A 72,089-nucleotide genomic window follows, 5' to 3' on the forward strand; every position below is an offset into this window, starting at 1 on the left:
ACAGCTATTTTGCAGCATTAAAGAACAGACTCCATATTGGAGAAAGAAAAGAGGGCTTCATGAAGTATTTATCTAAGGAAAAAAAATTAAACCAATAAAGTATGTAATGCGTGAATTAAATTATAGTTATATTTTCAGAGAGGAGTACTGGGATGAATTAATACTAAATAGAGCTTCCCAGGTGGCACAAGTGGTACTTTAAAAAAGTGGTAAAGAATCTGCCTGCTAATGCAGGAGATGCAAGAGATGCAGATTTGATATCTGGATGGAGAAGATCCCCTGGAGTAGGAAATGGTAACCTGCTCCAGGATTCTTGCCTGGAAAATTCCACGGGCAGAGGAGACTGACAGGCTACAGTCCATGACACCATAAAGTCAGACATGACTGAGTGACTTAGCAAAATAGCAAGTTATCTTTAACCACATATAAGCAAATAAAATAATGATTAAGAGGTGTTAAAACAACATGTTGATGTATGGCAAAACCAATACAATATTGTAAAGTAAAATAAAAAACAAAAAAAAATAAATAAATAAAAATAATAAGCCATAGAATCAGGTTTTCAAATATGTAGTGACATTGAAAATGCTTTTGATGTATTAAATTAAAAAACATAATCTAAAGCTGTAAAATAAAAAAAATAAAAAAATAAAAAGGAAATAAATTAGAAATGTAAAATAGCACTTTAATAATAAATACAATATGTGTAATCATAACCATGTGGATATTAGATATTGATCTAGTAAAAATATTTAAGTAATTTTATTGGAAACACTCTGTACATCTGACACTGTGAAATTAGTGTGGTTGACAATAAAGAAAAGGAAATTCCCATTTTTTTTTCATAGTAGGAATTCAGTAGATAACATCTGAAACTGAAAAATTAATATATGGGGTGTAATTATCTTATTGATAAATGTGGATATAAATTTCAAAAGAAATAGCTTCAATTCAAAAATTGAGGATGATGGAAATAGATATCAGAAATTAGGGATGGGAAGATTTGAGACAGGTATACTGTTATATTTGGTTATAAGCCTTGTTGAGTTATTTGGTATTTTAAACTATGCACTTGTAACTTTTCAATTAAAACTATGGAACCATTGCTACCCATGTGGATAATTTGTGTTAATTTTAAAAAAGGAATTCCTCTGACTAGGTGCAGGTGATTACAGAGCTGTGTCAAGGTTATATGGACTAAATTTCAGTCCCACCTCTACCCACAGTAACATACCCTTGATTAATGGAAAATCTACACAACTATATGTGGCAACCTTACAACAGTGGATTACTATGCAGCTGTTAAAACAGAATAAATTTGAACTTAATGATGTGGAAAGAAGTTCACTATATGTTAAATACTGGAGATGATGAATTATAAAAGTGTATTTGAAAAAACATCTTAATTTGATTAAAATGAACTTTTAAAAATTATTCATTTAAGTTGTATTGGTGATGGTGATTGTTTAGTTGGTAAGTCGTGTCCGACTCTTGCAACCCGGTGGACTGTAGCCTGTAAGGCTCCCCTGTCCATGGGATTTTCCAGGCACGAATACTGGAGTGGATTGCCATTTCCTTCCCCAGGGGATCTTCCCAACCCAGGAATCGAACCCAGGTCTCCTGCATTACAGGCAGATTCTTTACCAACTGAGCTATGAGGGAAGCAATACTTAACAATTGTTGTCTCTCAAAATATAAATCCCCTATTTTATTTTGCTTTAAGATTTTTATTTATTTATTTGGCTGTGGTGGGTCTTCTTTGCTGCGTGTGGGCTTTCTCTAGTTGCAGTGAGTGGGGGCTGCTATTTATTGCAGTGCACAGACTTCTCATTGTGGTGGCTTCTCTAGTTGTGGAGCACAGGCTCTACACATGCAGGCTTCTATAGTTGTTGCACTTGGGCTCAGTAGTGGCAGCTCTCAGACTCTAGCGGCTCAGTAGCTGTGGTGCTCGGGCTTAGTTGTTCCATGGCATGTAGGATCTTTCCAGACCAGGGATTGAACCTACATTAGCAGGTGGATTCTTAATCATTGGACCTCCAGGGAAATCCCTAAATCCCCTAAAGTGTCATATCATGCTGCTGCTGCTGCTGCTGCTAAGTCGCTTCAGTCGTATCCGACTCTGTGCGACCCCATAGACGGCAGACCATCAGGCTCCCTCGTCCCTGGGATCTCCAGGCAAGAACACTGGAGTGGGTTGCCATTTCCTTCTCCAATGCATGAAAGTGAAAAGTGAAAGTGAAGTCGCTCAATCGTGTCCCACCCTCAGCGACCCCATGGACTGCAGCCTTCCATATCTCTATGATATAAAATTGTGAATAATTTTTAAACCACTTAATAGTAACACTTTATATAATAAGAATATGATGTTTGTGTATTTTTATAGTAGCAATATATACCTTAATATATACCTTTATAGTAGCTTTATATATGTACCTTAAATAGAGAGAAGAACATTTTAAATACTTCAATAATGAAAATGGAATTTTTGGTGAAAATTAAAAATGGATTTTCTTCACGTATTTTTTTTTTAACTAGGAAGACATGAAATGATATGAAATATATTTTGGAAAGGGAAAATTGGAAAACTTTCTAAAGAAAAAAAAATCTGTTTTTGCTGGGAAAACAATGTTCCCAGAGGCTGATATCAAGCTATTTCTTTTCAACTCCAAATGACAGAATGCATAGACATTCCCTACCTTTACAACAATACAGATAGCAAGAGTTAGACAATACTGTCAATCACATTTCTTCCCAGAAGATCCACTGGAGAAGGGCTGGGCTACACACTCCAGTATTCTTGGGCTTCCTTGTGGCTCAGCTGGTAAAGAATCCACCTCCAATGTGGGAAACCTGGGTTTGATCCCTGGTTGGGAGGATTCGCTGGAGAAGGGAACGGCTACCTACTCTAGTATTCTGGCCTGGAGAATTCCATGGACTATATAATCCATGGGTTCTCAAAGAGTCAGACATGACTGAGTGACTTTCACTTTCTCTTAAGCACAAGAGAAAAGTATAATCTTTGTTCCCCTGACTACAGAGATGTTCAAACAGGTAATGTGCATTTGTTTTCTTTCTTAGAAAAAATTATCATTATCATGACCAGAGCTCTGCTAAAAGAAGAAATTATTTCCTCTGCAAGAACGTAGGATGCGGTTTAATGAATGGGACCTCTGAGGGTAAAGGGTTAGAAGATTTAAAAAAGTTAGAAAGATATTGCAAGAGTCTTTATGTATTAGAGTTTATGAGAATCTCATAACATTTTTATCCAAACATTATTCAGTTATGTTAAATTTGATTACAGCCAAAAGTGACCAAGATATCTGTGCAAAATGAAATTATGGTTAAAGCATAGTCAAACACTAGTTCAAGAAGAACTGGAACAATTAATGAGAACCAGACATGAAATAACCAGGAGAGAATTTGCTTTGTTACTTTATCCATACCCACATTAAAGGGAAGATTTAATCAATCCTGAACACTGAGAAGCAATAGGCCATTTTAAACTGCCAGATGAAAATACTGTTCTCAGTAACATCTTTTCATTTAATAATTCTCCCATACAGAGAAAAGTTTCATTACAGTTAACCTAATTTCGGTATGCTGCAGAGATACATCATTGGTCCCTTTCTTAACTCCCACTGGTTCTCGTTCTTTAAAATTTAACTATTTTTACATTTGATAACTATTATCTAATATTAGCTCAGCCATCTTTGATTCAGTCTCAGTGATCCAAATTACTCTAACCTATCCTCTAAGGCCAGATTTCCCAGCACTTTATATCTCTGTAGCTCTCAACTGAGCACACTTCAATTTGTCCACATCTCCATTTTGCTCCTGAGCTCAGAATTAAAGATATTATTTTAATAAGAATTTCACCAGTGTCGAGTATATAATGGCATGATCATTTTTCAGTTACAGTATTTTACAGTATAATACATGCTTGCACTGTACATTTTTTCACTCACTATGTAGTGTTTCTTATTGTAATTGACTTATGATATCCTGTGAGATCTAGATCCTTTTGTATTCTATCTAATTATAGATAACTTTAATAAATCCTTAACTGAGATTTGCCAGTCTGTTAGGAATATTACTTTTATATGCTTATGTTATCTTGAATATATTTTGTTATTTAAAATTATATTGCATATTTTATCCCTTAAAATTTATAACTAATATCTTGATATTGTTGTTGTTCAGTCACTCAGTTATGTCCAACTCTTTTGCGACCCCATGGACTCAGCACACCATCCTTCAGTCTCCTGGAGCTTGCTCAAACTCATGTTCATATGATCATCTCAATAAAAACAGGCCAATGATTAAACATTTATTAAAGATACTAACAGCAAACTATGATTACTTAGAATTTCTGTAATCTAATAAGGGAATCTACAAAAAGTTAACAAAAATACTCCATAATGAAAAAGCTAAAGCTTGCTCTCTGAAATGGAGAAAATGATAAAGATGCTCACAATCACTATATCTATGCAACATTGTACTGAAATATCCCACTAGAGAGAAAAAGCAACACAACTTACGTGTGTGTGTGTGTGTATGAGTATATATATATATGCATATATATATATATGCATTTAAAGTTATAAAATAACTCAGAGATATTAGAAAACTGGAAAAATCTCATCACTTGCCCTTTAGAGTTCAGTTCAGTTTCAGTAGCTCAGTCATGTCCAACTCTTTGTGACCCCCATGGACTGCAGCATGCCAGGCTTCCCTGTCCATCACCAACTTTCAGAGCTTGCTCAAACTCATGTCCATCGAGTCAGTGATGCCATCCAACCATCTCATCCTCTGTCATTCCCTTCTCCTCCTGCCTTCAATCTTTCCCAGCATCAGGGTCTTTTCTAATAAGTCAGTTCTTTGCATCAGGTAGCCAAAGTATTGGAGTTTCAGCTTCAACATCAGTGCATCAGTCCTTCCAATGAATATTCAGGGCTGATTTCCTTTAGGTTTGACTAGTTTGATTTGTTTGCAGTTCAAGGGACTCTCAAGGGTCTTCTCCAACACTACAGTTCAAAAGAATCAATTCTTTGGCACTCAGCTTTCTTTATGGTCCAACACTCATAGTCATACATGATTACGGAAAAAAGCATAGCTTTGACTATACATACCTTTGTAAGCAAGGTAATGTCTCTGCTTTTTAATACATTTTCAAGGTTTGTCATAACTTTTCTTCCAAGGAGCAAGCATCTTTTAATTTTATGTCTGCAGTCACCATTTGCAGTGATTTTGGAGCCCAAGAAAATAAAGTCTGTCACTGTTTCCATTGTTTCCCCATCTATTTGCCATGAAGTGATGGGACTGGATGCCATGATCTTAGTTTCTTGAATGTTGAATTTTAAGCCAGCTTTTTCAATCTTCTTTCACCTTCATCAAGAGGCCCTTTAGTTCCTCTTGACTTTCTGCCATCAGGCTGGTGTCATCCACATATGTGAGGTTATTGACATTTCTCCCAGAAATCTTGATTCCAGCTTGTGCTTCATCCAGCCCTGCATTAGTAATACATAAGAAATGTAATCACATGAAGAATAAAAACAACAGCAAAAAATTCTAACTTCCATTCCAGGTTCTGACTTTAATCAGTTGTGGAAATGATACTTAATTTTTTTTTTCAGTATCCTTTACCTAAAATAAGAATTCTGAAGAAGGGACATCTGAAATGTTTCTATCTCTAAAATTTTATGATTTATAGAAAATCATTTTCCATATCTAGGATAAGTTTTAAATTAACATCTTGAGCACCTTCTCTCTGTGTGACATATATTGTACTAGACACTGCAGTAAAGCAGTAAACAAAATATGTATTTATTATATTTTATTTGGAAAGATAAATATAAAATAATATATTAGTATTTACTATGTTAAGAAAGAAGAAAGTAAAAAAAGAGAATTAGGAAACAGTGAAAGCGTGGATTTTTAAATAAATTGGGCAAGGGAAGTTACACTTAGATAGTGATATGTGAGAAACAACCTAAAACCAGCTAGCAAAACTGTTACCAGAGGAAGAACACTACAGATAGAACAAATAATAAGTATGGAAGTCTTAAGTAGGAGTGTGACTGGCGTATTTAAAGAATAGCAAAGAGATGGGTGTGCCTGGAACACAGTGATGGAAAGAAAGAATAATGAGAAATGAGATCACATATGTTCTGGGACAAGGAGATGTTATATAGTGCATTGTAGAGTGTTATAAAGACCTAGCCTTCACTTTAAATCAGATAGGGACCACTGGAATGCTTTGAGTTCAAAACTGACAAGATCTAATGGTATCACTGTGAATGCTCTGTTAAAATAGATTAATATGGTGCAAGAACAGTGATCATTTAGGCAATCAGGAAAGTGAAAAAGTGAAAGTGAAGTCACGCAGTCATGTTTGACTCTTTGCCATCCCATGGACTGTAGCCTACCACGCTCCTCTGTCCATGGGATTTTCCAGCGATCAGTGCTGTAATTCAAATGAGAGATCAAGGTCCGAAGCTGAAGCATGGTAACTTGGCCAGAGCAGTACTAATAGACGGATGAAAAGCAATTTAGTTCTAAATATATTTTAAAGTTACAGAATGTGCTGGTGGATCAGGTACAGGGTGTAGGGGGGAAAAGTGTGTATGCTACTGCTAAGTCACTTCAGTCGTGTCTGACTCTGTGTGACCCCATAGACGGAAGCCCACCAAGCTCCTCTGTCCCTGGGGCTCTCCAGGCAAGAACACTGGAGTGGGTTGCCATTTCCTCCTCCAATGCATGAAAGTGAAAAGTGAAAGTGAAGTCGCTCAGTCGTGTCCTACCCTCAGCGACCCCATGGACTACAGCCTTCCAGGCTCCTCCGTCCATGGGATTTTCCAGGCAGGAGTACTGGAGTGGGGTGCCATTGCCTTTGTGTATAAGATTATATAATTACACAGAAAAGACTCTAATGCTGGGAGGGATTGGAGGCAGGAGGAGAAGAGGACGACAGAGGATGAGATGGCTGGATGGCATCACTGACTCGATGGACGTGAGTCTCAGTGAACTCCAGGAGTTGGTGATGGACAGGGAGGCCTGGCTTGCTGCGATTCATGGGGTCGCAAAGAGTCGGATACGACTGAGTGACTGATCTGATCTGATGCTATGTAAGTGGATACATCCTTCTGTAAAAGACTTCAGGTACATATGCAATGTGCACTTCTAATTTTTAAAGCTTTCATCTCTTAAACATTACTGATGGAGACAGATTGTAATGTTAACCTGTGAAAAGATTTTTTTCTGTAAATAAGTAAAATGTATTATTTACTTTTAATAATTTGGTTCTAATAAACCCATTTGTGACCTGCTTCCAAGTAGTATATCTCTATCTCTGTCTCTGTGTCTACATGTGCATCAATATCTATGTCTATTTGTATCTAATTGAAGATAGAGATAAATTTACTTTAAGCTCAAAATATGGTCTTGCAAAACTAAGTGACTGCTGAAATTAGAATTTGATTACCGTCATTCTGCTTTTCAACCATCCATGAAAAGCCTTTCTGCCACTTAAGAGTTTCTACCTCTTAAACAAGTTCTTGTCCTCCTTTTACTGATAAGAATGCAAAACTGATCAATGGGTACAACTTCTGTAGAGTAAAGTTGATGTTAAAAATCTCAGCCATCGCTATATCGAATTTTGCTAGTCTGTTATTAGGTTATTTGAAGAAATCTTCTCAGTATCTTCAGAGAATTTCATTTGTAGATTTAATAGTCCACATCTCTGGGAAAGTATTTTCAAATATTATGTGCTTTAAAAAATGTTATATAGATCCCATCACTAAGAAAGAAAATATGGGGCTAATATTCCTATCAATAGTTTTAGATGCAGGAAATTCAAGCAGTTTCAAAAGGGATTAAAAAAAAAAAAACTGGCCCACAGTAATAATCATAGCACTTAAGATTTGTTCAATTTTTGATTATTGCTTTTACTTTACACCTGCTGTGTTCATACTGTGCAGCTCTGAGAATGCATTAGCTGCTTGCACTAGTACTTCCAGCAGGCCAGTTAACAACATATTCCAGTTACCAGGAGTCATCAGAACTCAGAGACAGTGTTTGCAAAACACAGTCATTGAGCAAGGCTAGAGGATGCAAAAGAAATTTCATGTCAATTTTTGAGAATTCATAGATACTTTTTATATCTATTCTTGTTAAAATTGTGCTTGAAAGGTTTTGGCCAGAGTACAAAGTTGGATTTCTTTTTTTATTCTGCTGAGATTGCAAAAATGTTCTTTTATAATAAATGATTTCAATTTTAAACTTGAAATATTCAGGATGATATGTTTTATTTGGATAAACAGGCACAAAATACATACACCCCCACATGCACTCATTGCTACAACCTCCCTGACCACCATCCTAAACAGTACTGTAGTTTTCCCTGGAATTCATTTGAAGCTGATATATAGAGTTTTGCATTTCTTTTTATAGTTGTGTTAATAAGGCCCATTAACAATAATTCAGTACAATGGCAAACTGTTTTACATTTCATTTGTGTGGGTTTGAGTTTATCTTCAGTGTCCTTTTTAGACTGAAACATTTGACAACCACTAGTGGATATGATGTGCTATGCACAATATTTAAAATAAAAATCTTTCTCTACTCCTGAACTGTCATAATGAATGTGATTCTCAGTTAACTCATTCTTTTGGTTAAGTGCAGTGATGGAACACTTGGAAGATATGTTACCTGGAGCAACAGAAATTACATGAAAATGTGTAAAATAGTAGCAGTCTGGGATTATTTTAATCATTTTCATTAGCAGGTCCCTAGGGATAAAGCCTCGGATAAGGCAATGGCACCCCACTCCAGTACTCTTGCCTGGAAAGTCCCATGGATGGAGGAGCCTGGTAGGCTGCAGTCCATGGGGTCGCTATGAGTCAGACACGACTGAACGACTTCACTTTCACTTTTCACTTTCATGCATTAGAGAAGGAAATGGCAACCCACTCCAGTGTTCTTGCCTGGAGAATCCCAGGGATGGGGGATCCTGGTGGGCTGCTGTCTATGGGGTCGCACAGAGTCAGACACGACTGAATCGACTTAGCAGCAGCAGGAATAAAGCCTAGGGAAAGTTCATTTTCCTTTCTATATCCTCATTCATTCATTTGTTGTTTCTTCCCCTATTTTATTGAATTTTATTCAGTGTCTTCTAAACATTTTGACCATGGGACACTTTTTCTTTTGTTATACCTATCATTAATTTAAGGAATTATGGGTCTTTAGTTCATACTTTGAAGGAACATTGTGTTATAGTATATAGTTTAACCGGTGAGCTCTGAATTGGAGTTATTGGGTTACTGGTAAAGCTATTGTTTGACCACTGAATTTAGCTGTTGCACTGTCTGGTTTTTCTTGGTTATTTGTGTTTTCTTTTTAAATTTTGTCATGTATTTCATAGTTGTTTAATATCTACTGCTAGATGCTTGGAGTAAAAGTGGTGAATAAATACAAACTTTATCCATGTGTTCATAAAAATTAAAGTTGAGACTCAAAAAATTCTTGACACTAAAATGTTTTGAGAGACCATATCTGAGAAATAAGGTGTGAGTCATAATTGTGAAACTGGAAGCTCTGATTCTTTAAAATGAAAGTGTGACAAGGGATATAGAAACAAAGATAAAAGTAGGGCTGTATAAAGTTGTCAGCATTGATGGCTTATTTTTGGAATATCACTCATCAATAGTTTGTCACCCCTCAGTTCAGTTCAGTTCAGTCGCTCAGTCGTGTCCGACTCTTTGCGACCCCATGAATCGCAGCAGGCCAGGCCTCCCTGTCCATCACCAACTCCCGGAGTTCACTCAGACTAACGTCCATCAAGTTGGTGATGCCATCCAGCCATCTCATCCTCTGTCGTCCCCTTCTACTTCTGCCTCCAACCCCTCCCAGCATCAGAGTCTTTTCCAATGAGTCAACTCTTCGCATGAGGTGGCCAAAGTACTGGAGTTTCAGCTTCAGCATCATTCCCTCCAAAGAAATCCCAGGGCTGATCTCCTTCAGAATGGACTGGTTGGATCTCCTTGCAGTCCAAGGGACTCTCAAGAGTCTTCTCCAACACCACAGTTCAAAAGCATCAGTTCTTCAGTGCTCAGTTTCTTCACAGTCCAATTCTCACATCCATACATGACCACTGGAAAAACCATAGCCTTGACTAGATGGGCCTTTGTTGAAAAAGTAATGTCTCTGCTTTTGAATATGCTATTTACGTTGGTCATAACTTTTCTTCCAAGGAGTAAGTGTCTTTCAATTTCATGGCTGCAGTCACCATCTGCAGTGATTTTGGAGCCCCCAAAAATAAACTCTGACACTGTTTTCACTGTTTCCCCATCTGTTTCCCATAAAGTGATGGGACCAGATGCCATGATCTTCATTTTCTGAATGTTGAGCTTTAAGCCAACTTTTTCACTCTCCACTTTCACTTTCATCAAGAGGCTTTTTAGTTCCTCTTCACTTTCTGCCATAAGGGTGGTGTCATCTGCATATCTGAGGTTATTGATATTCTCCTGGCAATCAATGGGAAAACAGTGGAAACAGTGACAGACTTTATTTTGGGGGGCTCCAAAATTACTGTGGATGGTGACTGTATCCATGAAATTAAAAGACACTTGCTCCTTGGATGGAAAGTTATGACCAACCTAGACAGCATATTAAAAAGCAGAGACATTACTTTGCCAACAAAGCTCCGTCTAGTCAAGGCTAAGGTTTTTCCAGTGGTCATATATGGATGTGAGCGTTGGACTAAAAAGAAAGCTGAGCACCAAAGAATTGATGCTTTTGAACTGTGGTGTTGGAAAAGACTCTTGAGAGTCCCTTGGACTGCAAGGAGATCCAACCTGTCCATCCTAAAGGAAATCAGTCTGAATATTCATTGGAAGGCCTGATGCTAAAGCTGAAACTCCAGTACTTTGGCCACCTGATGTGAATAACTGACTCATTTGAAAAGACCCTGATGCTGGAAAAAACTGAAGGCTAGAGGACAAGGGGACAACAGAGGATGAGATGGTTGGATGGCATCACTGACTCAATGAACATGAGTTTGAATAAACTCATGGAGTTGGTGATGGACATGGAGGCCTGGCTTGCTCCAGGACATGGGGTCACAAAGAGTCGAACACAACTGAGCAACTGAACTGAACCGAAGTAACATATATACTTTCCAGTTATAGTGACTGTGGCTTTGGCAATAGACCTTTGGCCAATGAAACATAATCAGATGTGACTTTCGCCACATTTAAATACAAACTTTAAGTGCACTTGTGTATAGTTAGACAATCAATGCCACTTATTCTATCTTCAGGCTACTCTCATCTTCCATAAAGTCAGCATGCCACAGATAGTAGCTGTTCCTTCTTCCTTGATGCTAAAATAAAAGAATGTGAAGCCCATTCCCAGCTATATCACAAGGCAAAGTGAAAGTGAAAGTGACTCAGTTGTGTCCAACTCTTTGTGACCCCATGAACTATACAGTCAGTGGAATTTTCCAGGCAAGAATACTGGAGGGGTAGCTGTTCCTTTTGTCACAGCATCTTCCTAACCCAGGGATTGAACCCAAGTCTCCCACATTACAGGTGGATTCTTTACCAGCTGAGCTACCAGGGAAGTGAGGCCCCAAAAGTTTAGGAGACCCCGATAGAAATGCAGGCACCCCTAATCATCCATAGAATGTAAACCAGAATAAATATTTGTGGCTGAAAATCAATAATATTTGTAAGACTGTTTGCTCTTTTATCAAAACTGTATAATGCAAGTTAAAGTAGGAATAACACAGCCAAAAGATAATGGTGGCTTAGGCCAGTATGATAGTAATGAGTCTAGTAAAATTTTAGATATATTTTGAAGGTAAAGACAGAAGAATAGTGGGATAGTTCTTGAGAAAGAGAAGAATAAAGTTTATTATAAGTATTTGAACTTCTAGCTAGACTATGAATTTATGATCACAAAAATATTCAATTATATTTCAACTTACACAGAATCATTTTTTAATGTTGAAAGAAACTTTCAGTCACAAAGTGTGTATTTAATCAGGTTATAATTTTGTAGGTGACATATTTAGAAATATCTCTGTGTTGTGCTGTGCTTACTCAGTTGTGTCTGACTCTTTGTGGCCCCATGGGCTGTAGCCTGTCAGGCTCCTCTGTCCATGGGGATTCTCCAGGCAAGAATACTGGAGTGAGTTGCCATGCCCTCCTCCAGCAGATCTTCCTGACCCAGAAATTGAACCGGGGTGTCCTGTATTGCAGGCCGAGCTACCAGTTGAGCTACCAGGGAAGCCTAGAAATATCTCTGGTTTCATACTATAGCCTGTTCAGGGTTGAATATTGTGGGTATCAAATCTCTATGGTATCAGATCCTAAAGACTAGATTTTAAAGAATAATATAGCTGTCATATTTTATAAAGTATGTGTTTATAATATACTTATTATTATATTTTTCATGCTTAAATTGTCCAAGGCTTTGTGTGCATAACCAATTTTAAGCTTACTCTGTGCTTTATAAAAAAAACAAAAGTTTTATAAAATCCCTTTATGTTTAGCATCTATGGCTAGAAATGAAGACAATTTTAGTTCCTTTCTCTAGCTATGAAATAATATTTCCATGCCACATACACTTGATATTGCATCAGAGTAAGTTAGAAAATTGTGCTATTGTCTTTCTTCCAATTTTGTCCTTTGAAATATGTTATGAACAATATCTAAATGAATGTGATGTCTTGGATATATTGTCATAAGATTAATAAGAAGCATAGGGTAAATTAAGAATCTTAACTTCTCTCTACATTCTTATAACAAAACTCACTCAGAAATTTTTACTAACAGACCTATTATTTTATTTAGACATTATGTAAGACAAATGTATTGACATTTAAATATATATGTATCCGGAAATATACATTAATAAAATTAATATACCCTTTCCTAGTCATGTTTCTAAAAGAAATATCACTAAATCCGTATTCCTAAAAGAAAGTCTCCAATGACTCCCCCCCACAAAAAAAAAAAAAAAAAAATTAGGACCTCTGTCATAGCTCCATTGTGATTTTAATGGTTTCCATTTTCGTATTCTATACAAGTATCTTTAATTTAGGCAAACAAAAATGGCTGAATATATTTCATAATTTAGATTTCAGTCAGATCAGATCAGTTCCTCAGTCGTGTCCGACTCTTTATGACCCCATGAATCGCAGCATGCCAGGCCTCCCTGTCCATTACCAACTCCCAGAGTTCACTGAGACTCACGTCCATCGAGTCAGTGATGACATCCTGCCATCTCATCCTCTGTCGTCGCCTTTTCCTCCTGCCACCAATCCCTCCCAACATCAGAGTGTTTTCCAATGAGTCAACTCTTCGCATGAGGTGACCAATGTACTGGAATTTCAGCTTTAGCATCATTTCTTCCAAAGAGATCCCAGGGCTGATCTCCTTCAGAAAGGACTGGTTGGATCTCCTTGTAGTCCAAGGGACTCTCAAGAGTCTTCTCCAACACCACAGTTCAAAAGCATCAATTCTCCGGCACTCAGCCTTATTCACAGTCCAACTCTCACATCCATACAGGACCACTGGAAAAACCATAGCCTTGACTAGATGGACCTTTGTTGGCAAAGTAATGTCTATGATTTTGAATATGCTATCTAGGTTGGTCATAACTTTCCTTCCAAGGAGTAAGCGTCTTTTAATTTCATGGCTGCAGTCACCACCTACAGTGATTTTGGAGCTCAAAAAAATAGTCTGACACTGTTTCCACTGTTTCCCCATCTATTTCCCATGAAGTGGTGGGACCAGATGCCATGATCTTCGTTTTCTGAATGTTGAGCTTTAAGAGAACTTTTTAACTCTCCACTTTCACTTTCATCAAGAGGCTTTTTAGTTCCTCTTCACTTTCTGCCATAAGGGTGGTGTCATCTGCATATCAGAGGTTATTGATATTTCTCCCGGCAATCTTGATTCCAGCTTGTGCTTCTTGCAGCCCTGCATTTCTCATGATGTACTCTGCATATAAGTTAAATGAACAGGGTGACAATATACAGCCTTGACGTACTCCTTTTCCTATTTGGAACCAGTCTGTTGTTCCATGTCCAGTTCTAACTGTTGCTTCCTTACCTGCATACAAATTTCTCAAGAGGCAGGTCAGGTGGTCTGGTATTCCCATCTCTTGAAGAATTTTCCACAGTTTATTGTGATCCACACAGTCAAAGGCTTTGGCATAGTCAATAAATCAGAAATAGATGTTTATCTGGAACTCTCTACTTTTTCCATGATCCAGCGGATGTTGGCAATTTGATCTCTGCTTCCTCTGCCTTTTCTAAAACCAACTTGAACTTCAGGAAGTTCACGGTTCATGTATTGCTGAAACCTGGCTTGGAGAATTTTGAGCATTACTTTACTAGCATGTGAGATGAGTGCAATTGTGCAGTAGTTTGAGCATTGTTTGGCATTGCCTTTCTTTGGGATTGGAATGAAAACTGACCTTTTCCAGTCCTGTGACCACCGCTGAGTTTTCCAAATTTCCTGGCATATTGAGTACAGCACTTTCACAGCATCATCTTTCAGGATTTGGAATAGCTCAACTGGAATTCTATCACCTCCACTAGCTTTGTTTGTAGTGATGCTTCCAAGGTGCACTTGACTTCACATTCCAGGATGTCTGGCTCTAGATGAATGATCACACCATCGTGATTATCTGGGTCGTGAAGATCTTTTTTGTACAGTTCTTCTGTGTATTCTTGCCACCTCTTCTTAATATCTTCTACTTCTGTTAGGTCCATACCATTTCTGTCCTTTATCGAGCCCATCTTTGCATGAAATGTTCCTTTGGTATCTCTGATTTTCTTGAAGAGATCCCTAGTCTTTCCCAGCCTGTTGTTTTCCTCTAGTTCTTTGCATTGATTGCTGAAGAAGGCTTTCTTATCTCTCCCTGCTATTCTTTGGAACTCTGCATTCAGATGCTTGTATCTTTCCTTTTCTCCTTTGCTTTTGGCTTCTCTTCTTTTCACAGCCATTTGTAAGGCCTCCTCAGACAGCCATTTTGCTTTTTTGCATTTCTTTTCCATGGGGATGGTCTTGATCCCTGTCTCCTGTACAATGTCACGAACTTCATTCCATAGTTCATCAGGCACTCTACCTATAAGATGTAGGCCCTTAAATCTATTTCCCACTTCCACTGTATAATCATAAGGGATTTGATTTAGGTCATACCTGAATGGTCTAGTGGTTTTCCCTACTTTCTTCAATTTAAGTCTGAATTTGGCAATAAGGAGTTCATGGTCTGAGCCACAGTCAACTCCTGGTCTTGTTTTTGCTGACTGTATAGAGCTTCTCCATCTTTGGCTGCAAAGAATATAATCAATCTGATTTCGGTGTTGACCATCAGGTGATGTCCATGTATAGAGTCTTCTCTTGTGTTGTTGGAAGAGGGTGTTTGTTATGACCAGTGCATTTTCTTGGCAAAACTCTCTTAGTCTTTGCCCTGCTTCATTCCGTATTCCAAGGCCAAATTTGCCTGTTACTCCAGGTGTTTCTTGTCTTCCTACTTTTGCATTCCAGTCCCCTATAATGAAAAGGACATCTTTTTCGGGTGTTAGTTCTAAAAGGTCTTGTAGGTCTTCATAGAACAGTTCAACTTCACCTTCTTCAGCATTACTGGTTGGGGCATAGACTTGGATTACCATGATATTGAATGGTTTGCCTTGGAAACCACAGAGATCATTCTGTCGTTTTTGAGATTGCATCCAAGTACTGCATTTCGGACTCTTTTGTTGACCATGATGGCCACTCCATTTCTTCTGAGGGATTCCTGCCAGCTGTAGTAGATATAATGGGCATCTGAGTTAAATTCACCCATTCCAGTCCATTTCAGTTTGCTGATTCCTAGAATGTCAACATTCACTCTTGCCATCTCTTGTTTGACCACTTCCAATTTGCCTTGATTCATGGACCTGACACTCTAGGTTCCTAGGCAATATTGCCCTTACAGCATCGGACGTTGCTTCTATCACCAGTCACATCCACAGCTGGGTATCCTTTTTGCTTTGGCTCCATCCCTTCATTCTTTCTGGAGTTATTTCTCCACTGATCTCCTGTAGCATATTGGGTACCTACTGACCTAGGAGTTTCTGTTTCAGTATCTTATCATTTTGCCTTTTCATACTGTTCATGGGATTCTCAAGGCAAGAATACTGAAGTGGTTTGCCATTCCCTTCTTCAGTGGACCACATTCTGTCAGATCTCCCCACCATGATCCGCCCATCTTGGGTTGCCCCACGTGCGTGGCTTAGTTTCATTGAGTTAGACAAGGCTGTGTCCTAGTGTGGTTAGAGTGACTAGTTTTCTATGAGTATGGTTTCAGTGTGTTTGCCCTCTGATGCCCTCTTGCAACACTTACCATCTTACTTGGGTTTCTCTTACCTTGGGCTTGGGGTATCCCTTCATGAATGCTCCAGCAAAGTCCAGCCATTGCTCCTTACCTTGGACGAAGGGTGGATTTCAGGTAGAGTTCAGTAAAGGACACTTAGTTTTCTAGAACCATCTGACTGTAGAGTAAGCCAAGTTCTTATTAAACAATTCTACTTTGTTTTTATTGAATTAAATTGTTTGTTGTGTCAAGTTTCTAGAGATTGCTTACCTTCTGGTCACACTTATCTATGCTGCTGCTGCTGCTGCTGCTAAGTCACCTCAGTCCTGTCCAACTCTGTGCAACCCCATAGACGGCAGCCCACCAGGCTGCCCCGTTCCTGGGATTCTCCAAGCAAGAATACTGGAGTGGGTTACCGTTTCTTTCTCCACTGATCTATGCTAGTGATTTTCTAATCTGAACATCATCCGTTTCCTTGACTGATCAGTATTGTGATTTTAACAGTAGCAGAAAATTTCCAAAGACCCTGGCTACGGTCATGAGAAAATATGCTCTTTGAGCCTATAATATTCACATTACTAACCACTTCTGACACTTCTGAGGATGACAGTAACAACTTCATATTGCTTGCTTCAATATGTGAATATGTTTGGAATTATTAGGGCTTCCCTTGTGGCTCAGCAGTAAAAAACCCACCTGCCAGTGCAGGAGACATGAATTCTATTCCTGGATCAGAAAGATCCCCTAGAGAAGGAAATGGCAACCCACTCCAGTATTCTTGCCTGGAGAATCCCACTGACAGAGGAGCCTGGTGGGCTACAGTTCATGGAGTCACAAAAGAGTTGTACACGACTTAGTAAGTAAACAACAACAACAACAAATTAGCTTTCTATGGAATAATTCATAATGATTGTAGAGATGGCTTCCTGGTGGCCCAAACTGTAAAGAGACCCGGGTTCTATCCCTGGGTCTGGAAGATACCCTGGAGTAGGGAATGGCAACCCACTCCAGTATTCTTGCCTGGAAAATTCCATGTACAGAGGAGTCTGGCAGGCTACAGTCCATGGGGTCACAAAGAGTAGACACGACTGAGCGACTAACAGACATAGACTAATTAGTTTATGAGTGTCAGCATAAACCATTTTGTGGAAGCAGATGACTTCCACAAAAAAAGATATTTTGCTTATAATGATTTAAAAGGGAAGAAATGGAATCTTATTATTAACACATCCTAAGTCTCATTCCATGGTATGTACTGTGCATACACTTACACGGATATTCCTTAAGTAAGTACTATGTATCTGATAGCTGTCATGAGCTTGATTTTTCAAATGAGGCAAGTGACTGCATTTTAAAGATATTCAATAATTTTCTGAAGTGCATAGCTTATAAATGGTAGTCCTCAGGTGTGAAAAAGACCCGAGTCCAGAGCCTCAGCTCTTCTCAGTAAATGTCAGTATAAAGAGATTACAGTGCAGCACCCACTTTTTGATATCAGAAGAATCAGAATCACTCTATTGACTCTTATAGTTTTTTTTTTCCCCCCAGGCAAAAATCTATGCAGCAAGCAAAACCCTCTTCCCTGGGGATGATTTCTGGTCTGTAGCTATTGTATACTTTCTAAGGGTCTAAACATGAGAAGACATTTTATTTGTATTAAGTGGTTTAGTTTTGGAGACATGGATAATGAGCACAGGCAAGACTAGGGAAAGACTGTCATTGTTGATTTTTCAGAAGGAACACCGATAGTGCCTTGCCAGCAGTTTTCCCATACCTCACAGCAGAAAGCAGAAAGACAGTCTCATAAGTTCAAATCCCAAAAACAGTCTGACAGAATAAATGGGAAATGTCTTATGGCCAATGTTAAGCATCTCCCTTTTGCATCCTGTGTGATATATTTATTTTTCAGTTTGCCTTCATTTCACAGCATCCTCATAAATAAAATTCATCTTTGCATTTGCTTTTTTGCTTTTTTTAAGCTCATAAAGCCACTTTAGAATATCATGAGGAAATTCTCTAATGCCCTCCCAGTGAAATATGAATTTCAGTGGAATTAACCTATGACTGTTCAGCAATACTAAGCATTGCTAATAGAGACCTCTCTTCTTTTCCCCATTTCTATTTAGTACATCATGATATTTAAATTCAATCCAATGACATTTTCAAGGACACTTCATTCCCCCCAATATTATGGGGTATCACTCTTATCCCAAATTAGTTTTGCTCTTTATATATTGACCATTCAACTTAACATCTTGAAATAAAGATAAAACTTTTGAATAAAAAAAAAGGTTTAATTTCTCTCTACTGATCATTTTGAAAGTAAATAATTACAAATAATATTTTGATATGTTTGTTTTTCTGTATATGTGGGCTAAATGTAGAGTTCTGCAGTTTTTGATCTTCAGTTTTGTACTCTTTGGTATGGCTAGCGTGATACATTTTTTTATTTTTATAAAGTTGATATTGGAATGACATGACATTCAGGACTATGTTTTAATTATGTTATCTCTATAAATCAAGTGAAATATAATGTTTAGTAGCTAGTCTGTGATTTTCCCAAATGGTCTCATGCTTTCTTATAGAACACTTTTCTTCTGGAAGAATTAAAATACAGTAGTTGTCTCCAAAGTTAATGCCTGTGGAAATGCTAAATAAAACAAATTCCTTTAGTGAGGTATTATCAAACATTTTTAATGCGCTGTGTGTATATTTCTTTTAGAACAGCTTTTGCTATGATCTTTCATACAATTTGATAAGCACTTTTATTTTCAGATTGACCTATATGAAGCAATTCAAATAATAGATCTTATAAAATTAATTAGTTGGCTTCAATGTTTGAGTGAAATTTAAATAAATTGTTTTGCTTAATTTTATTTATTAATGTGCTCATCTATTAACTTTTCTCTACATACTTTGTGTACCTACAAACAATCTGTAATTTTAGATAGTGGGACATAACAAAGATGAATTAGACACAGTTTCTGCCAAAAGACATGTATAACCATGATGAAACGTTGTATATAAGCCTGCAGAAAGTAGACATCAGAGTACATTTGAATGAGAAAAATCTGTCATACCTCTAAGCTTTTTAAATAAGTTAGTATCAGATTATTAGCTTTAAAGCACGCTGAGTAAAATTATCTAGGAATGGAAAATGTCATGAGGGAAGAGAAAGTGGAGAAAAGTCTGTAATAATTGTCTACTTCAGAGAAATTGTGGAAGAATGGCTGGCTTTCTCTAAGATGTTTTGACATCATAAGACAATGTATATTAATAGGCTAAAAGCTGTGAGACGTCTGTATTGTTTTCTAAATAAACTGAAAAACAGTACAAGGCATTTTATCTTTATTACATGGATTCAGCAAGAAATGCTTAGAAATTAAGCATCCTACTAGTTTCTGTTCCTGAGAATCAGGAAACGTGAGATATTCAAGCTTCATGTTTCTGGATTGTTTGTTTGTTTTTCCTTCTATATGGCACTTCCAGGAAGCTGTTCTGGTATGATGAATTTCTTTAAGGAAAAACTTTTTATAAATGAAAGTAGAAAGTCAGGAATGAAAACAAGAAGAGAAATAGAACTGCTTCACTAGAAATTTGCTGGGACACGAAAATGTCAAAAAACTAGAGGGAAAGATGGGAGAGATTATAAAGTTTGTCTGATAATTTTCTGATTATTCATTTGCTTCTTTAAGACTTTAGAGACCTTCTATTGAGAAAAAAAAAAAACAATCACATTCAATGAAGATAAAATGAACTCATTTTCAGAGTGCTTCTCAATCTTCTAAAATCCATTCATGTTTCAGAGGACCATGTTAAAAACTTCAAGTTAAAAAACCCCATGGGTAAAAGAAAGAAAAAGAAGAAAAACAGAGCAAAAGAGAAAATTATATAAAATGTAAGGAGGGGGGCAAAGCAGTAAAATATATTCTGGATGAATACAAAGAGAATTGGCTGAGAAGAAATATATAGTTCGTGGGGGGATGCAGAAAGAGTATGATGAGACAGAGAGAAAAAGGTAAATATATTGAAAGTATTACAAAGGTTTAAAAAATAAAAATTCATAGAGACAGCAGGAAAAGCTTTTGGAAATGGACTAATTTGTAGTATTACTTGTAGTAAGACTATATATATTCCAGGGCTTCCCTGGTGGCTCAGTGGTAAAAAAAAAAAAAAAATCCACCTACCAATGCAGGAGATGCAGATTTGATCCTAGGTCGGGAAGATCCCCTGGAGGAGGTCATGGCAACCCACTCCAGTATTCTTGCCTGGAAAATTCCAAGTACAGATGAGTCTGGCAGGCTACAGTCCACGGGGTCACAAAAGAGCTGGACATGACTTAGTCACTAAACAACAATAAATACATATTCCACTACTACAGGGGGCAGCATAGATTATAAAAATATCATTTGACAATATTCAAGAGAAGGATAATCAGAACAAAGATAAAAATTATAATTCCTGAATCCCTTCAGACTCATCAAAATGTCACAATTCCAAATGGGAGAGAAATGTGTATTAATGAAGGAAATATAGGTATAGAAAGTTATCTTAGACTTCAAATCAAGTTTTTAAGTCATCCAAACAAATCTCTTCTAAGGGGTGATAGATCTAAAATTACTTTTAAATTACTTTTGATCAAAATATACCATGAAGGCAATTGTTTTTAAGAATCAAATAATATTAAAGTAATTTTAGTGGCTACCATAATAGAAACACTATTACTGAAAGATGAGGAAAATTAGGGAGAGACTTTGTAGCAATCCTTTTAATATTATTTGGATAATATCTGCATAATATCTAAAATTACCAGCTTTAAACATGGAGCATTAATGTATGTCACTGCCTATTTACTTCTTTTATGAAATTTACTGAGTCCTAAATCCTATGACTTCTTGTTTAAGTAGAAAGATTAGATTTTATACGTTTGTAAAAGCTAATTCCTTATTCCATGGAATATAACTTCCAGGTTTTTGTTGTTCTTGTTCTTGAAAAGGTTGGCAAACACATAGAAGTGATTATGCTGTCCATCAGGCCTCATATCTGTATCTTGTCACACAGATACAATCTGGAGAGGTTAACTTCTATGTCTGGCACATATGTTTCATACTGGGATCTCTTTCTAGTTTCATACTGGTGGTTCCCTCTAATTCTTCCCTGTATTCTATTTATTTTCTATATTTCATATCTTTCTCTGTCCTGATATACTCCTTCATTTGTTGGTGGATATTATCCACAGTCCACTCTTTTTCATGGATATTATTCATGAATATTATCCATTTCATGGATATTATCCACTCTTTTTCATGGATAACAGTATACAAATATTTATAGACTTTACATGTCTGAAAATATGTTTATTCTACTCTAAATCTGATTAATAATGTAGATGGAGTTAAAATTCTAGATTAAATTTTTTCCTGCAGAAATATAGTGCCATTATTCCATTGTCTTTTTGTTATGTTTTACTTTCACTGCTCAATTGTTTTACCTTCAATATTCTATTCAGAAAGCCCAAAGTCATTCTGATTTTTGAAACATTGCATTTTCTCTAGAATTTCTGCTTAAAGAAAATAATCTGTTGTTTTAGCTTCTGTTTTAAGGAAGGTCTAATTTTATCCATACCTATATGCAACCAATGTGTACATTCAATATGGAAATCATGTCCTGCAATTATAAGATGCTTTTCACTTTTTTACATCTTTTAAAATCCTCACATGGCTCTGCACATTTACTCAACTAATGTGTTAATGTTTACTGTTGCATTTTAATGTTGCAAAGAGTAGTACACTACTGAGCAACTGAACTGAACTGTTGCATTTTACATATTAAATGAAGCTTGCATTACTGTGATTATCCCTACTTGTTCATGATGTATTATTCTTTTATGTTATGGTGGAGTTAATTTGTTAATATTTTGTTAAAGAGTTTTACATCCATAGTCATGAAAAAGATTGACCCATGCTTTTTCTGTTTCATAATATCCTTATTAATTCTTGATATTAGGGTTATGCTTACCTAATAGAATGAGTTGTAAGAGTGATTTTTCCTCCTCCATTTTCTAAAACAGTTTTTGTAAGACTGTTATCTGTTCTTTAGTAACATTTACCAGTAATGAAATGTTTATGTAGAAATTAATTGGGGGAAATATTGTTAACATATTCAATTTCTATAATGGAAAATAGAAGTTTTCAGAATTTCCATTTCTTTTTGTGTCAGTTTTCTTCTTAAGTTATAGTTCTCAAGAAACATTCATTTCATCTAATTTATTAAATTTGTTGGCAGAAAATTATGAACTGTGTTCTTTTATTACTCTTTTAAAATTTGGAAAATTTGTAGTGACAGCTATTTTATTGCTAATGATGTTGATTTGTGTTCTCGCTCTTTTTGCTAATTAATCAATTTAGTTTGTGATTTCAAAGAACCAATATTTATATACATATAAACTTGGTTTTGTTTATATCATCTATTGTCTTTCTGTTTCTGATTTATATATTTTCAAAACTTTATTTCTATTTTTAAATGTGTTTGTGTTTACTTGGCTAAACTTCATATTTTTGTAAGGTAGAACTTAGGTCATCAATTTTATATATCCTTTCCTCATTTAATATGCTTAGCTTTTAAAGCTAAATATTTCCATTTAAGCCTTGTTTTAGCTTCACTGCAAGAAGCTTTGATATGATGTATTTCCATGCTCATTAGTTCAATTGTATCAATCTCTACATTTTGTTTGAATTGTTTGCATTAATATTTCATAAAATTATCAATATGTCTGTATGTAACTCTACTATTTTGTTATTATTTTGTATAATCATTTATTTGTCTTTTCAGTGTTGAATCATTTTCCTTTCTTTTCCTTGCATTTTAAAATCATTTTTAATATATAGATCTCTTTTCAAGTCTACATAATGTTAATATTGTGTCACTATGTAAAATCTTGAAAATACCATCTTTTTAAGCTCACTTATCCCTTTCAATTTATAGTTTGTCTCAGTATTGTTGTTGTTGTTCAGTTGCTCAGCCATGTCTGACTCTGTTATCCCATGAACTGAAGCACAACACACTTCCCTGTCCATCACTAACTCCCTGAGTTTGCTCAAACTCATGTTATTGAGTCAGTGATGCCATCCAACCATCTCATCCTTTCTAGCCCTCTTCTCCTCTTGCCCTCAACCTTTCCCAGCATCATAGTCTTTTCCAGTAGGTTGGCTCTTCACATCAAGTGACCAAAGTATTGGAGCTTCAGGTTCAATATCAGTCTTTACAATAAATATTCAGGGTTGATTTCCTTTAGGATTGACTAATTTGATCTCCTTGCTGCCCAAGGGACCTTCAAGATTCTTCTCCAGCACTACAATTCGAAAACATCACTTTTTGGCACTGAGCCTATTTATGGTCCAACTCTCACATCCATACATGACTACTGGAAAAACCATAGCTTTGACTATATGGACATTTGTTGACAAAGTAATGTCTCTGTTTTTTCATACACTGTCTAGGTTTGTCACAGCTTTTCTTCCAAGGAGCAATTGTCTTTTAACTTCATGGCTGTAGTCACCATCCACAGTGATTTTGGAGCCCAAGAAAGGAAAATCTGTCACTCTTTCCACTTTTCCTTCATCTATATGCCATGAAGTGATGTGACAGGATGCCATGATCTTCGTTTTTTGAATGTTGAGTTTTAAGCCAGCTTTTTCACTCTCCTCTTTCACCTTCGTCAAGAGTCCCTTTAGATCTTCATTACTTTCTGCCATTAGGATGGTAACATCTGCATATCTGAGGTTTGATATCTCTCCTGGCAATTTTGATTCTAGCTCGTGAGTCATCCAGACTGGCGTTTTGCATGATGTGCTCTTCATATAAGTTAAATAAGCAGAGTGACAATATATAGCTTGGACATACTCCTTTCCCAAATTTGAACTGTTCGTTGTTGCATGTCTGGTTCTAATTGTTGCTTCTTTTTCTGCATACAGATTTCACAGGAGACAGGTATGATAGTCTGGTATTCCCATCTCTTTAAGAATTTTCCACAGTGTGTGGTGATCCACACAGTCAAAGGCTTTAGTGTAGTGAGTGAAGCAGACTTAGATTTTTTTTGGAATCCCCTTGCTTTTTCTATGATCCAGCAGATGTTGGCAATTTGATCTCTGGTTCCTCTGCCTTTTCTAAATCTATCTTGTACCACTTTATAGTCTTTCTTTTACTTTTGAAAATTCAAAGTTATTTTTTACATTGTTTGTTTCTTATAATGTTCCTTTCAGAAGGCTCTTATATATTCTAATCTGTTAATTGATTTATCTTAGCAAGAGGTTAATTTAAGAAACTTTTAGGTGATACTATACTCAAAGGTTATTGATTATCTGAAAACTATATGTTCATAAATTACTCATCCACAGCAGGAAATTTCCAGAGCTTCTATTTTCTTCATCCTCCATATCTAGCTTCTACACATAACTTCCTACCTCTCAAAGAAGCTCACAGAACCACTGTTTTGCACCACTCCACTTTTGTTAGTTGGTGGGTGTTCTGGATTTTGGTTTTATTACCTGCCTTCCTCCTAGGATTTAAAACCATAACGGACTGAGCTTGAGAACAAAAAGTAAACTAGGACAAAGTACAACTCTTTCCCTCATATTAGAAGTTAAAATTGCCCTTATGGTTAAATGTGTAATGTGCTTATTACTTATAAATTGCATGAATAGAGAGTTCCATTCCAAATTCATTTCAGTGATTTCCCTTGTTGCAGAGCACAGGCTCTAGGCACATGGGTTTCAATTAATGTGGCAAGTGGGCTCTAGACCACAGGCTCAGTAGTTGTGGCACACAGGCTTAGTTCCTCCACAACACGTGGCTTTTCCCAGATAAGGGATGGAATGCACATTCCCTGCATTGGCAGATGAATTTTCAACCCCTGGACCACCAGAGAATCCCATACATTTATTTTTAATATGTTACTACTCTGTAATTCCTGTTCTTTTCAGGGGCTAATTTCCCTATGTATGATTGCTTATTCTTGAGTTTCAACCTGTCCAAACACAGTTTACTAAGGCATACTAAGAACAAATCAAGAATTGGGAAATATGCCTAGTTTGAATTCTATTATGGTTTAGAAATGACTGTTTAAAAGATCAGAACTCATGGATATCAGTGATTTTTCCTATTATATAGAAACAATCTTTAACATGTTACATTTCAGTATCAAAGTAGAGAAAAGTATATCAGATAATCATCTCTCAAACTGTTAGTTCGAAACCAGTGTTGGGAAGGTATTGTACTATACCTATTTTAACCAGATTTAGTATTTAATTAGAAAAGTGTTTGAACTCAAGACCCTTTCCTTTCCAAATTACATAGTTTTAATGGTGATTCATCTTTTAATTAAAGGTTTAAGCAATTTATCCTCAATAATATTGTAACTATTAAGATTAATCATAACTTGTAATAGCTTTTAAATTAACAGAACTTTTCATTTTAACAAATCTTTATGCAGTAGGGCAAGAAATAATTACATTTTATTTCTCTTAAATGTGTTAGTAATTAACATTTCTAATTTTGTATGTGAAATAAATGCTTTGATTTAAATATAAAGGAACATTAACAAAGATTGAACATGCTATAACTTAAACTGAAGTTATAGGATATACTTACTCATTTGTTAACATTAAACTTTTTTCTTAAACCCATGACTTTCTTGTGATGATGATCATCTTTTCTGAAGATGATAGGATTTTCCTGATAAAGATACTCTTCAGAGTATGTTCTAGAAACTGATGTTAAAAATTCTGATATAAACTAAGATAGAAAAGTGCAAATGTGCAAAAAAAGTACAAAAGTGCAAATGATGACCAAAAAACACAGATGTGGACAGGTTCAGAGTATGTTTCAGTGCAGAGAACTAGAAACATCTTATGTACATTTTAGAAGATAGTTTCTTGATCAAAGTTCCTAGACACATTTTAGGTAATAACACTACAGCATGAATTATAGGCCACACCATATCCCATCACTGGAAAAGCTATTATATACTATTGAATGTCATCTTAGGGTTTTTGAGTATAGTTTTCTATGATTACTAATCAGAAGTGCAGTATGTCAAACCAATACAAACTAAATTTTACTCGTGTGACAAGTTATGACGAACATGATGTGTTCAGCCATGTCCAACTCTTTGCAACCCCATGGACTGTAGCTTTCCTAAGCAACCAAAAACAAGGTTTACAGTTTTCAGTGTATTCACTATCAAAAATGCCCAAATTAAAGCACAAATATCTCTAAGTTTGAAAAATAAATTATATTTTTACCTGACAGCTTTAAATGACATTTCTGATTAAAATATTCAAAATAATTAAATTATCTGGATTCTTTTTTTATTCTTCAGTTCAGTTCAGTTCAGTTCAGTAGCTCAGTCATGTCCAACTCTTTGCAAGTTAAATTGCAGCACGCCAGGCCTCCCTGTCCATCACCAGCTCCCAGAGTTCATTCAAACTCATGTCCATTGAGTCGGTGATGACATCCAGTCATCTCATCCTCTGTCGTCCCCTGCTCCTCCTGCCCCCAATCCCTCCCAGCATCAGAGTCTTTTCCAATGAGTCAACTCTTTGCATGAGGTGCTCAAAGTACTGGAGTTTCAGCTTTAGCATCAGTCCTTCCAATGAACACCCAGGACTGGTCTCCTTTAGGATGGACTGGTTGGATCTCCTTGCAGTCCAAGGGACTCTCAAGAGTCTTCTCCAACACCACTGTTCAAAAGCATCAATTCTTCAGTGCTCAGCTTTCTTCACAGTCCAACTCTCACATCCATGCATGAGCACTGGAAAAACCATAGCCTTGACTACATGGAACTTTGTTGGCAAAGTAATGTCTCTGCTTTTGAATTCTTAGTCAAATTAGAATACATTTTCAGCAACAAACAGAATATTCTATACATCATAATTTTAAAAATTACTCAAAATTTTTTTCAGTTCTAAATCTACACAAAATGGCAAGGTTATTTCATTTTTATAGATTCAGAATCAGTCGTAAATATGAATCACAATGCTTTTTCATGACTTTTGGGAGAAACCATTTAAGTTATAAAAATACAATCAGAGTAAAAATGTCATTCATGTCAACATTTGGCTTATAGGCTCACACTCTGTCTTCTCAACATTTCTGTTTTTATTGGCAATAAAAGAAGAGAGTTTAAATATAAAAGCATAAAGTGCCATAGATAGGCTTATCTGAAAGATTCTAATATAACTGCTCCAACTGTTTAAAACTTAAATGTTTCTCTTAACATTTCATCCCAACAAGGCCAACCAACAGAATCAATCTGCTCAAATAATTCAATAAATCTAGGGGGAATAAAATCAGTTAGATGAGGTTTTGCCACACACACAAAAAATGAAATGATTTGTTTGAATTTGCTTTCATCTTTTGTTGTAGCATAATGGAGATAATAATAAGGTTAAATGTGAAAAGCCTTGTATAATATTAAAAAAACTAAAATATATGTTTTTAAGATTAATAACCTTGTATTCTAGGAGAAAGCAATGGCACCCCACTCCAGTACTCTTGCCTGGAAAATCCCATGGACGGAGGAGACTGGTAGGCTGCAGTCCATGCGGTCGCTGAGGGGTCGGACACGACTGAGCGACTTCACTTTCACTTTTCACTTTCCTGCATTGGAGAAGGAAATGGCAACCCACTCCGGTGTTCTTGCCTGGAGAATACCAGGGATGGGGGAACCCGGTGGGTTGCCATCTATGGGGTCACACAGAGTCGGACACGACTGAAGTGACTTAGCAGCAGCAGCAGCAACCTTGTATTCTAAAATATTCTAAGACTTCCCTGGTGGCTCAGATGGAAAAGCATCTGTCTACAATGCGGGAGACCCAGGTTCGATCCCTGGGTTGGGAAGATCCCTTGGAGGAGGAAATGGCAATCCACTCCAGGACTATTGCCTGGAAAATCCATGGACACCTGGTAGGCTACAGTCTGTGGGGTCGCAAAGAGTCGGACACAACTGAGCGACTTCACTATATTCTAAAATAATAAGTTATTCAAATAATTATAATGTAAAGTAAATAACTTGGGGTTAAATATCAGAAAAGAAGTTAAAAATTTTAGTTAGATGGTAAGTAAAACAGGTACTTGGCCTGGTATACTATCTTCCATTAGAGTATATATTAGAAATAAAGAAGAACAGTAGAAATGTTATTTCCTTTGACTTGCTTTTTCCATCTGTTTATAAAATTTACAGTCATTTCATCTCGAAAGCCACTTATATTTGAATATTTTAAATTGATAATGCCCATGATTAGTTTTAGCAATGAATGTGGATTAGGAGAATGGGGGGATATTTAATGAGAAATTAAAACAATAAAATAAATATTCTTGTTACTCTTCCCATTGAGGTAGCAATTAAGAGTTCATTTTCCATCTTCTAGAACCTGGAGTGAATTTGGTGACTTGTTAGATTCTCGTTAGGTAAATAGAAGACTAATAGAAGACTAGGTACTGATCCTACAGTTAAGTCTTGGATTCATAAGGCACTCTCCCTTTGAACCACCATGAAAGAAGTGCAGTGATCCTGAGACCCTAATGCAGAATTCCAGAGGCCATTTCAAGTCTACTACTGATCCAGTCACAAGGCTCTCATTTTCTAATATTGGAATCTCCCCACCCTCCCATGCCGTTTTATTTGATTCTTATTCTTTGTTTTTCTCTATTAATAGTAAGCATCTATCCATTCATGTCCACATCTTTTCCTAATTAGGTCACTTAACATAATAAATATAGCTCTTTAAAGAAAAATTGAAGTATAATTGCTTTACAGTGTTTGATTAGTTTCTGCTAAAAAAAAAAAAAAAAGTGAATCACCTACATGTATACATACATCCCCTCCAATTCCATCTCCAATCCTACCCCTCTAGGTCATCATGAATTACTGAACTCAGCTCCCTGTGCTATACAGCAGCTTCTCAGCGATTATGTATTTTACACATGATAGTGTTTTAACATTGTTATCTGATAGTGTGTTATGGTTCGACTCTGAATCAGGTTCTTTTGATTCCTTTGTTTCTTCACAATTTGTTGGATAATTTTCCCCTGATTTTGTTGTTGATCTCATAAAAATTATGCTAATTTAATTAAATGCTGAACATTATGTGTAAAACTAAATTCTGAGGTAAATAGTATCTGCATCTTGAAATTAGCATGCCTTTTCTCTCGGAACATTAAAGTGGGATTTACACATTTACAATGAATGAAGTCTATTTAGGTTTTCTTTTTACTATGACTATGGTTAATATCAGTAATCCCAATCATCAGATTCCTCCAGTGGCAAGCTTCCATCTCTTTACATGTGTATGGTAAGGATTTTGGTGTTTGAGAGCTCCTCTCAGTTTCAGTTCCTCTAACATTAACATTTAGCCAACGTTGTCTATGGGCACTTCAGAGGTGAACTCTCTCCATGCTCCTTCTCCTCCTCATCCTCCTTGTTGTTTTTCAGTTTCCAAGTCATATCTGACACTCCCAGTCCTCATGGACTGCAGCACTCCAGGCTTCCCTGTCCCTCACCATCTTCTGGAGTTTACCCAAGTTCATCTCCTTTGAATCAGTGATGCCTTCCAATCATCTCATCCTCTGTCACCCTCTTCTCCTTCTGCCTTCAATCTTTCCCAGCATTAGAGTTGTTTCTAATGAGTCAGCTGTTCCCATCAGGTGGTCAAAGTATTGGAGCTTCAGCTTCAGCAACAGTCCTTCCAAAGAGTATTCAGGATAGATTTCCTTTGAGATTGACTGGTTTGATGTCCTTGCTGTCTAAGGGATTTTCAAGATTCTTCTCCAGCATCACAGTTTGAAAGCATCAGTTCTTTGATGCTCTGCCTTCTTTATAGTCCAGCTTTCACATACATACCTGACTAGTGAAAAGACCACAGCCTTGACTATATGGACCTTTGTCAGCAAAGTGATGCCTTTGCTTTTTAACACACTGTCAAGGTTTGTCATAGCTTTCCTGCCAAGAAGCAACTGTCTTCTAATTCCATGGTTGCAATCATCATCCACAGTGATTTTAGAGTACAGGAAGAGGAAATCTGTTACTGCTTCCACCTGTTCTCTTTCTAATTGCCATGAAGCATGCCATGAACTTGAGTGAGTAAAAGTCACTCAGTTTTATCTGACTCTTTGCAACTCCATGGACTATAGCCCTCCAGGCTCCTTTGTCCATGGAATTCTCTAGGTAAGAATACTGGAGTGGGTTGCCAGTTCCTTCTCCAGGGGATCTTCCTGATCCAGGGATTGAACCCAGTTCTCCTGCATTGCAGGCAGACTTTTTATCATCTGAGCCACCAGGGAAGCCCATAATCTGTTTTTTGTTTTTGTTTTTTTAATATTGAGTTTTAAGCTCACTTTTTCACTCTCCTTCTCTGGCTCAGTTTTCTGAAGGTGATCCTTTGCACCTGAGCCAAAAGTATGGGCAGATTCTCAGCATTTTTGATCCTTTGAATGATAACCAAACTTTGCTTTATATTTCTAGTTGGTCTTGGATATGAATTCTCTTAAACTCTCTCAGTAGAAAAAGATCCATGATTGGTAGCCATAGAGTATCTTGAGTCTAAGATGCCTTTCTACTTTTCCTTCAGGAAGAGGAGGCTTTATTTTTCCTACCTTTCCCCTAACCCAAAATTGTCTTTGCCTTTAGACAGGTAACAGCTATGCTATCTCTCTTTGTGTCACTTAAGACTCCAACAAGGGTATGAGGAAATGAGTCTTGATATGTGCTGTGTCCCCACAACCACAGATCATACCTTGTGTAGTTGCCATTATCAATAGATAGGGGCTCTTCTCAGTCTTTTCTCCTGCCTCCAGTATTTTCTGTAAGTATTCAAGTACAGATATGTATGAAAAGGCTTTAGGAAGAGAACCAATTCCACTTGGGTCTATAGCCCCCAGCTATTCCAAAATGCCATGCTATCCATATATTTGGCCTCTTAGTGAGATTTTGCTGACTTCTCATCTAGTAATATTGAATTGTACCTCTTCTGCCAGTGCTTTACAATAGTTGATAAAGTTTATGCACCCTTATTGTTATGGGCTTTTTCCTCTTTGAAATTCATATAACTTGATTGCTTTGTACTCTCAACTTCATAATGGGTTCAATGAAATTATGATTTTTAATGTATCTGGATTTTTTCATTGTTATTGGGAAAGCAATGTTCTTTAAAGCTTTGTTATCCTAAGTGGAAATGAAAGTCCAGTAGCTTTGGTTTTGTAGTTGTATGTGCAGAGTAATTTTGAAACTACTTATGAGTCTTATAAGATTGAACAAATGAGTATATGTGTGATGTTGTTAAAGCCAGAATTCTCACTGCAGAGCAAGGGGGAAGGCAAGTAATGACCTTCTAGGAATGGAATCATGACTCATTGCTGAGCATTTTTCCAGAAAGATGTAAATTAGCAAAGGAGCAGCAGTGTGGCAGTCTTTTTAATACCTAGAATTATGTACTTTATGATGTTTTAGGATTTCATAATATTTAATAATGAGACTCATTGAAAATAATACTTAACATTAACATAATGTTGGAGAAAATAAGCCATTCCTTACTCACCAGTCTTCAATATTTCCTTGAATACCAGCAATAAGTGATACAATTTATCAAAGCAAATAATTATAAGATGAAAATATCTTACTGAATAAAATGTAAGTCATTTTTCCTGGTGTGACTGGGCTGTTTAAGTCTCCTACTATTATTGTGTTACTCTCAGTTTCTCCTTTTATGTCTGTTAGTTTTTGTCTTCTGTATTGAGGTGTTTCTATGTTGAGTGTGTAGATATTTACAATTATTATGTCTTCCTCTTGGATCGATCCCTTGATCATTATGCAGTATCCTTCTTTATCTCTTATAATATTTTTTATTTTAAGGTCTGTTTTGTCTGATATGAGGATTGCTACTCCAGCTTTCTTTTGCTTCCCATTTACATGGAATATATTTTTCCATCCTCTCACTTTCTGTCTATATGTGTCTTTGAATCTGAAGTGGGTTTCTTGTAGACAACATATAGATAAGTCTTGTTTTTGTATTAATTCAACCAGTCTGTGTCTTTTGGTTGGAGCATTTAATCCATTTACATTTAAAGTAATTATTGATATGTATGCTCCTACTGCATTTTCTTAATTGTTTGGGGTTGATCTTGTTGATCTTTTTTATTCAATCATACTTCCTGAATATATAAGTCCCTTTAACATTTGTTGTAAAGCTGGTTTGGTGGTACTGGATTCTCTTAACTTTTGCTTGTCTGAAAAACTTTTTATTTCTCCATCAATTTTGAATGAGATCCTTGCTGGGTACAGTAATCTTGATTATAGATTTTTCCCTTTCAATACTTTAAATGTATCCTGTCTTTCCCTTCTGGCCTGCAGAATTTCTGCTGAAAGATCAACTGTTGAATGTATGGGGTTTCACCTGTATGTTACTTGTTGCCCCTCTCTTGCTGCTTTTATTTATTTATTTTTTTTAAGTTGGCTAAAACTTCTTTTGCTGCTTTTAATATTCTTTCTTTGTGTTTAGTCTTTGTTAATTTGATTAGCATGTGTCTTGGTGTGTTTCTCCTTGGGTTTATCCTGTATGGGACTCTTTGTGCCTCTTGGACTTGATTGATTATTTCCTTTTCCACGTTGGGAAAGTTTTCAACTATAATCTCTTCAAAAATTTTCTCATACCCTTTTTTGTTCTCTTCTTTTTCTGGGACCCCCATAATTCAAATGTTGGTGCATTTGACAGTATCCCAGAGGTCTCTGAGATTATCTTCAGTTCTTTTCATTCTTTTTACTTTATTCTGCTCTTCAGAAGTAATTTCCACCATTTTATCTTCCAGCTCACTGATTCCTTCTTCTGCTTCAGATATTCTGCTGTTGATTCCTTCTAGAGCTGAAACTTCAATACTTTGGCCACCTCATGTGAAGAGTTGACTCATTGGAAAAGACCCTGATGCTGGGAGGGATTATGGGCAGGAGGAGAAGGGGATGGCAGAGGATGAGATGGTTGGATGGCATCACCTACTCGATGGACATGAGTTCGAGTGAACTCCAGGAGCTGGTGATGGACAGGGAGGCCTGGTGTGCTGTGATTCATGGGGTCATAAAGAGTCGGACACGACTGAGTGACTGAACTGAACTGAGAGTATTTTTTATTTCAGTAACTGTGTCATTTATCTCTGTATATTTATTCTTTAATTCTTCTAGGTCTTTGTTAATTGATTCTTGCATTTTCTCCATTTTATGATCTTTACTATCATTATTCTGACTTTTTCAAATAGTTTGCCTATTTCCTCTCATTTATTTGGACTTCTGTGTTTCTACTTTGTTTCTTCATTTGTGTAATTTTTCTCTGCCTTTTCCTTTTATTTTATTTTAACTTATTGTGTTTGAGGTCTCCTTTTCCCAGGCTTCAAGGTTCAATTCTTTCTGATGTTTGGTTTCTGCCCTCCTAGGGTTGGTCCAATGGTTTGTATAAGCTTCATATAGGGTGAGATTTGTGCTGAGTTTTCGTTTGTTTTTCCTCTAATGGGAAAGGCTGAGTGAGGTGGTAATCCTGTCTGCTGATGATTGGGTTTGTATTTTGGTTTTGTTTATTGTTTAGATGAGAAGTCCTGCCCAGTTCTGTGCTACTGGTGGTTGGGTGATCCCAGGGCTTGTATTCAAGTGGTTTCCTTTGTGTGAGTTCTCATTATTTGATACTCCCTGAGTTAGTTCTCTGGTAGTCTAGGATATTGGAGTCAGTGTTCCCACTCCAAAGGCTCAGGACGTGATCTCTGGTCAGGAACAAAGGCTCCACACTTGGTTTGTTATGGCATTAGGTGAGATTAAAGCAAATATCCAAAAATGAGTAACCAAAGATGAATCCCAGACAAATGGCAGTTACAAAATCAGGCAAATAATAATTAAAAAATTAAAATAATGGAATATACACATATACATATACAGCCATGAGCAAAGTCAAAACAGTCCAACAAAAATATAGTATGGTAGATTGACCCAACAAACAAAGAAAATAAAAAATTGTTGATGTATGGCAAAACCAATACAATATTGTAAGGTAATTAGCCTCTAATTAAAATAAATAAATTTAATTAAAAAAATTGTATCTACCAGTTAAGAACAAAACTGACTAAAGCACAAATTGGAAAACAAAACTAAAGCAAAGTGCCAAGTGGGGAATAAAGCAATGAAAACAAATCTAACAAATATGTTGAGAGGAAAGGAAAGAAAGCAAAGAATAAAAGAATAGATATGCAAAGTTATATAGATGTAGATAAAGGTGATTTTATACATTAAAGATTAACTGCAAGGAGAAAAGAAGAGTAGGAAAGGCAAACAAAGGAATAAATATGGAAAAATATAATAAGTTAAAAAATTAAAAATTAAGATTATAAAAAAGAGAAAAGGAAAGAAAAAAATGGAAGAGGAAAGAAGAGAGAGAGAGAAAAGGAAAACTCCACAGAACTGTAGAAGCCCAAGCTATAGGCAGAGGTTTATAACAATAGTAAAAAGTGTGATTGAATACACACACACATATATATACACCTATAAGTAAAATCAAAACAGTACAACAAAAATAAAGTAGAATAGATTGACCTGGCAAACAAAGGAAGCCAAAAATTATATCTACCAGAACAAAACTAACTAAAGCACAAACTGGAAAACAAAACTAAAGCAAGGTGCCAATTATGGAATAAGCAATGAAAGTAAAACTAACAAATATGTTGAGAGGAAAGGAAAAAAGAAAAGAAAGAAAGAATAGATATGCAGAGTAAAATAGAGGTAGATAAAGAAGATTTATATACATTAAAGATTAGCTGCAGGCAGGAAATAAGAGCAGGAAAAGCAAAGAGAGGAATAAAGGTAGAAAAAATAATAACAGATTTAAAAAAACTAGAAGAGAAAAACAAAGGAAAAAATGAAAAGGAAACCTCCACAGAATTGCAAAAGCCCAATGTAGACGTAAAGCAATGTCTCTGCTTTTCAATATGCTATCTAGGTTGGTCATAACTTTTCTTCCAAGGAGTAAGCGTCTTTTAATTTCATGGCTGCAGTCACCATCTGCAGTGATTTTGGAGCCAAATAAATAAATAAAGTCTGACACTGTTTCCACTGTTTCCCCATCTATTTCCCATGAAGTGATGGGACCAGATGCCATGATCATAGTTTTCTGAATGTTGAGCTTTAAGCCAAATTTTTCACTCTCTACTTTCACTTTCATCAAAAGGCTCTTTAGTTCCTCTTCACTTTCTGCCATAAGGGTGGTGTCATCTGCATATCTGAGGTTATTGATATTTCTCCCAGCAATCTTGTTTCCAGCTTGTGCTTCTTCCAGCCCAGCGTTTCTCATGATGTACTCAGCATATAAGTTAAATAAGCAGGGTGACAATATACAGCCTTGATATACTCTTTTTTCCTATTTGGAACCAGTCTGTTGTCCCATGTCCAGTTCTTACTGTTGCTTCCTGACCTGCATATATGTTTCTCAAGAGGCAGGTCAGGTGGTCTGGTATTCCCATCTCTTTCAGAATTTTCCACAGTTTATTGTGATCCACACAGGCAAAGGCTTTGGCATAGTCAATAAAGCAGAAATAGATGTTTTTCTGGAGCTCTCTTGCTTTTTCCATGATCCAGCGGATGTTGACAATTTGATCTCTGGTTCCTCTGCCTTGTCTAAAACCAGCTTGAACATCTGGAAGTTCACGGTTCAAGTATTGCTGAAACCTGGCTTGGAGAATTCTGAGCATTACTTTACTAGCATGTGAGATGAGTGCAATTGTGTGGTAGTTTGAGCATTCTTTGGCATTGCCTTTCTTTGGGGTTGAAATGAAAACTGACCTTTTCCAGTCCTGTGGCCACTGCTGAGTTTTCCAAATTTGCTGGCATATTGAGTGCAGCACTTTCACAGCATCATCGTTCAGGATTTGAAATAGGTCAACTGGAATTGCATCATCTCCACTAGCTTTTTCATAGTGATGCTTTCCACTTGACTTCACATTCCGGGATGTCTGGCTCTATATGAGTGATCACACCATCGTGATTATCTGGGTCATGAAGATCTTTTTTGTAGAGTTCTTCTGTGTATTCTTGCCACATCTTCCTAATATCTCCTGCTTCTGTTAGGTCCATACCATTTCTGTTCTTTATTGAGCCCATCTTTGCATGAAATGTTCCTTTGGTTTCTCTAATTTTCTTGAAGAGATCTCTAGTTTTTCCCATTCTGTTGTTTTCCTCTATTTCTTAGCAGTGATTGCTGAGGAAGGCTTTCTTATCTCTCCTTGCTATTCTTTGGAACTCTGCATTCAGATGCTTATATCTTTCCTTTTCTCCATTGCTTTTCACTTCTCGTCTTTTCACAGCTATTTGTAAGACCTCCCCAGACAGCCATTTTGCTTTTTTTCATTTCTTTTTCTTGATCCCTGTCTCCCATCCAATGTCACGAACCTCTGTCCATAGTTCATCAGGCACTCTGTCTATCAGATATAGTCCCTTAAATCTATTTCTCACTCCCACTTATGTGTAATCATAAGGGATTTGTTTTATGTCATACCTAAATGGTCTAGTGGTCCCTACTTTCTTCAATTTAAGTCTGAATTTGGCAATAAGGGGCTCATGATCTGAGCCACAGTCAGCTCCTGGTCTTGTTTTTGCTCACTGTTTAGAGCTTCTCCATCTTTGGATTCAAAGCATATAACCAGTGTGATTTCATTGTTGACCATCTGGTGATGTCCATGTGTAGAGTCTCCTCTTGTGTTGTTGGAAGAGGGTATTTGCTATGACCAGTGCGTTCTCTTGGTAAAACTCTATTAACCTTTGCCCTGCTTCATTCTGTACTCCAAGGCCAAATTTGCCTGTTACTCCAGGTGTTCCTTGACGTCCTACTTTTGCATCCCAGTCCCCTATAATGAAAAGGACATCTTTTTTGGGTGTTAGTTCTAAAACGTCTTGTAGATCTTCATAGAACCATTCAACTTCAGCTTCTTCAGTGTTACTGGTTGTGACATAGGCTTGGATCGCTCTGATATTGAATGGTTTACCTTGGAAATGAACAGAGATCATTCTGACGTTTTTGAGATTGCATCCCAGTATTGCCTTTTGGACTCTTGTGGACCATGATGGTTACTCCATTTCTTCTAAGGGATTCCTGTCTGCAGTAGTAGATATAATGGTCATCTGAATTAAATTCACCCATTTCAGTCCACTTTAGTTTGCTGATTCCTAGAATGTAGATGTTCACTCTTGCCATTTCCTGTTTGACCACTTCTAATTTGCCTTGATTCATGGACCTAACATTCCAGTTCCTATGCAATAATGCTCTTTCAGCATGTGGGCAAGCTCAAAGTTGGAGCCTGCAAGAGAGCAGTTTGAGGAGTCTTAAAAGCCTTTTGAGTAATTGGAGATCAAACCACCTTGTCAGTTTGGGCCTACTAAGTCTCAGTTATAAGTTTATATAAGGCCCAGCAAATTCCCCATAAACTGGAATCTAAATGTGGCAGTAGCCTGTAACTCCTAAATATCCTCTCAATTGTCTTAAAGTCATAGGTAGGGGATGATTTAATATGGGTTTAACTCTAGAAAGTATTCTTCAAATCAGTGACTGAAAAATATTTGGCTCATTTAGGAATTTCAGACAATATATTATAAGGATTAGACACATTATTCATATATCTCAAACAAGTCTCCATTTATCACTTGACTTTTTCACACCCAAAATGTGAGTATTGCATGGACTGTTAAAGGGAATTAATAGCTGCTGCTCCTTTAAATTCTCAATGATGTGTTTTAACCCTTCCTTAACCTTGAGCTTTAGTGGATACTGTTTTTGATATGAAAATAGGTGAGGGTCATTGAGCTTGATAATGACAGGAACAATATTTTGTGCTCAACCAATATCTTTTTCATCTGCCCACACTTTATAATGTACATTTTTGGTCAATTAATGATATATAAGAGCAGGCTCCATAGTTATGAAAACAGAGGCCTGGACCTTGCTCAGTATATCCCACCCCAGAAGGGGTGAGGGAGATTCTGGCACAACCAGAAACTCATGAGAAAACAGCCAGAGCTCCACTTGCAGCTTAAAGGGTGACTGAAATAATAGCATTTGGCTCACTCAGAAGCCCAATTACGGGGCTGTGGATCAGGAGGAAAACAGACCAGGGGCTCTAGTGAGCACAGAGAAAGTTGCCCTAATTTCAAAAGAAAATTTAGTGATTGGTCCCCCACAGTTATTAATACCTGGGGTTCCTCAGGTGTCATTAGGATAGGGGTTTGTGTGGGGACCCCTGGGCACCTTCAGTCCCAGTTGTCTTGAGAGTCCAACACCTGGGGCCTACACCTCAGAGGGCAGTCTCTTCTCCAGTATGGTCCTTTGCAGACTGGACTTGGAGTCAGGGGCAGTTTAGATGCTTGAGGGCAATCCCGCTTTAGATGCCCCTCCTTTCCACAGGCCCATCCCTTTTCACCTGGGTTACTCTGGGCATTTTTCCTCAGGCTGTTTCAGAACAAATCTAACAGCCATTGTTGGGGCTTCAGTTCATTGCCTGGTTCTCTTTTGCTCTTTTCCTCCTCATATTCTCTACCATAATATACCATCTAAGCCAGCTACCACAGTTTTTTTTAAAGACTGATTTGGTCCAAACTCCTGTTTCTGTAATATACACCAAATATCTGGAGCCAACTGAGTGACAAATCTATCTTTTAAGATCATTTCTCCTTCTGCATTTTTAGGATCAACATCAGGAAACTTGTGGTGAGCCTCCCATAGTCTATCTAGGAATTTACCAGGATTTTCCTCCTCTTCCTGTTCTAAGTCAGCCAACTTAGTATAGTTTAAAGTCTTAGTGTGTGCTTGCACTGAATACATCCAGCAAAGTGAATGTTATGGGAACTGCTTGGCTCCCAGTAGGCAGGAGGGCTATTTTGTGTTCCCTCTCTCCCCTTTTCTCAAGTCATTCATTGCCAAAAGTAGTAGCTTCCCCCAAAACTCAAGCTCTCAAGTCAGGTCAGTGTCTGTCACAAGACATACAGTGTATCTTTTCAAGTAAGCTCATAAAGTAAAGTTAGTCCCCAAAAGGCTTCTATGTACTTTTTGAATCCTCTGATAGTCTTGACCACAGTTGGTACTGTTTGAATTTCTACCAAGACTGAGGCAACCCCTCCTGGAAGGGTGCCCTGACTCTCAGTTGTTCAGTTGGGAGCCCCAGATGCAGGGTCAAAGCAAAAGGACAGGAGGGAGCTGAAGGTTTCACACCCAAATCTGTACCCTTAGGACATGTCTGGCATGTCACACAAAGAGATAAAGAGCAACATATATGTCACTTCTACCCATTTCTCTTGTTTTCTATAGAACCAGTCTAACTGTAAAACAGTATTATAATTAAGGCCATTTGACCAGCCAGCGTTCCCTATCTTCCAAAGGGTACCATGGCCAGTCAGTATCACAGAAGATCAGACGTATCTTTTTAAACTCTGGGGGATCAAACTTGTCCCAATTTTTTTTTCTTTTTTTAATATATTTTAAGGGAGTGGTTCTGGAACTGCTAGCTCCCACTTGTAAGAGAGAAAAAAGCGGCATTCATATCCATGGGTTTTTTCCACCGGAAGCACCCTTCCCTGCTCTAGATGGGGGTGTAGACAGATTCTCCAACCAGAGCTTTCCTTCCCTGGTCGGACTTAGTCTGTCCCTTCCTAATGCAGGCATCTTACTCGTCCATCCCAGTTCTACCACTGAGGAGGGATGGAGATGCACCAGGGGTAGACCTGATGTCATTCCACATTAATTTAGTTCCATACCACCAAGACCTTTGCTTTATTTGCCTGTTTATCTGATGCTACCCAGGGTGGAGCAGAGTGGCTTTTTGGAATGTTTCCCTAGCTAGGACTACTACGGGAAGCATCTGTCTTCCATGGGCCTATCCACATTTCTGAGCACAGTCCTGACCTCAGTAGAAGCAGTGAGTCATAAAGAGATGAACATAAAGATGTCCCTTCGGAATGTCACCAGTATATGTGATAGCAAAAGAAGTTGTAGAGGGTTGGCCAACAAGGAAAAAGTGATTTTTGTTCTCAAGTTATTAGGGCCAATCCTTCCAGTTCATTCCCACACATTCCACAAAAGGAATATCTAGGGAGTTGAGACAAAAGCCACTGGAAAGCCTTCTCTGGTCCACCAAGAGCTAGCACTACCAAAGGAAGAAGCCCATTGCACTTCCAATCTGACCAAATCCTGCAATACACCATCAGTGTCCTCAAAAACCTCATGGTCACTAGCAGTGCTTCTATCCACAGAGATGAGAGGCACAGTCATGACAAAGATTCACTTTCAGGTCCCTGGCTCTGTGACAGGCAGCCAAGAGAGTGACCTCTAGCCTAAGAGACAGTCTTGGAGCTAAGCTCTGCCTCACTCCCAAATGTGCTCTTGTAAGTTTTCATCCTTGCAAGGCTAGGCGTTTCCATACTTGGTGTCTAAGTAAAAGTACATAGCAACAGCATGGATCACAAGTCCCTTGAAAGTCTATGATCTGACAGATTAGATTAACAGTTCTAATTACCTATGCAATTACAAATGGTCAAAGAGATCAGGAAAAGATGACCACGAAAGGAAAGTTCAGTCCACATGCTTTGCCCATTTCTGGCCACTCCCCTAGCAGGTACCTTGGGTGTCTCATGACATTGGCAGGTCGATATAAATTCCTGACAAGGTTCCCCTTTTGGGGGCTGCCTTCAGTCATTATGAGGCACCTTGAAACCACAGAGCAGAGCTCATCACTTGCTTCACGCAGGGTGTGTCATTCATTCACAGAACCATACTGTAGAGTTAGTAAAGTAAAGCAGAAAATGTGTATACTGAGAAAGCAGAGAGGCTAGAACTCTTGAATTTTCCTACATTGTGCTGAAGATCCCTGATGAGCCCTCAAGATGATAGCTTACGGTGGATGGAGTCGGATTTGTGATCTCCAAAAAAGAAGATGTAGCTTTGGGACCAGGGACCAGGCTTGATCACTCAAGAGCTTTTGTGTAGCAAAGTTTTATTAAAGTAAGAAAAGGGACAAAGAAAACTTCTGACATAGACATCAGAAGGGGGACAGAGAGTGCCCCCTTCAGTAGTCTTAGGGAATTATATACTTTTTAATCTATATATTCTTTTCCACTGGTCAGATACTCTTGCCCTCTCTCAGCTGGTGTTTTGCATGCACTTCTGTGTCTGAAGGCTTATTCCTGAGGTGTCCATGGAGAGAGATGATCTCCACATCCACCTACTGCCCCACCATCTTGTTCTCCTCCAAGTGGTTGTTTTTGCATATGTTATATATATATTAATCGTTATACATATACACTTAATATGTATTACTTTTGACAAAATATTATTCTAGCAAATAGATGGGAGAAAAGTGGAAACTGACAGCTTTTCTTTTCTTGGGCTCCAAAATGACTGTAGACAGTGACTGAAGCCATAATTAAAAGACTTTTGCTCCTTAGAATAAAAGTTATGACAAATCTAAAAAGCATATTAAAACGTAGAGACATCACTTTGCCAATAAAGTTTTGTATAATCAGAGCTATTGTTTTTCCAGTAGTCATATGCGGATGTGAGAGTTGGACCATAAAGAAGGCTGAGCACCAAAGAATTGATGCCTTTGAATTGTAGTGCAGGATTCCTGAGAATCCCTTGAACAGAAAGGAGATCATACTAGTTAATCCTAAAGGAAATCAACCTCGAATACTTATTGTAAGGACTGATACTGAACCTGAAGCTGAAACTCCAATACTTCAGCCACTTAATGCAAAGACTGAATCACTGGAAAATACCCTGATGCTGGGAAAGATTGAGGGCAGGAGGAGAAGGGGGCAATAGAGGATGAGATGTTTGGATGATATCATTAATGCAATGGACATGAGTTTGAGCAAATTCTAGGAGATTATGAAGTACAGGGAAGCCTGGTATCCTGCAATCCATGGGGTTGAAAAAGGTCTGACATGACTTAGTGACTGAATAACAATTGTTTCTTAAGTTTTCTAACAAGAAAATCATCATTCTATTATTAGAACACATTGAATTCATTGAGATAGAATGAGATTGGAAAAGGGAAAGCTAGATATATCTGAATTATATATATATATATATATATATATATATATATATATATATATTTTAGTTACTAAGTTGTGTCCAACTCTCTTGTGACCCGATGGACTTAGCCCACCAGGGTCCTCTGTCCATGCAATTTCCCAGGCAAGGATACTGGAATGGTTTTCCATTTCCTTCTCCAGGAGATCTTCCTAACCCAGAGATTGAACCCATGTCTCTTGCATTGGTAGACAGATTCTTTACTACTGAACAACCAGGAAAGCAAATGAAACTTTTAGATATAGATAAGTTTTTGTCCTCCTGTGAATTATTTTTCAGCAGTACATATTTTGAGGTTTGAATTTTAGACTTGAAGTGATAGTGAAAGAATCTGTTCTTTTAAGAGTTTCTGACTGTTCTAATTCAAGTGATCTAGACAGCTGATATGAGTACCTGAACCATTTCACTCTTTTCTACAATCTTCCCCTATCTCCACTAAAATCTCCACCACTTTGCTGGTTGTCTAACTTATTAAGTACTCAGTTTCCAACTCTAATCATTCTTGACCTCTCACACTCATTGTAAACTTTTGCGTCTGCCTTCACCAAAATATGAGGTTTTACTTATTTCTAAATTACTTCAATAATCAAAACAGGAAGCATTTATGATTAATGTGATTTCTTTTCTGGGTTCCCAATATTTGAACTTCTTCATATCTAACCTCTCCAGCTATATTGTATATTCTTTTCTAGTTGATCTGATACAGTGGAGACTTCTTCTTCTTCTTCTTCTTCTTTTAATCATCATACCACTTCTTATAATCTCCTTTGCCCATTTCGACTTTTAATGTATTCTTCCACCTATCTAGAAGAGTGCTTTTTGAGGACATTAGTTTGTTGAATTTTAAAAGTAGATTGTGTCCTTGGGAAAATGTGCTTCATTGGCTCATTTGGGGAGCAGATCAAAGATTCAGTAGAGTGTTACATGTGTGTCCTTGAACACTTGAAAAAGAATGAATGTTCAGCTTGTGTTTAGTCAAGTGCTCCAAAAATGTGAATTATTTCAAGTTAGTTAGCAATGTTAGGTCATCTACATCTTCAATGGTTTTCTGCTCATTTATTATATCAATTACTGAGAAGGAAGTTTGCAATTTCTAATTGTAATAGCAGAATTTTTTCCTTTTGTATCCATCAATTTTTCTCTCACGCTTTATTGTTGAATATATGCACAATTAAGATTTTTATGTCTTTTGAAAAACTGACCCTTTGATCAGTATGTAATGTCTCACTTCATTTCAGATATTTTTTCCTTCCCTGAGGATTACTTTTTCTGAAATTAATATAACCAATTCTGCTCTTTTTGATTAGTGTTTATATGCTATAACTTTTTACATCCTTTTAATCTGTCCCTATTTTTTTCAACATATGTGACTACTTGCTTATAAATAATCTCATTTGTACCTTTTCTTAACAAATTTCACATATAAGCAATATTATATGATATTTATCTTTCTCTGACTTACTTCACTCAGTATGATGATTATTTCATTCTTTTTTATGGTTGAGTCAAGGCTATGGTTTTTCCTGTGGTCATGTATGGATGTGATAGTTGGACTGTGAAGAAGGCTGAGCACCGAAGAATTGATGCTTTTGAACTGTGGTGTTGGAGAAGACTCTTGAGAGTCCCTTGGACTGCAAGGAGAGCCAACCAGTCCATTCTGAAGGAGATCAGCCCTGGGATTTCTTTGGAAGGAATGATGCTGAAGCTGAAACTCCAGTACTTTGGCCACCTCATGTGAAGAGTTGACTCATTGGAAAAGACTCTGATGCTGGGAGGGATTGGGGGCGGGAGGAGAAGGGGACGACAGAGGATGAGAAGGCTGGATGGCATCACGGACTCGATGGACATGAGTCTGGGTGAACTCTGGGAGTTGGTGATGGACAGGGAGGCCTGGCGTGCTGCGATTCATGGGGTTGCAAAGAGTTGGACACGCCTGAGCAACTGAACTGAACTGAACTGAGTATTCTGTTATACATATTTACCATATCTTTATCCATTCATACACTGATGAATAGCTAGGTTGCTTCCATGTCTTGGCTATTGTAAATAGTGCTGCAGTGAACATTGGGGTGCATGTGTCTTTGCAAATTATGGTTTTCTCTAGATATATGCCCAGAAGTAGGATTGCTGAATCATAGTTTTTAAGGGACCTCTGTTGCTGTTCTTAATAGTGGTGTACCAATTTGCATTCTTTTTTAAATCAATTTTGATCACTTAATTTGCTAGAATAGTCAAATAACTTATATTCTTGGAATTAAAGAAGTTAACTGTGATGCATTATACATCTAAGAATATTTTGAAGCTATTATATGTTCTTTTAATAATTTATCTTAATAAAATTAATGTTATCGTTTTTTACAGAATTTTATTTACTAATGTATTTTCAGGTTTTGGAATCTAACTTATTCTAGCCTAATAAAATGAATGCCAAAGTTTTATCATTTGTACTGTCTAGAAGGAGTTTGTGTAAATCAATTTTAGTTTTTTGTTTTTTGTTTTTTCCCTTTAGATGTTTGGTAAACCTCAATGATGTAATATTTTTAATATGGACTTTTTGTGGAAATGGTTTTTATTAAATAATACAACTTAATAAAGATAGATATAAAATCATTTATATTATATTTTTAATAGATTTTGTGTTCTTTTATCTAAAAAGTATGCTTATTTAATTTAATTTCCATTTCATTTGAAAATATTTATTCATAGTATTCTATAGTTTTCTGTTTATTGCTTGAATATTGAATAACTAGGGTATTTTTTCCCTGAATTTTTTAAATTTCTGCCTTTTTTTCTTGATTATACTTTCCAGGGTATATCAATTTTATTAATGTCTTCAAAGGAACAGCTTTTGGCTTGATTAATACTTGTATTATATGTTTATTCTATAGTTTATTATTTTCTGCTCATCATCATGTCATATATTCTAATTCTGTTGGTTTTTGAAATCAATATATAGGTCACTGGTCTTAAGACTTTTTTTTGTAATTAATTCAAGGATATATATTTCCCTCTATTTCATTTGGAGCATTACAGATATTTACTAAAACATGTTTTCACTATCATTCAGTTCAAAATAGTTTCTAACTCTGATTATTATTGATTCCTCATATGTGGCTCATTTACATGTATATTGCTTTATTATTATTTCTGTCCAGTTGCTAAGTCCTGTCCGACTCTTTGCAAGCTCATAGACTGCAGCACACCTGCCTCCCATGTCCTATACTATCTCCCTGAGTTTTCTCAGATTTAAGTCCAAAGAGCTGGTGATGTTATCTAACCATCTCATCCTGTGCCACCCCCTTCTCCTCTTGCCTTCAATCTTTCCCAGTATCAGAGTCTTTTCCAATGAATCTGCTCTTCTCATCAGGTGGCCAAAGTATTGGAACTTCAGCTTCAGTATCAGTCCTTCCAATGAATATTCAGGGTTGACTGGTTTGATCTCCCTGCAGCCCAGTGGACTCTCAAGGGTCTTCTTCAGCACCACAGTTTGAAAGCATCAATTCTTCGATGCTCTGCCTTCTTTATGGTCCAACTCTCACATCCATACATGACTACTGGGAAAACCATAACTTTCTCTGTGTGGTCCTTTGTTGGCAAAGTGATGTTTCTGCTTTGCAATACTCTGTCTAGGTCTGTCATAGCTCTCCTTCCAAGGAGTAAGCATCTTTTAATTTCATGGCCACAGTGACTGTCAGCAGTGATTTTGGAGCCCAAGAAAAGAAAATCTGTCACTGCTTCCATTTTCCCCCGTTCTATTTCCCATGAAGTGATGGGACCGGATGTCATGATCTTAGTTTTTTTAATTTTGAGTTCTAAGTCAGCTTTTTTACTCTCCTCTTTCACCTTGGAGAGGCTCTTTTGTTCCTCCTCACCTTTCTGCCATTAGAGTGGTATAATCTGCATATCTGAAATGTTTGATATTTCTCCTGGCAGTCCTGATTCCAGCTTGTGGTCCATCCAGCCATGCGTTTTGCAAGATGTACTCTGGATAGAAGTTAAATAAGGAGGGTAATAGTATACAGCCTCAGAGAAGGCAATGGCACCCCACTCCAGTACTCTTGCCTGGAAAATCCCATGGACAGAGGAGCCTGGTAGGCTCCAGTCCATAGGGTCGCCAAGAGTCGGGCACGACTGAGCGAATTCACTTTCACTTTTCACTTTCATGCATTGGAGAAGGAAATGGCAACCCACTCCAGTATTCTTGCCTGGTGAATCCCAGGGACAGAGGAGCCTAGTGGGCTGCCATCTATGGGGTAGCACAGAGTCGGACACGACTGAAGCGACTTAGCAGCAGCAGCAGCAGTATACAGCCTTGATGTACTCCTTTCCCATTTTGGAACCAGTTGTTCCATGTCCAGTTCTCACTGTTGCTTCTTGACTTGCATAAAGGTTTCTCAGGAGACAGGTAAGGTGGTCTGATATTCTCATTTCTTTTTTTTTTTTTAATTTTATTTTTTTTTATTTATAAACTTTACAATATTGTATTAGTTTTGCCTAATATCGAAATGAATCCGCCACAGGTATACCTGTGTTCCCCATCCTGAACCCTCCTCCCTCCTCCCTCCCCATACCCTCCCTCTGGGTCGTCCCAGTGCACCAGCCCCAAGCATCCAGTATCATGCATCGAACCTGGACTGGTGACTCGTTTCATACATGATATTATACATGTTTCAATGTCATTCTCCCAAATCTCCCCACCCTCTCCCTCTCCCACAGAGTCCATATGACTGATCTATACATCAGTGTCTCTTTTGCTGTCTCGTACCCAGGGTTAAATTTTCCACAGGTTGCTGTGATCCACACAAAAGCTTTAGCAAAATCAATGAAGCAGAAGCAGGTATTTTTCTGGAAATCCTTTGCTTTCTCCATGATCCAGTGAATATTGGCAGTTTGATCTCTGATTTCTCTGCCTTTTCTAAATTCATCTTATACACCTGGAGGTAATTGCTTTATTTCTTTTTTTTTATTTTTTTTAAATTTTATTTTATTTTTAAACTTTACATAACTGTATTAGTTTTGCCAAATATCAAAATGAATCCGCCATATTTAGGGATTTTTTGGTCTGTATTCTGTATTTCTAGAGTACAGAGATATAATTCTCTGTCTTTAATCCTTTGAAATTTGATGAGATTCAGTTCGTTCAGTTCCGTCGCTCAGTCGTGTCCGACTCTTTGCGACCCCATGAATCGCAGCAGGCCAGGCCTCCCTGTCCATTACCAACTCCCGGAGTTCACTCAGACTCACGTCCATCGAGTCGGTGATGCCATCCAGCCATCTCCTCCTCTGTCGTCCCCTTCTCCTCCTGCCCCCAATCCCTCCCAGCATCAGAGTCTTTTCCAATGAGTCAACTCTTCATATGAGGTGGCCCAAGTACTGGAGTTTCAGCTTTAGCATCATTCCTTCCAAAGAAACCCCAGGGCTGATCTCCTTCAGAATGGACTGGTTGGCTCTCCTTGCAGTCCAAGGGACTCTCAAGAGTCTTCTCCAACACCACAGTTCAAAAGCATCAATTCTTTGGTGCTCAACTTTCTTCACAGTCCAACTCTCACATCCATACATGACCAATGGAAAAATCATAGCCTTGACTAGACGGACCTTTGTTGGCAAAGTAATGTCTCTGCTTTTGAATATGCTATCTAGGTTGGTCATAACTTTTCTTCCAAGGAGTAAGCATCTTTTAATTTCATGGCTGCAGTCACCATCTGCAGTGATTTTGGAGCTCCCAAAAATAAAGTCTGACACTGTTTCCACTGTTTCCCCATCTATTTCCCATGAAGTGATGATGAGATTAGGTTTACATAATTCATTTGGATTTAGAATCCCTGTGAATAAGAGTTGCTTTCTGTAGTTTGTTCTGCAATTACTTTATGTAGTGTTTTCCAAATGGCAGTTCAGTAAACACTTGGTTAAATTTTCCAAATATCCCATCTCTTTACAGAATATTTTGGAAACTTTTCCATAAATTACCAAAATGTTCTAAAATCTAATACATCACTGTTGATTTTCTATTTTTTCTGATCCTATAAAACCTTGCTTTGTATAGTTTATATGTTTACAGAAGTATTCAAATTTAAATTGCCATTTATATTTGCCATTAAATTTTTTGCCAAAAAAATTCATCATATTTTTATCTTTATAAAGTATACTTTATAATGTCTTCTAATGATTTTGTCTTAGCATTTCATTTGTCTATTATTAATATATTTTATAAGGTATTTCTGTATAACTTACTCCTCACTTTTACTTTCAAACATTTTCTGTCCTTATTTTTGTGTTTCCTTTTAAACATCACAATGTGCTTATGTTTAATATAAGCTGAATAAATATTCTTTGAATTGGAATTTTTAATATATATTTATTGTAATTACTGATTTAGTTTAAATCTATAATCTTTCTCTCACTTCTTCTTTAGTCTTTTTATCCCTCCTTACTTGACTGTTTTAGTCTAGACAAAGTTTTGCTTTTATAGTCATTTATAGTTTTCTTTTTTATTGGTTATGTATATTCTTTTAATTTTATCTTATTTTAATGGTGATGTTAGATAATACAAGTTCTTTCTCTTCGTTATTTGATTTCTACATAAAGTATGAGTTTTACTATTTCAGATGGCATAAGGCACTTAGAACAGTAATTATCTTATCTCTTCTTTCTTGGTGAACAATTTCCATTTATTTTTACTCAGATTTTAAAATCATCAAATATTATTGTTACTTCATATAGCAAATTATTATTGATATTTGCTTATATTTATTGTTTTTTTACTTTTAAGTTGTTTATGTATGCCATTGCTTACATTTTTTGTTTGCCAGTAATACTGGTAAAGATCTATTTCAGTTTATGTATGCTTAATATATCCTCTGTTAATTTTTTAAAATTATATTTAATTTTGAAAGATAGCTTCACTTGATGTAGATATCTAGCCTGATAGTTATTTTCTCTCAGGACTTCAATAATATCTTATTTTATCTTCAGGGTGCTATTATTTTGGTATCAGAATTACTTTTGCTCCTTTGAAGGTCTTGTGTCAGTAGGTCCTCCCTTGATGCTTATATTTTCCTCTTTGTCTTTGGTTTCAGCAGTTTTACTCTGATGGATCTCTCAGTGGTTTTCTTTAAGTTTATCCTACCTAGTATTTGTAGAATCCTTAATTTTCAGTGTTTTTGTCTTTTATCAGTTTAGAAAAAGTTTTTGGCCATCCTATCTTCTCATAGGGTATATTCCTCATAGCTCCATTTTCCCTTGGGGACTCCATGTACATTTATGTCAGAACTTTTCAGTAGGTTTGTTATATGTATTATGGTTCTGTCAGTATGTTTGAACCTTATTCTTTATATCTGGTATTTTCCAGTTGGGTATTTTCTTTTCATTCAATGATCCTTCCTTCTTTTTTGCCTAATTTGCTGCAAAATCTTCTAGCATTTTTATTATTATTTATTTATTTATGTTTGCTGCACTGGGTCTTCCTTGCTTTGTTCAGGCTTTCTCCAATTGCAGAGAATCAGGGTTACCCTTGGTTGTGGTACAAGGGCTTCTCATTGCGGAGGCTTCACCTGTTGAGGAGCACAGACTCTAGAGTGCAGACTCAGTAGTTGTGGCTCACATGGCATGTGTAATCGTCCCAGACCAGGGATCAAACCCACACTTCTTGGACTGACAAATTCTCATCCACTGCACCACCAGGGATGTCCTCTTCTAGCATTTTTTTTGAATGCCCATTGTTACAGTCTTCAGTTTCATACATTTTCATTTATTTGTTATGGTTTTCACATTTCTGAGTTAAAATATCCCTCTTGTTGTCTATTTTTTCTCTGATAACTACAATTTTGAGATCACCTCTGTGTTAGATTTACCATTTTTCCCATTTTACTCATTTTATTATCTTCTGGCATTCCAGTCTTTTAAAAAGAATATTATGGCCATTTTATATGACAACAAATTAGATAAATATATATTTATTGGTCGTACAAATGCTATTAAGTTCCTCTTAAAAATATTATACCACATTGTTAGAACAGGGTAGATTAATGTTGAAATAGAGTCTGGTCAACGCTGTTATTTAGCCTTTCATGAAACCTTGTCTATTTCCAATTTGGTCTTATGTGGGCTTTGTGTGTATGTGTGGTGTGTGTGTGTGTGTGTGTGTGTGTGTGTGTGTGTGTGTGTATGTGGTGTGTGAAAGAGTTTATCAAGACCTCTAATACAAGACAACCTCTGAAACATTTTTTTCCTCACATTGGTATGAAAGTCTTGACAGCTCTCATCAACTTCCCAGCATTTTTAGCTATTCCTTTCTCTAGTGTTAAGTCTATCATAGTGGCACCTCTTAGAAATCAAGATGTGGCTTGATTTTAAAATTGCCTTGAACTAGTGGGCTTGCTTCAGAATGCTTTCTTCCACTCTAACATATTAGTCCTTCTTGGCTGGCTAACTTATAGCCCAGAAACTCAAATTTTGTCTTCCTGCTTCGTGAGATTTTGGAAAGTTAACCAATATTTACCAGCTACAGCTTTCACTTTCTACTTCATTATTCACTTCTCCTTTGCTTGCTACTTTCAAAAATAGTAAATGTTTGGTGGGGAAAAGCACTGAATTGTTTGCATCTGTTTCAATATTCTTCTCTTCTTTTTGTGATTCTCACCCCTTAAACTGTGGATGTTTTGGTGTACCTCTGATGTCTTCAAAAACATGCATTTTGCATTTTATAGTTATTAACGATTAGGAGCTGATGTGCAAAAAGCTAATCTGTCACTACTCCATCATAACAAATACTGCTATTTTCTTATTATTTTTCAATCAATTTTATGTATTGATTTCTATGTGTGCTGCTTGATATTTATAATCTTATAGTATTTACATCAAAGACTTTCACACATTTTACTTATTTTTTTATTTACATTCCTCAAAGTATAAATACAGGAATTGTACCTCAAAAAAATCAATTGCCTTGACTATTAAATCAAGTGAATAATGAAGTTGTTACAATAACAAGAGTTTTTATGTGTAGAGCTAGTTACATCGATACAAAATTTTTTGTTTCTTGTCATATATTTGGAAAAAATATTCATATGTTTTTCTTTTTTTTTTAATTTTATTTTATTTTTAAGCTTTACAATATTGTATTGGTTTTGCCAAATATCGAAATGAATCCACCACAGGTATGCACGTGTTCCCCATCCTGAATATTCATATGTTTTTCATACTAAAGAGTAAAACTTTTGTGCCATAGATTGTTCAGTAGTATAGTCAATTTTGCCCATGCTGCTGTGATATCTCAGAAAAAGCAGAAATGAACAAATAGGGAGTTTTTTCTTCTGTTTTCTTTTAGTTAGAAGGTATGCTTATTGGCAAACTTTGTCAAAGGATGGAGACAAAAGAAAGAATACAGTTTCTGTTTTTGTTATTCTAGTGTCCATGTGACTAGAGGGTATGATGCTATAATAGCAGAAAGTGAAACTACCTTTCCAGTTGATAAAAGAAAAAGGGAGGAAAAATAATACTAACATTGCAATACCCTAAAGGGATTTTACCAAGCAGGGAAGAAATTTTATGTTTGTACTTTTATAATACCTTGCCTTTGTGTTTTTTATTTCACCTCAGAGCTAATCTGTTTGGGCAGGTTTATTCCATGAGGAGAAACTTAGAAGTATTCCACAGAAGCTGAAATGTAAACAAACAAACAAACAAACAAAACACAGAGAACCAGGAAAGTTCTGTGTGTTCCTATTACATCCTTTTTAATGATCATTATACTTTTGTTTAGTTGCTAAATCCTGTCTGACTCTTTTGTGGTCCAATGGACTATAGACTGCCAGGCTCCTCTATCTGTGGGATTCCAGGCAAGAATACTGGAGTGGGTTGCATTTCTTTCTTATGGATCTTCTCGACCCAGGGATTGAACCCAGGTCTTCTGCTTGACAGCAGATTCTTTACCACTGAGTCGCCTGGGAAGCCCTTATTACTGATTAAATTCTGGTTTATAGCATGTTATTGTGGCTAATTGACATAAAATTTTACTCTTTGGCAAGGGGAAAAATGATGGAGAATGGATACAAAAATTCTACATGTAATTACGAATCACTGAGCAATGCTTAGGTGGCACACTCTGAAGAATCCATAGCCTAGACAAGATGCAGTACCAGGTCCCATAAGGTGAAAGGGAACTTTGTGAAGACAAGTAGATTTGAAGCTTGGGGAGTGATTAGTGAAAGAAGGGAAGATGGGCAAAAAGATTAAACGAAAGTAATACTGATGTGGCTGTGCCAGATTGTTAATACTACCTTTGAAACTGAAATCTGATTCTCACAAAAGTGACAGATGTTGCAGCTTTGGCCAATTAAGGGACCAAATGAAAAAAAAAAAAAAAATTCTGTCATTTGAAGAACTTAATCCATTTATATTTAAAGTAATTACCAATAGTGATAGTGAAAAGTGAAGTCGCTCAGTCGTGTCTGACTCTTTGTGACCCCATGGACAGTAGCCAACCAAGTTCCTCAGTCCATGGGATTTTCCAGGCAAGAATACTGGAGTGGGTTGCCATTTCCTTCTCTAGAGGATCTTCTGGACCCAGGGATCAAACCCGGCTCGCCCGCATTGTAGGCAGACGCTTTACTGTCTGAGCCACCAGGGAAGGCCAATTACCAGTAAGAAGAAGTAAGCCAGAAAGAAAAACACCAATACAGTATACTAACGCATATATATGGAATTTAGAAAGATGGTAACAATAACCCTGTGTACGAGACAGCAAAAGAGACACTGATGTATAGAACAGTCCTATGGACTCTGTTGGAGAGGGAGAGGGCAGGAAGATTTGGGAGAATGGCATTGAAACATGTAAAATATCATGTATGAAACGAGTTGCCAGTCCAGGTTTGATGCACAATACTGGATGCTTGGGGCTGGTGCACTGGGACGACCCAGAGGGATGGAATAGGGAGGGAGGAGGGAGGAGGGTTCAGGATGGGGAACACATGTATACCTGTGTATTTTGATATTTTGATATTTGGCAAAACTAATACAGTTATGTCAAGTTTAAAAATAAAATAAAATTAAATTAAAAAAAAAAAAAAAAGAAGGTACTTACTTTTTTCTTTCGGCCATTTGTTTTACATGTATCTATAACTTCTTGTCCCTAATGTTTTGTGTTACTCTTTTTTTTTTATTTAGTTGGTTTTGTGGCAGTGAAGTGTTGAGATTTCTTTCTTATTTCTATTTGTTTTTATACTATAACTATTTTCTTTATTGTTCTTATGGAGACTACATTTAGCATTCTAAAATAATAACATTCTAATTTGAATTTATACCACTCTAATTCGAATTTATACTATCTTGACTTTAATAACATAGCAAAAACTCTGTTCTTTACAGCCCATCACCACCCCTTTCTTCCTTAGATTCCCAGGTGGTATTAGTGGTAAAGAACTTGTATGCCAATACAGGAAACATAGAGACATGGGTTTGATCCCTGAATCAGGAAGATCCCCTGAAGAAAAGAATGGCAGCTTACTCTGGTATTCTTGCCTGGAGAATCCCATAGACAGAGGAGCCTGGCAGGCTACAGTCCATAGGGTTGCAAAGAATCGAACATGACTGAAGTGAATTAGCATGCACACACCCCTTTCAGTTGTTGATGCTGCAAAATTACATCTCCATAAATCTTTTGCCCAACAATATGAACTAATAATCCTTTTAATTGCAACTGTCTTTTAAAATTTTAAAAACAGAATATGAATTGCAAACAAAAGTTACAAAACTCTTAGCTTTTAGAGATATTGCTCTTTAACTTAGTACTCTGTTACATCATATAGGAAACAAAAAGTGAAGTTGCACACCCATTGTTACAATTATGTTAGGATTTATAATTTTTCATGTGTTTACCTTTACAAAGATCTGTATTTCTTTATTTGGCTTTTAGTTCCTGTCTGGTGTTACTTTATGTTGAACTATAGGACTCTAGCATTTCTTACAGAACAGATCTAATGGTAACAAATTCCCTCAGACATTGGTTATCTAGAAATGCATTAATTTCTCCCTAATGTATTTTTTCCCCTAGGTTTTACTTTTTATGCTTTGTAATGAATGCATTTGGAATTTGTTTACTGAAATTCATGTTATTTTATTATAACATACTTTCATTTCATAAATAGCAGTTATATGATTATTCTCCCTGATTTTTTAAGGACAGTTTTACCAAATATATAGTTTTTGGCTGATAGATTTTTTTTTTTCTTTTAGCACTTTGAATATATTGGCCCACTACTTTTGTGACCTCCATAGTTTCTGATAAGAATTCTGCTTATAATCTTTTGAGGATCCTTTGTATGCAACAAAGCATTTCTCTTTTGCTGCTTGTAAGATTTTCTCTTTGTCTTTCAAAAGTTTAATTATAATATATCCCAGTGTGAAATTTTGAGTCCATTTTACTTGAAGCTGTTTAGGCTCTTGGATGCTTATATTCATCTTTTTTCAAATTTAGATACTTTGGCCATTATTTCTCCAAATATTCTCTCTGGTTCTTTATTTTTCTTTTCTATTTCCAAAAGGCATATATTGGGCCACTTGATGGTGTCCCCAAATTTCCTTAGGCTCTCTTCCCTTTTATTCAATCTTTTTTTCCCTGTTATCCTATCTTCATGTTGACTGACATTTATTCTGATTAATCAAATCTCTCTTTGAATCTTGTTAGTGAATTTTTATTTTCAGCTATTGTGTTTTTAGCTCTAGAACTTTTATTTAGTTTATTTTTATATATTTTATCTCTTTATTGATAGCAGTGATACTGGTATCAATAATGATATTAATGATCACATATCAGTGATAATATGTAGCATTTGTCTATTTCACTTGTCTTGCTTAACATAACACCCTCTGGGTTTATCTATGTTATCACAAAGAACAGGAATTCCTTTTTTTTTTTTTTAAGGATGGATTATATTCCTATGTGTATGTGTGTAGATAGATGTATTCTTTATTTTTTTATATTGCATCCCTAAAAATTGTTTATTTTGTAACTAGAAGTTTATACTATTTGACCCCCTTCAGCCATTTTGTCTACCCTCTAACAAGTCACCAATATGGTCTTCATATCTGTGAGATCAGTTTTGTTTTTGTTTTTTTGATCCTACATATAAGTGAGATCATAAGGTATTTGTCTTCATCTGATTTCATTTAGCATAATGCCCTGAAGGTCCATCCATGTCACAAATGGCAAATGTTTCTTCTTTTTATGGCTGAATAATATTCCATTGTGTATATATGCCATAATTTCTTTGTCTGTTCATCAATTGATAGATATTTAGCTTGTTTCCATACCTTGGTTACTGTAAATAATATTGCAGTGAACATAGGGCTGCATGTATATTTTTAAGTTAGTATTTATATTTTCTTTGGATAAATATTCATAGTGGAATTATGGGTTATTTGCAGTTCTATTTTTAATTTTTTGAGAAACCTCTATACTATTTTCCATAGTGACTACCCCTATTTACATTCCCACCAATACTGCACACACATTATCTTTTCTCCAAATCTTAGCCAACACTTACTATTTGTTTTATCTTTTGATAATAATCATTCTAATAAGTATGAACTGATCTCTCACTATGGGTTTGACTTGTATTTCAAATTTGAAATGCAAAGGTTGAACACCTTTTTCATATTCATATTGACCATTTGTATGTTTTTGGAAACACTTCTACTCAGGTCCTTTACCAATATTTTTTGTTTTGTTTTAATTTTAGTTTTGTATTTGCTATCGGGGCTTCCCTGGTAGCTCAGTTGGTAAAGAATCCGCCTGCAAAGCAGGAGATCCCGGTTGGATTCCTCCAATGGGAAGATCCGCTGGAGAAGGGATAGGCTACCCACTCCAGTGTTCTTGGGCTTACCTCATAGCTCAGACAGTAAAGAATCTGCCTGCAATGTGGGAGACCTGGGTCCTATTCCTGGTTAGGGAAGATCCCCTGGAGAAGGAAAAGACTATCCACTCTAGTATTCTGGCCTGGAGAATCAGGTCACAAACAGCCACTGAGTGACTTTCACTAGACACTAGATTAGACATTGAGTTATATGAATTTCCTGTATATTGTGTATATTAACCTCTTTCTATTAGATATATTATTTGCAAATATTTTCCATAGGTTGTCTTTTCATTGTGATTGTGAGATAAATGATGAGTTGTATTACTCTCAAATATAATAGGCCTATTTATAGCATATATTTTCTTATACAAGGACAATTTAAGACCTTAGACTTCAGATCTTAGATTTTTAGAAAATGTCTAGTGAAGGTCTCTCAGTAGTCTCTGACTCTTTGCAGTCCATGGAATTCTCTAGGCCAGAATACTGGAGTAGGTAGCCCCATTCCCTTCTCCAGGGAATCTTCCCAACCCAGGGATTGAGCCCAGGTCTCCCACATTGCAAGCAAATTCTTTACCACCTGAGCAATGAGGGAAGCCCAAGAATACTGGAGTGGGTAGCCTATCCCTTCTCCAGCAGATTTTCCCAACCCAGGAATCCAACCAGGGTCTCCTGCATTGCAGGTGGTTTCTTTACCAACTGAGCTATCAGGGAAGCCCCAGAAAATGTCTAAGCTTTCTTCATATGACCATTCTTGTATTGACCCCACAGAAAAAAACCAGAAGTAGAACACTGTATGATTGTCTACTGTCTCTATAAAAATATTACAAGAGCTTAGTGGCTTGAAATAACACAAATATGTTATCTAAGAATTTTTTTTAGATTTCAAGTCCAGGTACTTGTGAGCCTGAGTGTGGCTTTAGCTGATTTCTCTGCATGAATTATTCAGGGGAGAAATCAAAGTGTTAATGTGACTGGTTTTCTTTTTGGAGGCTTTGGGGAGAATTCATTTCCAAGTTCATTCAGGTTAGTGACTGAATTCAGTTCCTCCTGGTTGTAGCATGAGGTCCCATTCTTTATTGACTCTCAGCTGGTTCCCAAGTCTTGGCTTCTAGAGGTAACCTGTGTTACATAGTTTCAAGGCACTTTCTACATTTTGAAAGACAGCAGCTTGGATGAAATCCTTTCACTGTACTTTGAATCCCTCATCTCTCTTTTTGCTTAGTCACCCCTAACTCTTTTCTTGTTATATCTTTTACTTTAACCCAACTGACCTTATCTGCTTTTATGTGCTCAAGTGATTGGAAGGGACCCGTCCCAATATTCCTGGATAATGTCCTTATCTTAAAGTCTATAATCTTGATTCCATCTGAAAAATCCCTTTTCTCACATTACTGATCTCAAGACATAACATTAAGAAGCAAAGATTATGGAGGCCCAAATTCTGTTTACCACATGCATCACACCTTAATTCAATGAACATAGACTTACTGTAAACCAAGTTAATGAAGAGGTACAGAAAACTAAGCCAAAATCTGGTGGTCAAATTTATGCAAAAATTGACTATAAAGTAGAGAAGAGAATAGCTTGTTTTTCAGATTACCTTGTTTAGTAGCATTTATCTTAGCTGGATTTTTGGCAGAGCTATAGTAACCAAAAGGTAAGGCTAAACATACCTGCAAAAACCTGAACCCCAAGTATTCTCAGAAAGATTCATATGTTTTATACAAAAGATGTTAAGTGGAAAGATTGATATCCTTTGATGAATGAGGAAAATTTGGTCTGTATTCACACAAAGAGATCATCACCAGGACACATGCAGAATGGAAGCGCCAACTATCTTTGTAGATATATCTCCCATTTTAACTTTTGTCACATACCTTAACAAATATTCAGACATTTTTAGGGAAATTTAAAAATATTTTCAGATTGAATAAGCTATGCATGCTAATTTCAATACTGTCTTCTCAAATGTCATTGATTTTTGAACTCGTTTGAAAATTTTGAAAATGTGACAAAATTGTGTTTAGTTCTAAATTAGTCATTGGCATTGGAGAAGGAAATGGCAACCCACTCCAGTGTTCTTGCCTGGAGAATCCCAGGGACAGAGGAGCCTAATGGGCTGCTGTCTATGGAGTCACACAGAGTCGGACACAACTGAAGCAACTTAGCTGCAGCAAACTTTAGGAACAAGATCAATTTAATAAAATACTGTCATATTTTTAAGTGTTTTTTTCTTCCCCCTAAATTATTTTTAATATAATCTTAAAAGTTATGACCAACCTACATAGCATATTCAACAGCAGAGACATTACTTTGCCAACTAAGGTCTGTCTAGTCAAGGCTATGGTTTTTCCAGTGGTCATGTATGGATGTGAGAGTTGGACCGTGAAGAAGGCTGAGTGCCAAAGAATTGATGCTTTTGAACTGTAGTGTTGGAGAAGACTCTTGAGAGTCCCTTGGACTGCAAGGAGATCCAACCAGTCCATTCTGAAGGAGATCAGCCTTGGGATTTCTTTGGAAGGAATGATGCTAAAGCTGAAACTCCAGTACTTGGGCCACCTCATGCGAAGAGTTGACTCATTGGAAAAGACTCTGATGCTGGGAGGGATTGGGGGCAGGAGGAGAAGGGGACAACAGAGGATGAGATGGATGGATGGCATCACTGACTCGATGGACGTGAGTCTAAGTGAACTCCGGGAGATGGTGATGGACAGGGAGGCCTGGCGTGCTGCGATTCATGGGGTCGCAAAGAGTCAGACACGGCTGAGCGACTGAACTGAACTGAATCATTTCCTGTGATTTTTATTACTTTTTCTAGTTATAAAAATATTACCTTCTAGTTTTAGAAAAAGTTTAAGATCGTAGACAGTTAAAAAAATTATTTGTGTCTATGTGTGTGTCTGTGTGTATTTGCAGGTGGTTCTACCATTGAGAGGCAACTAACTATTGTTAACATTTCCTTCTTATCAATTTTTTCTATATATATTTTGCATAGGTAATTTCAGACTGCTCATAAAGTACAGTACCCAGCTTATTATAAGCCACATTACAAAGTAAATGAATATATTTCATTCTCTTTAACATTTTTAGGATGATATCCTTCCTTGGAATATCATCTGTTTATTTTCAAATTTTTACCAATCAACATTATTTCTGCTTACTAGTGATAATATTCACATTCTGGGCAAAAGAGAGATAATAAAGATAAGCTTTGTTTTTCCCATTCTCCTGGGCAATCAATAGTTCAATTCTGTTACAATCTGGGTTGCATTATATGATAGTGAGTTGTCACTGTTTTGAAAAGAATTCAAAATTTAATATTTGCAATCTATCGATACCTCATTCTGCAAAAGTCTAGTTCCAATTAACTGAGAACTTGTGTTCTGTCAGCTTCCAGCGATGATGTTTGCTGCCAAAGATGTTCTTTTCTTCAATCGCCTTGTTTGACTCTGGTCAACAACCCCGGGTTAGTAATCATCACCATTCTATCCTCAGGGTCTCCTTCTTAAATATTCCTTCCATTCTGTCTGACAGGTGTCCTGTGCATCCTTTACACATTTGTCCCTTTTAAGACTAACCCAGAGAATAACATCTTTGAGGTACTTTGGTGATAATAACTAATAGACTATATGATTTCCTAAGGTGACAGCCTGAAGTAACCCAAACTCTTCAGTTACTGTGCTTCTATGAAGCTACTGTTTCCTGAGCTCCAAGTTATTTTGTTACTTGAGCCCTGACCAGAATGCCTGCTCTAGTGCTCATTTACCTGGAAGCATTATATTCATATTTCTTCTGCACCTCCTTTAACCTGTCTTATTTATCTCATTCCAGCTGTTATTTTTCTCTTCAGTAGTTAACTTCTACTCATTCCTCACATCTGTTATTGCCTCAAGCATTCGCTTTTGACCTTAGAGCACCATACCAGTTATAATTTTACCTTTATCTGTGTGATCCATAGCCCTGTCCCCACAATTGACTACAGTCTTCAGGAAGGCATAATGTTTTTATGCCCCTGCTTAAGTTGTTTCTTGGCTGCCTGTCCTGTGATTCAGGATTTAGAATGTTGACTGAAATAAGAAGTAAATGAATGCAAACTTTGTGGAGCTAATATGGTTCATAGTTGTTTTGTAAAAGTAATACCTGTATTTTTTAAATAACATTCTGTCCTCTTGCACAATATGTTATGATAAATGATATAAGTAACCATTATGCATACCTACTATGCATGAGCACTAACTGTGCTGGGTATTGTACATGTCTTTTATTATTCATAACCACACAAGACTCCTTGTCAGATGAATTGTTCTACTACATTTAATACAGAAAAAAAATAACTTTGATAATATGATTAAAGAGCTTGTCAAGTGGTATATTTGAACCCAATTACACCAGGAACCAGGATTGATACTCAGTGCATGCACTGTGCCATAGCTAAAATAGGAAGCAAGGAATGTTTGATAAAAGTATATACCATAGTATCCTTAGCAAAAGAGAAAAGTGACCCTTGGCCAGACTCTGATTCTCCCCATTTTGGTCTCTGATTTGACCAGAGAGAAACATTTTTAAAATCACATCTTATAGAAAAATTTAGCTTTCAATTTGCATAGGTCAGCAGTTTGCAAAATGCTGGAACTCAGTGGTAAAATAGCTCTGGGCCTAAAGCTTCAGAGGAGCAAGACTCTTGGCTGTTAAGTACACCACTTCGAATTGAGGAGCAGCATGCCATTTTATAATTTGACATTTCATGTAAGATGTTATTTGGAGGGTGGGGGGAACAGCATCATACCAAACAAGCAAAAACCACAACAATGGATAGGATATAGGAAACAGACATTTCCATTGCCTGGGATTCTTCAGGCAAGAATACTGGAGAAGGGGTCGTGCCCTCCTTTACAGGATCTTCCCAACACAGGGATCGAAAGCATGTCTCTTATGTGTCCTGTATTGGCAATACAGTTTCCCTACCAATAGTGCCATCTAGGAAGCACAGAGAATAAAATATTTAATGTAAAGATGTTATACATTATTACTGATAAGTGAACTTCCAGATATTCAAGCTGGTTTTAGAAAAGGCAGAGGAACCAGAGATAAATTGCCAACATCTGCTGGATCATCGAAAAAGCAAGAGAGTTCCACAAAAACATCTATTTCTGCTTTATTGACTATGCCAAAGCCTTTGACTGTGTGGATCACAACAAACTGTGGAAAATACTGAAAGAGATGGGAATACCAGACCACCCGACCTGCTTCGTGAGAAACCTGTATGCAGGTCAGGAAGCAACAGTTAGAGCTGGACATGGAACAACAGACTGGTTCCAAATAGGAAAAGAAGTACATCAAGGCTGTATATTGTCACCCTGCTTATTTGACTTGTATGCAGAGTATATCATGAGAAATGCTGGGCTGGAGGAAGCACAAGCTGGAATCAAGATTGCCGGGAGAAATATCAATAACCTCAAATATGCAGATGACACCACCCTTATGGCAGAAAGTGAAGAGGAATTAAAAAGCCTCTTGATGAAAGAGAAAGAGGAGAGTGAAAAAGTTGGCTTAAAGCTACACATTCAGAATACTAAGATCATGGCATCCAGTCCCATCACTTCATGGGAAATAGATGGGGAAACATTGGAAACAGTGGCAGACTTTATTTTTTGGGCTCCAAAATCACTGCAGATGGTGACTGCAGCCATGAAATTAAAAGAAGCTTACTCCTTGGAATGAAACTTATGACCAACCTAGATAGAATATTCAAAAGCAGAGATATTACTTTGCCCACAAAGGTCCTTCTAATCAAGGCTATGGTTTTTCTAGTGGTCATGTATGGATGTGAAAGTTGGACTGTGAAGAAAGCTGAGTGCCAAAGAATTGATGCTTTTGAACTGTGGTGTTGGAGAAGACTCTTGAGAGTCCCTTGGACTGCAAGGAGATCCAACCGGTCCATCCTAAAGGAGACCAGTTCTGGGTGTTCATTGGAAGGACTGATGCTGAGGCTGAAACTCCGATACTTTAGCCACCTTATGCAAAGAGTTGACTCATTGGAAAAGACCCTGATGCTGGGAGGGATTGGGGGCAGGAGGAGAAGGGGACGACAGAGGATGAGATGGCTGGATGGCATCACCGACTCGATGGACATGAGTTTGAGTGGACTCTGGGAGTTGGTGATGGACAGGGAGGCTCGGCGTGCTGTGGTTCATGTGGTCGCAAAGAGTTGGACACGACTGAGCAACTGAACTGAACTGAACACAAGTTAAGCAACTCATTAGCAACATTAACAAAAACTGCATTTTAAGCATCTATCCTCAAATGAGCTACTTTACTAAATGTTATGGGAGTTGCAAAGAAGTTTGAATCATCACTAGGCTATCCAGGTCTATACAGTCTACTTAGGGAAAGAACCAAGAGAAGAGACTTGAGACTTAGAGAACCAAACGGAAATGTTGACAGACCAATATATTCAATCAATGATGATAGCATACCAATTAGGAAAAAAAGTCACTTCTTGCTGATAAGAGGAAACCGACTCAACTGGAATCACAAAATGTGACTAGTATTGAATTTATCTATACTTTTTCATTTTTATTTTTATGCTGAAAAAGTTAAACAACTATTTTCCCTGTTAATTTTATCTGTATGTACAGATTGTTGCTATTTTCCCGATCATAGTACTTTATATTTTATTTAAATTTTATAGATTTTCTGATACTTTTATAATTTGTTTTTCTTAATGTAGTCTCCCTAGGATCCAGGAAAACATCAGATTTAGAATAGATTTATTATTTAGGTTAGAGAGCAGAAGAACAGAGACTGTGGTTGTGGAAGACTATACAATACAGGACAGAAATGTAAATTCCAAATCATGGTCATTAGCTGAATTTGGGGCATTGTTCTTTCCCACGAGTTGCTCTTTTTTGGCTCTAGGTTTACAATAATAAACCCAAAATAAAGCCTGAAATCTTATTATTAAATGCAAAATTGACTTCATGCATCTTACTTGCCTTTGTAATGATACCCCTACTTCAGTGTTAATATTGGCTTAATTCACCATTGATAATGTATAACTTAGAAAAACTTAGATAATGTATAACTTTAGATTCCTGAGAGAAATAAGGATATTTCCAGTAGTTGTTTGATTATGCTATAGTTGTTTAAACTGTGGCTATATACATATATCCATTGTAATTAAAGTTCAAAGTCTAAGTAAATGAAACCAAGATGCAGCTTAATGGCAAAGCTGAAGCTTGCTTGCATGGGCCAGTCTAAATTTTTCTACTAATCTCCACTCTGTCAAGGTTTGCATAGCCACTTTCTCAGATGAAGTTTTATCCCTGTTTTCTTTCTTTTTTTTCCTCTCGCATGCTGCATAGAGATGGGAGATAAATTTTGTGTCATCTTTTATGCTTTAAATTATGCACAGAGCCTGAGAAACATGGGAGCTAGAGGTAACTGAGAATGTAAATAGGAATGAAAAGGCTAGAATGATCTGGAAGAGATATTTAGGTTGCTACAACCAGACGAGAATACAAAAAGGGGACAAAGTTCATTGGTCAGAGCATTATTCACTCATTGATTTCCCCTGCCAGTTCCTTTCAGCTCATTGATTTCCATTGCTGATTGAGTCATGTTCATCTGCTGTTAGGAGGTCACTTCATTTCTCTTTTGCTCATTTTTTCTGCCTACTCAGCACTCCTGCACATGTGTGTGTCACTATCACTAATCTCAATTGTCTGCTGTCAGAAGAGTGATATACTTTTTGCACAATGGGCCATGAGATTCAGGGTGGGTGTTTCAGGCAGCCATTGCATAAACTTAACCAGAGTGTACTCACAGATTCCCTTGTACACTGCATTCATTGTGGGTTTTTACTCCTTTAGATCAGATTTAAAGGCATGCAATGTGTATGGCTCACAGTTGTCATACACAGTACACCGGAAGACTGGTAGGAGGAAGTGATGCTCTGATCTCTCTGAAAACAGTTGATGTCACAGTGTCAAAGAGTACAAAATAAATACCACCTGAAGGTCACATCTCTCTCATGCCACACTATCCAGAAGTTCTTTCATTCAGCAATCATATGAGATCTTATCCCTACTGGGAAATGTTAAATACATAGAGGAAATAAGTATATTTTCACAGTAATAACATTGTGTGTATCTGTTTCAGCAATTTGGAATGTATTTACTAGCAAACCCATTTCAAAATACGGTTAAATATTTTGTCAAAGTATTATTAGAATATGAGTTTCTAAATTAATCTGTATATTTAAGGCATACACATTTTAATTCATGGTGTAGTTAATCTTAGATACCCTTAGGAAAATAAATCCAATTGGGTACCTGTATAACTTTATGTCATGCAAATTCTAAATGCATTAGGGCCAAAACAGTTTGTGTTCATTCCCAGACTAAAATCACAAACATTATGCACAAAGAAGACAACAAAAACCTCTTTAAGACCACAAAGCTACTGCCTTTAATGAGATTTTTTTTTTTAGGTTTTTTTTAACACTGAAGATTATGCCTTTGAATTTTTTATACCACTTGAAGATGTGATTTACTTAGTATTTATATTCAGTAATTGGCTGTACAGGTTTTGGTTTTAGAATTTATTATGCAACATTCAGCAAGACTAACAGTATTAAATACTAATCAACTTTTAATAAGAATTATAAATTGTGTCTCCTTTCTCAAGACAAGAAAAGCAATCACTGCAATCAATCAGGTAGTCTAATCAATTTTCAAAATGAAATTAACCATGCATCTGTAGAGAAAAAAAAAAAACCTTGAAGAATAGTATACTATGTCTTCAATATAAGAGATAAGCTCAGTTTTAAAAAATGTTAATAGGATAATTAGTTTCTACATGATGTACTCATATTGATGAGTTTTCAAACGGTTACTGAAATTTATTCTTGTATGTCTTTTCAGTGAATTGAAGGGCTATCACAAAAAGTCAGTAAATATGTGTTATGAGAATGTGATATAATATTTTCAATTTTTCTTCACTTTAGTTCTTATAGAAATTACATCCAAAAATAAATTTCAATTATTCAAGCATTCACTCACTTCCTAAAATGGTGAACACAATCAAGAATTTAACATACAGATATATTTTATGAAAAGAAAAATTCCTATAAATAACAACATTGTTTAAATCACTGCCCTAACAAAGCAGTTTTTTTAAAGAATGTTTAAATAAGTTTTTCAGACAATGCCATGTTATATGAACTTGAATCTTCCAATTTATTCAATCAATATGAGATGTAGAACCATCATGTGCCAAGCAATATGCTGGGCACCAAGAACACCAATAAGAAATAAATTCACCAACTTTAAAGCACTCAAGGCTTATGAATGAGACAGTCATGTGAACAGAGGAAAAAGAGGTTGCCAAGTGCAATGGCTTTGCAAAGGAATTATACATACCTGCTGGTTTTAGGAGAAGGCAGTGGCACCCCACTCCAGCACTCTTGCCTGGAAAATCCTATGTATGGAGGAGCCTGGTGGGCTGCAATCCATGGGGTCGCTAAGAGTCGGACACGACTGAGCGACTTCACTTTCACTTTTCACTTTCATGCATTGGAGAAGGAAATGGCAACCCACTCCAGTGTTCTTGCTTGGAGAATCCCAGGGACGGGGGCGCCTGGTGGGCTGCCGTCTATGGGGTCGCACAGAGTCGGACGCGACTGAAGCGATTTAGCAGCAGCAGCAGCAGACTGGTTTTTAAAGGTTAGCTTCTATAAATGTATTATGAGGAGGTCAAGTCTGGATTGCTAATAAAATAATAATAATGTCTATTGAAGAATTATTAAACAATAGTTTCTCTACTTACTTTGGGCTTCCCTGGTGGCTAAGGTGGTAAATACTCTACGTGCAATGCAAGAAATCCAGGTTCTATTCGTGGGTCAGGAAGATCCATGGGGAAGGAAATGACTACCCACTCCAGTATTGCTGCCTGGAGAATTCCATGGACAGAGGAGCCTGGTGAGCTACAGTTCTCAGGGTTGCAGAGTCAGACACTACTAAGAGACCAACACATTACAGACTTTATATATACTATGTCCTTTTATTATCATAAGATAAGTGGGCTCAGTGTTTTATTATTCTCATATTTCTTTTAAAAATGGGAATTCTTAGATTCATAAAGTTTGAATCACATGTCCACAGTTACTAATTGGTAAACCTGGTATAACAAACTATGCATTTGACCCTAAAGTAACCTAGATGCTTAACTGCTTTGCTGAGACATATTTAAATTCAAAACCCCATTTAATTTAGTCTATTATTTGAACCAGAAACTCATGAGAAGCACACTGAGACATCACTTACCATCATTTTCAAATTGTTGAACTGGCATCTAACAAAGCGGTGCGTATTTTACATGAGCTATTTTATTATTTAAAAAAATACAAAGACATTTGAATTTGCCATTTGACATTAATGTTGCTAAATCTTTTTGCATAACAAATATACTTTGTTGAAGCTATCTGCTTTACATAGAATCTTCAAAAAAGGAGTTTTGAATAAGAGAGCAAGCGTACTTGACAGCATATCCAACAGTATCTATAAAGGATCCACACTTGACATGACAATACTTGAACAAGTACAAACAATAATCACTATTACATGACATGAAGATACCTTTCAAATAGCACCTGACCTTGTTACTGAAAATACTTCTCAAATTCACTGCTGCTACCGCTAAGTCGCTTCAGTTGTGTCCGACTCTGTGCAATCCCATAGACGGCAGCCCACCCGGCTCTCCCGTCCCTGGGATTCTCCAGGCAAGAACACTGGAGTGTGTTGCCGTTTCCTTCTCCAAAGCACGAAAGTGAAAAGTGAAAGTGAAGTCTCTCAGTCGTGTCCGACTCCTAGCAATCCCGTGGACTGCAGCCTACCAGGCTCCTCCATCCATGGGACCTTCCCAGCAAGAGTATGATACATGCCTAACTATAGACCTCAAACTCCTTTAAAATGTCTTCTAAATGTTTTCTGTTGCCATCATTTTATATACAGAGAATGATTTTTCCAAGTTATTATTATTTTAGAACAGGGCGCCCCTGGTGGCTCAGTAGTGAAGAATTTACTTGCCGATGCAGGAGACATAAGAGACGTGGATTCCATCCCTGGATCAGGAAGATCCCCTAGAGGAGGAAATAGCATTCCCCTCAGTATTCTTGCATGGGGAATCCCATGGACAGAGGAGCCTGGCAGGCTACTGTCCATGGAATCGCCAAGAGTTGGACACGACTGAAGTGACTTAGCACACATTCATTATTTAGAACAGGCAGTCATGTCGAAAAAGAATAATTCAGGGTAAAGATTTGGTAAGGAGGGGAATGAGAATTAACAGTTGTATATACCATCTCAGTCAACCTCAGAATCAATCTTGTCATTATTATCCCTACATGTTCAAATATGGAACTTTGGATGTCAGAGATTAATGAATAAGCCAGTGTCCTGTTATACAGAGAGCTGTCAGAACAGCCAGGATCTGTACTTAAGATTTATGTATCTGAACTCCACATATTATTTTCCACAACATATTGCTTCCTAAGCCTCTTTGAAATTAGCTAGAAAAGATATTGTTTAAAAATAAAACTGAGCATTAAATGTCAAACAATATTTAGGCTCTAAAAATTTTATATCTGAACAAGTACATGATTTTATATATATATATATATATTATATAATATATATGTGTGTATATATATATATACACATATGTACACATGATGTTGTTCTTATTCTTTCTGTTCTCCATGAACCCGAAACCACTGCTTCTCAATTTTAGACTTCAAACATACCAAATATAAATGTCTAGCAAGCTGTTTTGCTGAAAGTTTTCACTTTTGTCTCAGGATCAAAGGATTTGTTAACAAAATAAGCCACTCATTAAATACAAATTAATAACACAGATATTTATTAGGGACTTATCTAGCTTACTTTCAATATACAAACATTAAAACAAAAGAGAAATAGAAAGAGCAGAGAGTACATCACCAAACTGGGTTTTGTCCAACATCCAGACTTAAACAACACTGGGAAGTCCCGTATCACAGCACATCCAGAATCCCAAATGGGGAAAGTGTCCCAGGCAGAGCGTATGATCCATGAGTGAGATTTCAAAGACCGCAGTTCAGGGGTCCCTGCTTATAATCCCAGGAGGGACACAAACTGATAACTTTATCAATCTGTAACCAAATTGCAAGCCTGGCTTTACATTAATACTGTTTGTTTTGTCTTGTAAAACTTGGAATGTTGCTAAGCCTGGGGCTTGGTTGGCCAGGCCCCCTCCAGTGTCTCAACAATCTCAAAGATTCCTCCCGCATCTTATCCATGGTGTTGCAAGCCTTGCACTCATAGCAGGCCTTCACTCACAGTCACTATCAGTCAGGGCAGTGTCCAGGCAGATTAGAAGCAAGGTCAGAGGCCTGTTCTGCTTTGTCTCTGAAGCATAAATAAGACTATTAATTTAATTTCCCTAACATAAGCATGGGGAGAAGGCAATGGCGACCCACTCGAGTACTCTTGCCTGGAAAATCCCATGCACAAAGGAGCCTCATAGGCTGCAGTATGGGGTCGCTAGGAGTCGGACAAGACTGAGCAACGTTGCTTTCACTTTTCACTTTCCTGCATTGAAGAAGGAAATGTCAACCCACTCCAGTGTTCTTGCCTGGAGAATCCCGGTGCCGTGGGAGCCTGGTGGGCTGCCGTCTATGGGGTCTCACAGAGTCGGACATGACTGAAGCGACTTAACAGCAGCAGCAGCAGCAACACAAGCATGAAACAACAGACTGGTTCCAAGTTGGGAAAGGAGTATGTCAAGGCTGTATATTGTCACCCTGCTAATTTAACTTATATGCAGAGTACATCATGGGAAATTCTGGACTGGTTGAAGCACAAGCTGGAATCAAGATTGCCAGGAGAGATATCAAAAACCTCAGATATGCAGATGACACCACTCTTATGGCAGAAAGCAAAGAAGAACTAAAGGGCTGCTTGATGAAACTGAAAGAGGAGAGTGAAAAAGTTTCCTAAAAACTCAACATTCAGAAAACTAAGATCATGACATCTGGTCACATTACTTCATGGCAAATAGATGGGGAAACAGTGGAAACAGCGTCAGACTTTATTTTCTGGGGCTCCAAACTCACTGCAGATGGTGACTGCAGCCATGCAATTAAAAGACGCTTGCTCCTTGGAAGAAAAGTTATGACCAACCTATACAGCTTATTAAAAAACAGAGACATTACTTTGGCAACAAAGGTCCGTCTAGTCAAGGCTATGGTTTTTCCAGTAGGCATGTATGAATGTGAGAGTTGGAATATAAAGAAAGCTGTTCACCAAAAAATTGATGCTTTTGAACTGTGGTGTTGGAGAAGACTCTTAAGAGTCCCTTGGACTGCAAGGAGATCCAACTAGTCCATCCTAAAGGAAATCAGTCCTGAATATTCATTGGAAGGACCAATACTGAAGCTGAAACTCCAATACTTTGGCCACCTGATATAAAGAACTGACTCATTGGAAAAGACCCTGATGCTAGGAAAGATTGAAGGTGGGAGGAAAAGGGGACAACAGAGGATGAGATGGTTGGATGGCATCACCAACTCAATGGACATGAGTTTGAGTGAACTCCGGGAGTTGGTGATGACAGGGAGGCCTGGCGTGCTGCATTCCATGGAGTCACAAAGAGTCGGACACAAGTGAGCGACTGAACTGAACACAAGCATGTTCATGTCCAAATCCATGTCCATCAGCCACACATGAGACACCTGCACTTCAGTGGGCAGTTCTATACTTAAGACACAAAGCATTTGCTCCTCAGTATCTAAGTTCTCTTTCTCTCTTTCTCCTTTTTCTGGTTTGTTGTCCTTAATAATGACACCTACTCAATCTCTCTTGCTGTAGTTACTTTTCATTTGTTTTTGCACATGTAGCCTCCTTTTATTCATATTGTCTTTCAACTATATATATAAGCCGTGATCTATACATAATTATTCAGATAATGAGTCAAGAGTATTGTACTACACCAAAAGAGCCCTCCCCATCATTGTATTTGTACATATTGGTATATTGTCTCCAATAATGAGACAGAAGATAAATAAATCCATAAGCAATTTAGCTTCAGATGATTAAACAATGTTATGAAAAGAGTAGCATTGTGTATATGCACAGAGGATAATTGAGAAGTAGGCTTTTTCAGATATGCCTGTCAATGAATACCTCTCTGAGAAAAAAATATTTAAACAGTTACTCAGATAATGAGAAATGCTGAGTCTCAAGAAGTTTGTTTTTAACAACATTCTAGAAATAAGAACAATACACATAAAGTCCCTGAAGCAAAACAAGTTTGGTTTGCAAGAATGACAGCAATCAAGAAAATCTTTGAAAAGTGTGATACCAGAAACTATGTCAATGATGGTACTGTGAATAGAGATGAAGAACTAATAAGGGCAGGATAGTTGGGTGTTGGTAGGAGGTGGATGAATAATTCTGCCTCGGTCTTAATAGGTTACACATGACTACTAGCTTTAGAATCAGAAATATCAAAAAGGAGTTATTATATGTGACTTTGGTGCCCAGTGGAAAGGTCAGATTTTGTGATATAACAGGAATTGTCAGTCTAGAAATGGAATGTGAAGCTATAAGATATGGTCACACACACAAAAAAAGGTAATATAAATAACAAAAATTTGCAAAACCCTTGTGAGTTAAGGAAAATTAGTAGTAGGGTTATTTCAATATTTAGGGGTGTCCACAAAGAGGAGGAAGTATAAAAGGGAACTCAGGAGAAACTATGGGAAAAAATACAATTAAATAAGAGTAATGTGCTAGAAACCAAGTAAGAAAGTATTTGAAGAAAGTGGGTGCGGACATTCATCTCATAAATAGATTAAAAAAGTGAGTATTTGCTGTGGGATTTGACATGAATGTGTCTGTTAGTAATGCTGACAAGAATAACTTCACTGAAATGGCAGGAACAAAAGCCCCATTGAATAAGTGAAAAAGGAATAAAATAGCATTTTTTAAAAAAGAAAAATCTATGGCATAAAAGATTAACATAATTAAAATATATTTTGTACCTATAAAAATTGGCCAGTACCAAAAGAAAGGCTAAATGTTAATAAAATATGTAAATGAACTATAGCAGCATAAAGAGAGAATACCTATAGACACACAGATATGAGCTATGAAACCATGAAAAGAAATAACAAAAACTTAAATATATATTACTAAGTGAAAGAAACCAACCTAAAGAAGCTACATACTGTATGATTTCCACTATATGACATTCCAGAAAAGAAAATATGAGACAGTCAAGAGATCCATGGTTCCTAGGGATTGGAAGATGAGGGAAGGAATGAATAAGCAGAGTATAAAGGATTTCTAGGACAGTGAAAATACTGTGTGTGATACTATAAAGATGGGTACATGTCATTCTTTGTCCAAATGTGTGCAATGCACACACCAAGGGTGAACCCTAATGTGAACTATGGATTTGGGATGATTATGATGTGTCAAATAGGTTGTAATAAATGCATCACACTGGCAGGGAATGTTGATAATGGGAGAGATTCTACATGTGGGGGTGTAAGGTGAAGAGATATGGCAAATCTCTTTACCTTAGCCTCTATTTTGCTATAAACTTAAATGTACTCTAAAAAAGGGATTTTTTTTTTTTAAGTTTGTGCTAAAGAAGAAAAATAAATGACTAGACA

This window comes from Bubalus bubalis, chromosome 3 (genome assembly GCF_019923935.1).
Source record: "Bubalus bubalis isolate 160015118507 breed Murrah chromosome 3, NDDB_SH_1, whole genome shotgun sequence".
NCBI lineage: Eukaryota > Metazoa > Chordata > Mammalia > Artiodactyla > Bovidae > Bubalus > Bubalus bubalis.